Here is a 68,640-nt window from a genome sequence, read left to right on the forward strand (position 1 = left end):
CCCCCGGGCTCAGGTGGCAGGTGCGCGAGCGGGAAGGCCCCTCCCGGTCCCCAGGGCCCAGTGTCCACAGGCACCGGGACCCCTGCGCCAGGCCTAACCCTGCGGCACTCCCAGCTTTACGCCATATTTCTTGTAACCCCCATTAAAAAGCAAAGAGAGACCAAAATGGTGTTTATGAATTCTAAAAAGGACAACATTTTCCTCAGAAGGTATAGCGTGGGGCAGGGTGTCTCGGGCCTCAGGTGGGGGCATCACCGGTGCCCCAGGCGCCCAGCGGGCGGGGACAGGTGTCCGCAGAGAGCACGGGCATGCGCGTTAATCCTGAACTCAGAGGCCGCGTGGAGAGGGAGAAAGGGCTGCTGGTGAGTCTGTGGATCCACCCTCAACAGCCCGAGTCCTGCTCTGCTTCCAGGCCCAGGGACCCTGGTCCTCAAGGAGATGAAACCCGATCCTGGACAGAGTTCAGGGGCTGGGGGTCCTCCTGGACGGGGCCCCCGTGGAAAGCGAAGACAACACGCATCACCTGACCCATCTTCCCCGGCTCGCGGAGCCTGAGACACGTCAGACACAGGCCTCCCACAAAGGAGTCCGCATTCAAGTCAAAGCAGGATTTATTCCTCACCCCAACATTTAGCCACAATGTGACCAAACTAACCGTGTGAGAACAGAGCTCCTTGGCTGGAAGGGCCAGCCCTGGGAAGTGGGAACCGGAGAGCTACCACCCACTTCATCCTCCGTGTGAGGGGTAACCTGGGCGACAGTGGGACCAGGAGGTCAGAGAAAAATGCTGGGCTGGACAGACAGCTAAGGTCTGGTGGACAACCAGATGCCAGCAGAGGGAGGGCCGTCAAACCAGTGGATTACCAGCCATAAGTTTATAAACAGTTCCCACAAATCACTATGAAAAAAAGACACACACACACACACACACATACACACACACACACACGCAAAGGATTAAAAAAGAAAAAAACGGGAATACCCAGAAGAAACCCCCAGGGTGACGGCCATGAAGAGGAGCCCAAAGCCCCCACTTGTGAGGGACTCAGGTCCATCCTGAGACATGAACTTCCACGGAAGCCCCTTCCACAGCCACACACGCGCGTGAAGGTACCTGCACGGATTTACTCTTTGCAGCTTTGCCAGCAATGGACAGAATGAAAACTCGACCTGAATGTGTGTTGAGAGCATTGAGCCCCTTACAGAACGGGCTGCACCAGTACGGTCTGACATGGAAAAGCAAATAACGCACGATAGTAGGCTTTTAAATACACTTATGTGGCTTTAAAAGTATGTAAACACAACAAGAAAGGATCTTCTCTGCGTCTCTAAGGAGCCCGTGTTTTGTTTTTATTTTCTAAGTATAGAATGGTGTTTAGAAACCACGTACTAATATTTAATAAATGGATTTGTTAAAATGAGTTTGACGTCTGATGAGTGGGCTCAAATTAACATTTCAGAACATGATTAAATTACTACAAATTCTTTCCTTGGAAGAATAGTAGTAAAAAACCCTTTTATTTCCTGAGATTCCCTTAAGCCGTGGGAGTTAATACACGTAGCGATCCCTGTTTTGCATTCAATTATCTGTGTCCTCCTCACCCCCATACCCAAAAGCACTGACTTCACTTTGTGTTTGTCCCTATTTGGAAGAAATAAAACCTCTCGGCAGGCCACCTGACTGCAAAGCATCTGCGGAAGCAGCTCAAGACCTTTAGGTCGCACAAGCCTGGAGAACACCGGCAGAGCCGGCTCTCAGCACGACGCTTCCTCTGGGCCCTGGTCTAAGCCACTGGGAGTCACCCTGATCAGCGTCCCCTCAATCAAACTTCAGGTCACAGGCACTGGAGCAGCCGGCCCCCACCTCCTGGCCACTCTTCTGGAGCATCGTCTGGGCCTAGACCCGACGTGTGCCTCCCCTCCCAGCCTGGGTCGCGCTGAGGCACAGCGGCCGACACGGCCGAGGACAGGGTCAGGAAATGCCCAAGACTCTCTGCCGCACCTGCCTGCCCCTCGCTCGGCGCCACGGCACCACCTGTATCCGCAGCCTGTCGTGAACGCCTGCTGAATACATGCAGGCGGCAGTGAGGGCTCGGCCTCGCACCTGCACCCCCTCGAGCTCCCAGCGACGACCCCTGCTCAGCCTCCGTGGCCTCCTAGGGAAAACCGTCCCATGACAGTGACCACACCCCATCCCTCGCCCACCAGGACAGGTGGCACGCTTGCCATCGTAGACGCAGCACTCAACTAAGTCTGCACCTGTGCAGAATTAAGTAAATTCTTAATTGAGTAAAACCCTTTGGAGGCTTTTTCAAGAAGCCTTTTCTATCGTGAAACATCAAAATCATAGAAAGTACACAAAACAAACATTACAGCTCAGTGAATTATCACTTCTCCGTTCACAATGACCATCTCTTGACCTACATGACAACCAGATTCATGCTTTTCTTTAGTTTTACCACATAATCACAAGTCAAACAATACAGGTCAGCTTTGGTTTTGTTTATTTTTTGAACAACATAAATAGAATCACACAGTATGTGAACTCCTGGCCTGCTTCTCTCATTCGACACTTTTGTATCTTCATCCACGTTCTTGTGTGTGCCGAGCACAGTTTGGAGGAAAGTACCACAGGGTGTTTTCTGCCCAGGGCTCAGCCGCCATGCATGCCTCCCCCGCTTCCTGTTCCCTGGCTGTTGGGTTTATATTTAGGAATGAGTGACTGGGACTTGGGGTAGGTGTAGCCTTGACTTCAATAGATGATGCCAAGCAGTTTCCAGTGGGACTGTTCATGCTTCTGCCCTCAGCAGGTAAGACTTCTGGGAGCTTTGCAACCTCACCCTTTTTAATTCTGACCACTCTGGAAGTATCAGTGATAACTCGTTAAGCACCTTTTCATAACTTTCTTGGCCATTTGGATGTCCTCTTTTGTGACTTGTTGATTAATACCCATTTTTCTATTGGGTTGTCTTTTTCTTACTGATTTGATAGGATTTTTACTTATAGATTTGAGTTCTTTTTCTAAGTATTTGCAATGCAAACATCTACTCAGTTTGCCTTTTTTTTTTTTTAACTGAAGTGTAGCTCATTTACAATATTGTGTTTCAGGTGTACAACATAGTACACTTGGTTATATATATATATTTTTTGATTCTTTTCCATTACAGGCTATTAAAAGATACTGAATATAGTTCCCTGCTATACAGTAAATCCTTTTTATCTATTTTATATAGTAGTGTGTATCTGTTGATCCCAAACTCCTAATTTATCCTTCTCCTGCCCTTCTCCTTTGGTAACCATAAATTTGATTTTTATGTCTGTGAGTCTGTTTCTGTTTTGTAAATAAATTCATTTGTATTATTTTTTAGATTCCACATATATTTGTCTTTCTCTGACTTCACTTGGTATGGTAATCTCTAGGTCCATCCATGTTGCTGCAAATGGCAATAATTCATTCTTTTTTATGGCAGTTATATTCTATTTATTTATTTAGCTACATCTCCTTTGTCCGTTCATCTGTCGAAGGACACTTGGGTTGCTTCAATGTCTTGGCTATTTATTTAGTGCTGCTATGAACATTGGGGTGCCTGTATCTTTTCAAATTAGCATTTTCGTCTTTTCTAGATATATGCCCAGGAGTGGGGACTGCTGGTTCATATGGTAGTTCTGTTTTTAGTTTTTGAGGAACCGCCATAGTGTTTTCCATAGTGGCATTTACATTCCCACCAACATTGTAGGAGGGTTCCCTTTACTCCACACCCCCTCCAGCATTTATTATTTGTGGACTTTTTGATGATGGCCAGGCTTTTCATTTTCTTAATGGTACCTTTTAATAAACCAGAATCATAATAGATAAAATTTATCAATCTCTTACCTTAAGGATGGTGTTTTTTTGTGAAACGTTTAAGAAATCATTTCCTATCCCAAGATTTGCGTGGCTTTCATATTTAAATCTTCTGTAATGTGAGGTAGATATCAAGGTTTTTTTAAAGAAATTTTTTGTTTTCAAATTTCTTGGCATAAAGTTGTTCATAAATCCCTTATCATCTTCTTTATCCACATGATCTCTGGTGATTTCTTCTTTTTGATTTCTAATATTATTTGTGCCTTCCCTTTTATGTCTTCATGAGGACTTGCCAATTTTAGACATCTTAACAATGAACCAAACTTAGATTTGCTGGTTCTATTTTCTCATTTATTGACTTCTATTTTTATCTTTATTTCCTCCCTTCTGCTTTCCTTGAGTTTAATTTTGCTTTCTATGACTTCTTGAGATGAATGCTGAGATGATCAAATTTCACCTGTTCATAATTTAAATGTTTTAAATCTATATTTTCTTCTTAGCAATATTTTTGCTTCATCCCTCAGATTTTAACTTGTAGTATTTTAGTCATCACTCAATTCAAAATATCTCCAATTTCCATTGTGATTTTTCCATTCACCCATCAGTTATTTACACAAGTATTACCTAGTGTCTTATCTCATCGTTTTCTGGCTATCATTTTGTTATGATTTCCACGGTGCTCGAAGAGCACACTCAGTGGCAAAGAGGTGCTTCCAAGGAGTGTTTATCCTGCAGTTGGTGGGTGCACTTTTCTACATTTGCCCTTTAGGTCATTTGCTAGTCATGTTCAAATCTTCCATAAACTTAATGGCCTGTGCTATCAGTTGCAGGGAGAGATATATGTTAGCGTGAACGTCTTTTTTTTGTTTTCGTAAAGAGCTATAATTTTCTGTAATTTTTTTCTGTGCCTATTTCAAGGCTATGCTTAACTGGGTATAAATGTAGGATGTTGATGTTTCCTAGTGATCAGGTTGCTTTATCCTCAGCAAGTTGTCTTTGTATACTGTTTGCATTGTCTTCCTCCTTTTATTTTCAACCTTTCTGCATCTTTTCACAGCTTTATTGAGGATAAAGTTAAACAGCACACATTTGAGTTGTTCGAGTTGGTAAATCTCACATGTATGTACATGAAACCACCCCACAATCAAGACAATACGTCTATCACCCCCAAGTTCCTTCATGCTCCCGTCACGAGGCAACCGTCGGTCTGTAGTCAAGATAGATTAGCGCATTTTCTAGAACCTCATATAATAAAATCATATGATATGTACTCTGTCTTCTTTCACTCAGCCTAATTATTTTGAAATTCCTTTTTATTGCTGAATAGCATTCCACCATATGGGTGTTACACAGTTTGCTCACCCATTCACTTGATGATACACATTTGGGTGTTTCCAGCTTTTGACTCTTACAAATATTCTATGAGTATTCATGTCTTTGTATGGACATATGCTTTTCATTGTCTTGAGTACATACCTAGGGATGGGAACGCTAGGTCAGATAGCAGATGTGTGTTTAACTTTTAAAGAAACGGCCAAGCTATTTTCAGAAGTAGATGCACCATTTTAGACCCACCAGCAACGTATGAGAACTCCAGTTCACCAACATCTGCCCCAACACCTGGGGAATCTTAATTCAAGACGTTCATAGGTGTACAGCGGTATCTCAATTTGGTTTTTATTTGCATTTCCCTAATGATTAATGATGTTGACCATCTTATCATGTGCTTATTTTCCATCTGTATTTCTTTGTTACTGAAGTGTCTGTTCAGTTTTTGCCTATTTGTTTTATTGGGTTGTTTGTTTTCTTACTGGCAAGTTTTGAGTTCTATATATTTTCTGGACTAACGTCTTATATCAGTGTATTAGTTCCCAATTATTGTCAAAACCACCACAAACTTAGGGGCTTAAAACAACACAAATTTATTATCTTACAGTTCTGTAGGTCAGAAGCCTGAAATGTCTCACTGTTTGGCTAAAATTAAGGTTTCGGGAGGGCTTAATCAAGGTTTCCTGCAGGCTCTAAGGGAGCCGTCTTCTTACTTTTTCCAGCTTCTAGAGGCCGCTCGCTCTACTTGGCCTCGGGCCCCTTCTCCGTCCTCAAAGCCAGCTTCTCCTGTCACAGGGACCGTGTTGCCTCCCTCACCCACGTTTCAGTACCTTTGTGATCATACTGGGCCCACCTGGATAACCTCATCTCACAGTCAGCTGATGAGCAACCTTCATCCCGTCTGCAACCTGACTCCCCTTTGCCTTGTAACATTACATCTTCACAAGTTTGCGGGATGAGGACAGACATCTTTGGGGGACCACAATTAGATGTGTGACTTGCAAATATTTTCTTCTATTCTATGGCTGGTCTTTTCATTCTCTAACAGATTCTTCCAAAAAGCATAAGTTATTCATTTCAGTGAAGTTCAGTTCTTAACTTCTGTTCTATGGATCCTGCTTTTGGTTTGTTATCTAAGAAAACTTTGCCTAGTCCCCCCAAAAGTTAAAGATTTTCTCCTACTTTTTCTTCTGAAAGTTTGATAGGTTTTACGTTCTATGATCTATTTTGAATTAACTTTCTTCTAGGGTGTGAGGTATGGGTTGAAGTTTTGCATAAGGATAACCAATCGTTCCAGAACCTTCTGTTGAAAAGATTATGGGAAGTGACAAAGGGCCCCGCTGGCCGGTGACGAGCCTGGCAGGAGCACAATGGGAGGTCACAGACAAGGGGTCAGGAGAGGCGTGTGGATGGACCTCTGGGAGCAGGCACAAGGCGTGAAGATCACTGATCACAGGTTAATGCCCAGCAGAGAACATTGCCCAAACACCCAAGCAGACAGAACGGTCAGCTAGCCTGCCATCCCCACCTCAGTGCAGACAGTGGGTGCGTGCAGGCAGCATCCACTGTAGTGGGTGAGGACTGTACGTGGGCCCAGCAACGTGGGCTTCTGCTCAGCAAGGTCAGTCTTCCAGCTGCAACACCACCCTTGACAAGGTCAACCAGACACTTTGGGCGCCCACTGGGCCCATTCCACTCTGGAGAAGGCTGGCTTCACCTTTCATATTCCCACCCCGCTCCCCTGTTGAATCCACCTCGATCTTCCGCCAGCAAACTCAGAGCTAGGAAGGAAGTGAGCCGGGCTCCAGGTACCTAGGTTAGTACCCATGCTCCTTCAGAGTCAAAAAGGGAATGCCTCTAAATGCTCTGAGGATGTGAATTTGGCCTGTAATTAATCTTTCAGGACACCTTGTTTCTTACACACACACTGGCTTTGCCCAGTCTGGACTCCCTTCCCTGATTTCTACTGTGCTACATGACGACAGACAATTGTAATAGAACACGTCTGCACATTTTTACAACTATAAAGTATCTGATACGAAACAACTTTGCTGTTTGCAAATTGTCAGCTTTTATTTAGCTAAACTAAGAGAAAAACAAATAAACAAATGTCCTATTTCTCTTAGAAAACTGCCTACTAGCAAAACTCCTCTGGTCAAGTGAACGAATTTTTGCTCCCAGAGGGCCAAGATATCACATGTGCCTGTAAACAGCAGAGCAGCTTTTCTGGAAAGTAACACATGAAGATGGGTTACGTCAAGATGATTTCTCTCTGGGAGCCTTGCGTCAGCCTTATTTTCAAGTCAGTGTGGTCACTGTCAGCTGTTACAAACTCCACCAGGACAGAGAAAACAGGTTTTCTCTAAGTGGCCCTTCACCCTGAGCACTGCCAATTCACTCCCCACTAAGGTCAACAGTGCACAGTGCCCAGGCTATTAACCGTGACAAGCAGTATAGCGTGCTATCTGCCTCTATATTCTTACTGTCTCTGCCACTTCCCGATTCCAGAACCCAGTCAGCTCTGGCTTCAGCAGTAACCTCACGCCTTCCTCTGCAGCCTGACACCCAAGGGGCAGGGTTCGTACAGGACTCCTGCCTTGGGCTCTGGGGACATGCAGCTGGGGGTGTGCAGAGGACCCCACACCCCTGGCTGTGGCCTCAGACTGTGCGAGCCTGACTGGCTCCCTGCCAAGGAGCTACCGTGGTGGCCAAGGGTGCAGCTCTGCTGCACTCGGTGACTCAGAAAATCCACACCTTCACATACAAATTAAAACACACCCACAAAATACGTATGTCTCTACCACTGCTGACTTCACCTGCGAAGTTCCCAGACATCAACCTCACGTACATTACAAGGGTCTCAAAAAATTACTCTCTGAAAGTTTGGTTTTATTATTTATATCTTACTATAATAAACACTTGATATTTTTCCCTGCAATCTCTCTTCTCTAATCTTAGGACATTTTTATGTACAGACAATACCCGTGCACTTCCTCTCTCCCTGCAGTTTCTCCTATTACTAGCATCTTGCCTTAGGTAGTGTGGCACATCTGCTACAACTGATGAACCACTCCTAATTATTACTTACTGAAGTCCAAAGTTTACATGAGGGTTCACTCTTTGTGTTGTACATTTCATGGCCTGTGACAAACACACAATGACGTGGCTCCACCATTACGGACAGTATGACTGCCCTAAAAACCTCCTGTGCTCCGCCTAGGCGTCCCTCTACCTCCCCGCCACTCCCCAGTCCCTTGGCAACCACTCACCTTTTGTTTGCCTTTACCAGAAAGCCATACAGTTGGGATCATACAGTATGTAGCTTTTTCAGACTGACTGGACTCTTAGAAACAACTGGATCTCCACAGTTTATTAGCTCCACCAAGTTCATGGAAAGTTAGTATGCACTGCTCAGAAGTATACTGAGGACTGAAGGAACAAAATCCCATGGACCAGTTCTGGATAACACAGCATTTCAAGAATATTCCCCCTTGGATTAGTTAAAACATAAATACAAACTGGTCTTTTATCCAATTCTTAATGAATTGTTACTGCTAGAAATAATTGGTACAAAACCTGACAATCGCTATAACTGCTCACAGTAAAATCTAGATCTCCAAAAAAATATTTTTTTTAATAAGAAAAGGAAGAGAGACTTCCCTGGTGGTCCAGTGGTTCAGAATCCACCTTACAATGCAGGGGACACGGGTTCCATCCCTGGTCGGGGAACTAAGATCCCACATCCTGCAGGGCAACTAAGCCCAAGCACCACAACTAGAGGGAAGCCCATGCGCCGCAACAAAAGATTTCTCATGCCACGACGAAGATCCCGTGTGCCGCGACTAAGACCTGACGCAGCCAAATAAATAAAATTAAATTTTTAAAATTTTTTAAAAAAAGGATGAAAATGGGAATGTAATTTGATACAGCCACTATGGAGAACAGTATGGAGGTTCCTTCAAAAACTCAAAATAGAACTACCATACGACCCAGCCATCCCACTACTGGGCATATAACCAAAGAAAAACATACATAATTCAAAGACACATGCAACCCCAATGTTTACTGCAGCACTATTTACAATAGCCAGGACAACAACCTAAATGTCCATCAACAGAGGAATGGATAAAGATGTGGTACATACATACAATGGAATATTAACCAGCCACAAAAAGAAATGAAATTGGGCCATTTGCAGAGACGTGGATGGACCTACAGACTGTCATACAGAGTGAAGTAAGTCAGAAAGAGAAAGACAAATACCGTATGCTAACACATATATATGGAATTTAAGAAAAAAAAATGTCATGAAGAACCTAGGGGTAAAACAGGAATAAAGACACAGACCTACTGGAGAATGGACTTGAGGATATGGGGAGGGGGAAGGATGAGCTGTGACAAAGCGAGAGAGAGGCATGGACATATACACACTAACAAACGTAAGGTAGATAGCTAGTGGGAAGCAGCCGCATAGCACAGGGATATCAGCTCGGTGCTTTGTGACCGCCTGGAGGGGTGGGATAGGGAGGGTGGGAGGGAGGGAGACGCAAGAGGGAAGAGATATGGGAACATATGTATATGTATAACTGTTTCACTTTGTTATAAAGCAGAAACTAACACACCATTGTAAAGCAATTATACCCCAATAAAGATGATAAAAAAAAACCCATATATAAATATGGTCAATTGATTTTTGACAAGTGTACAAGACCATTCAACAAATGGTGCTGAGATGACTGGATATATATACGTGCAAAATTTATACATACAAAAATACAAAAATTAACTCAAAACAGATCAAAGGCCTAAATGTAAAAGCTAAAAGTATAAATTCTTAGAAGAAAACACAGGTGTAAATTTTTGTCACTGTATCAGAACGAACCAACAGGAGATCATAGATAAATGATAGGCAGATAAAGAAAGAATAAGACACACAGATAGATATTTATTTTAAGGAATTGGCTTAAGTGATTGTGGGGACAGGCTAGCAGGCGGGAAATTCAGGCAGGACTTGACACTGCAGTCTTGAAGCAGAACTTACTTTCCTCCAGGAAACCTCAGTTTTTGCTCTTGAGGCCTTCAATTGACTGGATCAGGTCTCGTCACATTATTGAGGGCAAGCTCCTCTACTTAACGTCAACGATCGTAGATGTTAATCACATCTACAAAATATCTTGAAAGGACCCAGATTAGTGTTTGATTTAGTAACTGGTTACTACAGCCTAGCCCAGCTAACACAACTAACCATCACAATGACCCTGGAGAAGGCAATGATTTCTTAGACATAATATCAAAATTACAAGTAACCAAAGAAAAAACAGAAAAATTACGTTGCATAAAAATTTAAAAATCTGTGCATCAAAGAAATAGTATCAAAAACAGTGAAAAGAGGGGCTTCCCTGGTGATGCAGTGGTTAAGAATCCGCCTGCCAAACGCAGGGGACACGGGTTCGAGCCCTGGTCTGGGAAGATCCCACGTGCCATGGAGCAACTAAGCTCGTGTGCCACAACTACTGAGTCTGCGCTCTAGAGGCCACAAGCCACAACTACTGAGCCCGTGCGTCACAACTACTGAGCCTGCGCTCTGGAGCCCGTGAGCCACAACTACTGAAGCCTGCGAGCCTAGAGCCCGTGCCCCGCAACAAGAGAAGCCACCGCAACAAGAAGCCCGCACACTGCAACGAAGAGTAACCCCCGCTCGCCGCAACAAGAGAAAGCCCGCGCACAGCAAAAAAGACCAAAAATGCAGCCAAAAGTAAGTAAATAAATAAATTTTAAAAAAACATGAAAAGACAGACCAGAGAACAGGAGAAAATATTTGCAAACCATATATCTGATACAGGTCTAATATCCAGAATATATAAGACCTCTTACAACTCAACAAAACTACAAATAAACCAATTTTTTATATGGGCAAAGGACCTAAGTAGACATTTCTCTAAAGAAAATACACAAATAGCCAGTGATCTTGTAAAAAGATGCTCAGCATCATTAGTGACTGGGAAAAACCGCAGCGAAATACCACTTTACACCTACTAGGATGGCTAGAATCACAGCCAAACAATAATGTGCTGGTGAGGATGCGGAGAACTGCTGGTAGAGATGTAAAATGGCACAACTACTTTGGAAAACAGCCAGGTAGCTCCTCAAATGACTAAACACAGCTACCTTATGACCTGGCAATTCCAAGAGAAATGAAAACATATGTCCTCATAAAAACATATACAAATGTTTGTAACAGCATTACTTATCACAGACAAAATACGGAAACAGCCCAAATAGCCATCATTCTGGAATGTTCTAGAATTAGTGGTGATGTTTGCACAATCTTGTGGATATGGTAAAAACCACTGGGCTGAACAGTTTAAAAGGTGAATTTTATGGTATGTCATTTACATCTCAACTTAACAAGGAACGTGTAGGTAGGGATGACAGAACCTCCTCTCCTGGCTCTGCTGGCCTTGGGCCCCACACCTCCAGGCTAGGATACAGCGGGCCACTGGGAGCAGCAGAGCTTCGGCTCCAGGAAGCACCCTCCCCGGGGGCACGAGAGGATGCAACTGAGGTGTTGGTCACCACCTCCCCCGTAAGGAGCCCGGCAGCGTTTCACACCAAGTCAGCTCAAAAGTGGACTGTCCAGCCTCCGCAGGGCTACTCTGAGATTCAGGTCAAGGTGTGTGTTTCTGGTGGGCCAGCGAGGTGTATGTATGCCCCACCTGTGTGAGATGAGTGCGTGAATGAACTACACCAACACCACCTCCAGGACCACCTGTAACGTGCACTGGTCAGAACAACAATGCAAACAATCGTAAATGCACTGATAACACTCATGACTGTGGGAGGGCAGGAGTGGTGCCCATCCAGGGGTGGATCCACCAGGGCCACTGCACCCAGCTGGGACGGGGGAGGGGTGACAGGCATGCCAGGTCTCACTAGCACCCAGAAGCCCATCTGTCTGCCTTCAACCAGGAGCAGAAATTAACTTCGTCCAGAAAGCGAAAGCGGCTTAATGAAGCCTCCTATATGACCTCACATAACCTCTTGGAAAGTTAGCCCACCCTTTACACAGGAGGACAGACCTGATGCAAATGCATATCTTGACATAATTTAAGTGAATGTTCTTCGATTAATAACATTTTTAAAAGCTACCACTTACTGATTAATCATTCTGATTGTGATTAAAACCATTCATATTGTTTCATGACACCACAACTCTATGGGGTAAGCATGACCTTCTCAGAAGGAACTGAAGGGTACAGGGCTAAGTGGTCCAAAGCCACAGGGTGGAGGGCCCTAGGACTTCCATCAGCTTCCTCTCTGCTGCTCTTCGTTGATCAATTTACAGACCCGGTTCGGCTTAGAACCTCATTGCTAACGGCGCTTGGGTTCTGCCAGTGAGGAGCCCCAAAGGAGGACCACAGACTCTGTCACCCACTCGATCACCAAGGCTGACAGAACTGGCGCCTACCTATCACCTCCATGGTATTGTCTACCTTTATGTCCTAAAGAAGCAGTCTCACAAGGACTTAACACAGGGAGGGTTGAGAAAAACACTCCAACCTGCCTGCTGAGCAGAACTCAGTAAATTCTGCATCGCATAAAAAGTCACCTAGTTTCTGGCAGTCATTTTAATAATTTTTAATACAAATAAATGATTCTAACACTTCTTTGTAGACAAATACATTGTTTTCAAAAATGGTATTTCTCATAATCTTAAATGTCTCAAATAAGAAAACATCCAAATTCTGATGTTTAGCTTCAAAAAATATACTCTGGGGATATTTTTAAATTCAAAGAATATTAAATGCTTAGAATAGATTTATAAATAATATTAAAATTTTATTACTGTGATGGGCAGCTTGGACATCAACTCTCAGAGGCAAATGAAGCAAAAATATCACACACAAGGACACTGTGTCAAGGAGGACAACGGTGACAGGTGAGGAGAAGATCTGCAAATCAGGGATAGAGAAGGTTGGAGAGGACCCAGGTAGTGAGGGCACAGGTGGTAAACAAAGGGCACAGGCAGGAAGGAGCCAGAGCACAGCAAACGGGCGAGCTACCTCTCATAAGCAGTCTTCAAATTCATGGTTGGGGCTGATGTGAGGGGACCACATCCAGAATGATGGGGAAAAGGGGTTTAAAGGGATCCACTCAAAGAGCAACAGAACGTAAGAACAGCAGTGGCCACAGGCTGATAGAAGGGAGCTACAGAGATGACAGGTGCAGGAGATTCACCAGAGGACGATGGACAGTACAGAGGCACAAACGGAGAAAGGAGCCACTTTCAACCGCAGTTTATTTTCTAAACCAATAAATGTATTCAGCACCTCTTAGCACTAAGCTTTAAAACCTAACAGATTAAAATGTGTCACCCAAATTTGAAATGATCTTACTATAATATATCAGTTTACCTACCATCACCAATCATAAATCATTTTTATTTCTATACAGGGCCACAAACACAGCAAAGTGAGTATCACAGTAATTCTCAAGAATCAAGGGTTTAAGACAACTGTGGTCTCAAAGTTGAATCAAGACTGAGGAATTTTAGTTCTCTGGTTAACAGAACAGAACAGAGGGGGACCTAATGCGGGAACTGTATTTATACCAAATGAAGGTCAGATAACACAACAAAGGTTTTTTGTACCAGTTTGTCAAGAGAAAAAAGGTAAGAAAAATCTGAGGTCCAGCCGCACACTCTAATATAGACATGGCAACAACAAAAAGCCCAGAAGAGACGAAAATATTTACATTTCAAGTAGAGAGTAATTCAATAAAACATCCTCAATATTAAAGTCTTTTACATTTTAATTACTATGTAATTGTGTTAATTTGCTTTATAATTTTATAGGGCTAAGAAGTTTATACATTTGCATTGATACAATTTTATGCATTAAACAATGTCTTAACAAAAATAATTCAAGACAATACTGAGTCCAAAAGAATTATTTTTCTCCTTAAAGAAGTCCGTATGTTACTCAAGATTAAGAAACCCAGGCAATTAGATATTTTACTTTTCTTGTGAACTCAATTACTTTTACTTGAGTATTAAGATGATTTTTTAAATTACAGCAATAAAAAGATAATTTATGATAGTGGATATAATCTGGACATCTGGCAATCACTACTTATTTGGACAACGTGGCTTGAGAAGCAGTAAAACAATACATTTCTCTTTGTCAGTTATCCACTGTGGAGAAAATCTACCTTTTTCCCTCAAATTAAGGGCTGACAAACTACAAAGGCTATAAAATCTCACCCTGTGTAATAAAGCATTCACAATTACCATGCTTGTTGATTGGAAGAGTCTTTGGACCCAAAAAACATGACATTAAGTATTATAACTAATTTTACTACATTTTAATGTAGATGTCCTGTCGAAACCTCACTTTACATTACACTGTTAATTTTCCAGATTACTCTGTAAAATTATCTATTGTTAAAAGCCTGTTTAAAAAAAAAAGCTATTATATCAGATGAAGGAAGAATACACACACTCCATTGCTTAGTGTTTCCCCATAATCTCTGAACAATATTTTAATTACTCAACTGCACTGAACAAACAAGGAACAGCTTTCACTCTCAATGAATTCAAAGATTTGCTTCGTTACTGACCACGGGGTTGCTCACTTCTACTGGTTTCTCAGTGCCGGAGATTAGTCTTCCTTTGGAGGTGGGATATTGCCTTTACTTTTGTATAATCTTTTGGCTGCCACAATCTCAGACAGATGTAAGCAGCTGCTCAGTACTCAACTAAGACAAGACAAAAGAATCCACACGTAAGTCTACATCTGGAGCAGAGGGGCCACTGCACAATCCTTACATGGTATCTGGTCAGCTACCCACTGGAGAAAGGATGATTCCTGGAACGTTTCTAAGTTAAGAAAGTGAAATCTATCTGGCTTTTATCACTGATTTCATAAATGAAGTTGCAGAAAAAATTTTGTACTGATCTTTAGATTACATGTAAAAATGAAATGCAGAGGGCCTTTAGGAATTTTTTAGGTGAGAATGTCCCATTAGAGATGTATGTAAACACAATGGGCAACCTCTTCATATCCAGTGATTCTTTAAAATCATGTACTCACTCCATGATTCCCTCAAACTCCCTTATTTCACAGGATGACAGTTTTGACTTGTCATTTATTTTCTGTGTCATCAAATACCTTCAGTAATTTTCTCTTCAGAAAATACTTATGGTGTATCTTTTCAGTATTCCACTATACTTTTAAAATAACCAACATTTTCAGTATGACCTATGATAAGATTTCTATCTACTGTTTAGTAACTTCAAAGAGGCATATTAATTTTAGCATAAAAGATATTCTATTTCCATACATTTTGCTTGTCAATAAACACAGTACTGGGTAGGAATTAACTGCTAACGCTCCTATCAAGCCTGTAATACGCTGCATCCACTGCTTTTCATAATGTTTCTGTTTTATATACAAAATACAAATGCTTTCCAAAATCTTTGGAGCTGGAATCCTTTTGTGAACACAACCAAAAGCCAATCAAGTTGTTACTGGAAAATCATATTGTTACTTCTCAGAGAAGTGAAATCAGTGCCTTTTAGATCCTTCCCAGCAATTAATTATACTATAATGCTACACATATATGTCTAAAAAATATACTTACCGAGAAAATCTGGGGGAAAAAATTCCTTAAGTAACTCCCCAAATTGTTATTCACGACACTAGACAGCATCACCTGCATTTACGCTCTTTAACGTGTACATGCAAGCACGGCTGTGCACCCACGGGAAGAGTGAGCACAGCTCTGACCAAAGTCTATACCTCACGATGCGTCTTCCAGAGCCGCCCACATGGTCACACACCAAATCCAGGGTGGGAAACACATCGATATTTTCCAGCCATGTACTCTAAGTTTTCAAAACAATATGAATTTCATGCATATTCATCAATAACAATATATACTTAGTGGGAAGTAGTTAAATTAATGAATTGGTATTAAGTAATCCAGACTAATAAACCATATGCAAGTCAAACTAATTCACTCCCCAGGCACCTACTCAAATTTGAAGTGTGATAAATTCTTTTAAAAAGATAATTTAAAATTATAATTTCTAAAAAAATTTTACACCCGAAAGACTCAAATACCATTGACCACCTCTTATAAATGTTTATGTTCCAAAATCCTGAAAAGTCACACATAAACCTGTAACAACAAATGCCATTACTTTAAAATACTAGAAAAAATATTTTTAAATGAGGGATTCTGAAAATTAGTAATTAAAACCATTAAAGCATAACACTGACCTAACAGGACAAATATTTTACTTTTGCAATCTTTATTAACACATGATCATCCCCTAGAGTCTCACCTGCTAGCCTTTCAAACAAATTTCGAAGGCAACACACACCTGTGGGGGGGAGTCCTTCACAACAGCGGGTGCGGGGAAAGGAGAGTGGACCAGAGGTCAAGGTGCCCAGGCTCTCAGCCCACCACTGTAGAAACAATGTACAGCACTCAGATGGTTATCAGCGCCCACATATGACAGGACACGCTCTCCCAGTGGGGAAGGGGTCACTAGAGACCGATTTAGACTGTCAGGAACCACCACTCTCACATAGGATATCAGTGAAATTCCACTTAATTTCAATCACTTAAAATTTTTAAGAATGTATGCCAAGGTAATAGTTCATTTCAAACCTATTTAAATAAATTACACATGCACTAATTTATATGTATACATTCTCTACGTGTCACTTTAAACATCTTTGATAATTGAAGCCATATTGAGGGCTTCCCTGGTGGCGCAGTGGTTGAGAGTCCGCCTGCCGATGCAGGGGACACGGGTTCGTGCCCTGGTCCGGGAAGATCCCACATGCCGCGGAGCGGCTAGGCCCGTGAGCCATGGCCGCTGAGCCTGCGCGTCCAGAGCCTGTGCTCCGCAACGGGAGAGGCCACAACAGTGAGAGGCCCGCGTACCGCAAAAAAAAAAAAAAAAAAGCCATATTGAAAACAGCAAATTTAGATAAACTGCCACTGACTTTAAAGTATTACTCGCCAAGAAAAGGTAGCTCAGAGCTTTAACTTTGAATGCACTTGATAAAAACATGTCAGGGTTGAGAAATCTGTCCTTGTTACATGACCCCCTTACTATTTTCTTCAGAAAATAGAACCCATAAGAGAGAAGTATTTTCAGCAAAACAGTAACCCAAGCGCTCTGAGATGAAAAACGGCATCCGAAAGCCTCAATCACTCTGGTCAAAGCAGAGCACAGGTGGACTTTCAATTCAGAATTATGTAGCTGCCAAAGCAAAGGGTAAGTGAACAAAACTAACCCCAGATAGTGCTAAGAGCACTGGGGGCAGATATCATGAAGAAAAACTGGAACGTATGTTTGGATAATTTGCAATCTCTAATTCTAAAAAAACTGCTAGAACTCAAACATCTTTCTTAACAATATTTCTGGTGAAATCAACTTCAAAACAGAATACCTGGGATCCCTCCTTCTCCTAACAAGAAATTAAACTTATTAAGTAATCTGTACTGTTAAATACTCCACAAATTCCAATTTGCAAGATGTATACAATATAGGATAAATAATAAAAAGGTGTGTATAGGGGAAGGCTACAATAATTCCAATTTCTGCTACCTCAGCAAGTTACTGTACACATACCACATCAATATAACAGAAATGGCACAGTTTCTGAGGACACATTCCACGTTTTATTTACAATTTAAGACTAACGTTAATCTCAAAATCACATATCCATATATCTATTTCCTTTTTGTTGATTTCATTTAAATGTAAATGCATGGTTTGTCCAACAAAGACTGTAAACAACTCTTCACCGCGTCTGGTACATGGAACACCCAGGAACAGCTTGTAACGGAAATCCGTCCACCTCCCCACAACAATTTTATTATAAATACAGGTATCAAAACAATCCTGAACGTATTTTTGATACTACTAGTAGTCAGCACCTATACCGCTTCGAAAATGAACACGTTTTGTGACAATATTCATTGTACCTGCCACTTTAGACCATTTCAACGGAAGCTCTTTCACTAAGCGAGAGCACGCCATTCTGGGTTTTCCTTCTTGGGCTTTCTCTTCAGAAACACATCTGCTTGCACAGCCATCTGACACTTCTCGCTGTTCTTCCACCTGGAAACCTGAGTTCCACTCTGAGTACTCCAGGTTCATGCTTAAATGACGGTGCCTTAACAAGAAAAAAAACTGTGCTGAATTTTCCTCCTGTTACCTGAAAACATAATGGGTGTACATATATTAAATATACTCTTACAGATGTCCAGGTCATGTTTACCAGCTGGAATTATCTTACTTATTGTGTGGGTATTTTGCATTGTGATATTTAATCAAGACATTAACATGAATAGAAGGTTGTTGATTTAAGACAAGTTTTAAATCCACTAAAATTAATTGTTGTATGTTTGTCCTTCTGGTGGCTGTGGAAGCTTCATATTTTCTTTGGACATCATTAGACGTCTTAGCTCTTGAAGTACAACTTTAATGCTGTATGAGTTTTGCCATTTTGCTAACACTGGTATGCTCCGTGCATCCACCTGAAAGGAGGGGGAAGAAGAGTAAAATCAGCTGCCAAGTTTAACGGGGTCTGGCACCAATATACTAGACACACTTTGATAAGAAGTACTTTTAAAAATTCATAGCTTGGCTCTATTTTCACAAAGCGAACATTATGAAACTACTGGTTCATATAATACTTAGGGAAAATATTCCTTCTTCAACAGGTGTTTCCTAAAAAAGTGTGTCCTTTTCGTGTGGTGCTTTTCTGTAAACGTGTAGGGAACTTCGGTCATCAGAAATAAACAAATGTTATATAAAATAACTACACGTAAACATATTTACCAATTCCTTCTTGATAAGGTCAGAGGTTTCTCTCCATTTCCAATGCTACGACCCAAAGTCTGGGCAATGACCTCCACCAGGATTAAGGAAAGAACTGCGAACCCTGACCTCTGCTTTCAGATCTCTCTCTCCCGTGTGTTCTCCGCACTGTGCTAAATTCATCTTCCACTGCAGGAAGCTGGCAGGATGGGGCTGGAGCTCCTTCAAAGCCTCACCCCCAGGTACCTGCCATCTCTCGGCCTGCCTGAAAGTTCCCTGGAAAACCCCTCCCATGGGGTTTCTCTTTGTCTGACCTCAGAACTCACCCACGGAGGACCACCTAGTCCCCGGCCCACCCCTCCACCTGCTGTTTGCCAAAAATAACCAGTGTCAATTGTGTGACACCTCGGAGACACAAACTACTATGTACAAAATAAGCAACAAGGATGTACTGTACAACACAGGGAAAGATAACCATTATATTGTAATAACTTTAAATGTAGTATAATTTATAAAAATACTGAATCACTATGTTGTACATCTGAAACAAATATAATACTGTAAATCAACTATATACTTCAATAAGAAATAAAAAAAATTTTTAATTAAAGAAATTGCTTAAACTGTTTAACACCTCTGCTGGGCAAGGAGGTGGTAAGAGGAAAGCAGGAAGGTGACCAAATACTTCACAGGAAAGCTGGGAAATGAGATGTCCAGTGAGGCTTTGAAAAGTTCCAACACACGCCTGTGAATCTAGAAGACACACGTGCAGGGCTGTACAGGCTCAAAAGACCTGAGAAGGCCATAAACTCTCACCTATGGCTGACCTTGAGCAACATATAAAGAATTTGATTATGCACCATAACCAAGTGGGATTTATCCCAGTAGGGCAAGGTTGGTTCAATATATAAAAATCAATCAATGTAATACACCATATTAACAGAACAGAGAGCAAAAACCATGATTATCTCAACAGACACAAAATAGCTTTGACAAAATCCAACAACCTTTCATGATAAAAACACTCAACAAACTAGGTATATCAACCCAATACAGAGCACCTACAAAAAATATACAGCTAACAGCACACTCAATGGTGAAGGACTGAAAGCTTTCCTCCTGAGATAAGACAAGACAAGGACATCTGCTGCCATCACTGCTACTCAACACTGAACTGGAGGCTCTGGCCAGGCAACTAGGCAAGAAGATGAAATTAAAGGTTTTGAAAAGAAAGAAGTGAAACCATCTCTATGCGCAGATGCCGTGGCCTTGTACACAGATCCTAAGGCAGCCATTAAAGGAACTGCAACTGCTGGAGGGAATAAACGAGTAGAGCAAGGCTGCAGGGTACAGGATCCACAAACAAAACCTCATCTGTGTGCTTGCAATGAATGATCTGAAAATCAACTCAAGGAAACAATGCCATTTACAACAGGATAAGAAACAGAAGTGTAGGCCATGTACACTGAATACTGTAAAAAAAAACTGTTGACAAAGATATCCCATGTACATGGATCAGAACACTTAACGTCGTTGACAATCCTCCTCAAATTGATCTACAGATTTCACACAATCCCTATCAAAATTTCAACTGCCCTTTCTTTTCTTTTCTTTTTTGCAGAGCTGGACAAGCTGATCCTTTAATTCATATGGAAATGCAAAGAACCCAGAATAGGTGAAACAATATGAAAAAGAACACTTACTACAAAGCTACAGTAATCAAGAAGGGTGTGGGACTTCCCTGGCGGTCCAGTGGTTAAGACACTGCACTTCCATTGCAGGGGGCACGGGTTCGATCCCTGGTCAGTGAACTAAGATCCCGCATGCCGCACAGGTGGCCAAAACAAACAAACAAACCAAACCAAACAAAAACAAAAGGTGGTGTTCACACAAGGATGGATATACAGATCAATGGAATGGAAAACGACTGAGAACGCAGATCAATGGAATGGAATACAACTGAGAACCCAGAAGTAAATCCATGCACGTACAGTCAAAAGATCTCTGACAAGTGTGTCAACCATGGGGAAAGGACAGTCCCTTCAATAGATGGTGTTGGGACAACTGGACATTCACATGCAAAGGAATGAAGCTGGACCCTTAACTCAAAATGGATCAAAGGCCTAAATTAACAGCTGAAACAATAAAACTCTTAGAAAAAAACAGGAGTAAATCTCTGTGACGTTGGATTTGACAATGGTTTCTTAGATATAACAACTAAATACTTTCAACAAAAGAAAAAACAGATAAATTGGCTATATAAAATTTTTTAATTTTTGTGTTGAAAACGTCAAGAAAACAAAGAGACAACCCACAGAATGAAACAAAATTCATGCAAATCATATACCTGACAAGGGGCTCTTGTTCAGTAAATTAAGAACTCTTAGAACTTAATGATAAAGGCTAAATATCTCAATTAAATGTGGGCAAAGTGGATCGTGGTAGACAGCTGTTATGGACTGCATGTTTGTGTCCCCCAAAACTCATGCGCTGAAACCCTAACCACCATGGGAAGGTACCAGGAGCCGAGGACCTTGGGAAGTAGTTATCAATAGGTTTAGGTGAGGACCCAAGGGTGGAGCCACCACGATGGGATTAGGAGAGAACGAGACTGGAACTTGCTCTGTCCTCCCTGTGAAGACCCAGCAAGAAGTCAGTCATCTGCAGCCCAGAATGAGGGTCCTCACCAGAACCCAACCACATGGGAACCCTGATCTCAGACTTCCCAGCCTCCAGCCTGTGAGAAATAATCTCTGCTGTCCAAACTAGCCCCAGTTTATGGTATTTTTGTGACAGCAGTCAAACTAAGACAGCAGCTTTTGTGATGGTTCCCGAAGATCTTCAACTCCTGACATTCACGTCCAATGTGGCCCCTCCCTGGAGTGTGGGCTGGACAGAACGCTGGGATATGACTTCTGACGTTAAGCTACAAAAATACTCCAGCTTCCATCCTGCTCTTTCTTGCTTTCACTCCCCTGCTTTGCAGACGGAAACCAGCTGCCGTGCTGTGAACTGCTCTGCGGCCTCTGGCTACAGTGTATAAGGAACTGAAGACTGACTGAGAACTGACTACTGCCAACACCTACGTGAGTGAGGCCGGAGCTGCATCCTTCCTCAGTCGAGCTTTCAGCAGAGACCACAGCACAGGCTGGCATGTGGGCTGCAGCCCTGGGAGAGGCCCTGGGCCACAGTCCCAGCCCACAAAGACTGTGAGACAATAAATCCTTGTCGTTTTAGACGGTTCTGAATAGACATTTCTCCAAAGAGGGTAAAAAAAAATGGCCAATAAGCAGGTGAAAAGGTGCCTAACTAGGGGAATGCAAATCAAACCACAATGAATATCAATCAAAAGAAAACCTGATGCCTAATCCAGTCACTCTATACAAACACCTACGCTCCAATAATTAAACCAGGACTTAATTTCTCTGCTTCCAGGTCCCCACTCCAGCCTGACTATATGAAGCGTTGGTAGGGATGGACAGTCCAGGCACTTACACACAGTGAGCATGACAGACATGGACAACCCTGGGAGAGCCCGGGCGGAAGTCAGTCAAGCTGAAGACAAGCCTCACCCAGACCCCACCTCAGCAGACATCCTACTTGTACGTGAACGCCCTAGAGCAGGGCCACTGAAAGCACCTTTCACGGAACAGCCCAAGGCCTTGCACTGATTTTTACTGGTCCACCACAAGATAAACACAGAAATTCGGAGTAGCCTTTAGAGAGTTCTACAGCAATTTAACGGAGAAACTTTTATCTTAAAAAATCTGAGCCTGGGCTTCCCTGGTGGCGCAGTGGTTGAGAGTCCGCCTGCCGATGCAGGGGACACGGGTTCGTGCCCTGGTCCGGGAAGATCCCACATGCTGCAGAGCAGCTGGGCCCGTGAGCCATGGCCGCTGAGCCTGCGCGTCTGGAGCCTGTGCTCCGCAGCGGGAGAGGCCACAACGGTGAGAGGCCCGCGTACCGCAAAAAAAAAAAAAAAAATAGTCACTGACATATGAGTCCACACAAAAGGGATACAACATAGAAGCATATACAAACGTGCACAGTAAAAACACAACCATGCATGAAATGATAAATGCCAAATCTGAGATGGAGCCACCTCTGAGGAAAGAGAAAGGGGAAACCGGGAAAGGCACAGACAAAGTTAACTCTGTATAATGCAGTCTTTCTTTAAAAAAAGACCTGTTACAAATAAGACAAAAAGGTTAAGATTTGAGGAGGGTAAGTGGAGGATGTTGGTTACATCATTCTCTAAAACCTGCCTGTGTGTTAGAAACAATTCTTTTAAAAACGCCAAAAATAAAAACAAAGAGAAAAATGATAATTTATAGTAACTGCTACAAAGGGGAAGAATAAAAGAGTGACTGTAGCAGAGTAACAAAACAGACACAGTTCAGACTGGGAGTCAGGACAGAACTCTCTGAGAGTGGCACTTACACAGCAAAGTGAAGAAAGAGTCCGTAAGGATGTCCACCCTGGAAGCACAGAAAGTGCAACGGTCTTGAGGCGAAAGGAAAGGTGTGCAGGGCCGTGAGCCCCCAGGGAGCCAGGGCGGAGAGTGTGCCCGTGTGGCTGAAGCCACTGCAGGATTTTAAAGCACAGAAGCAACAGGACACAACCTGTGCCTCAGAAAGATCCCTCTGCTGCTTGCTTTGTAAAGACTGGGGGAGGTAAAGCAGGAGAATCAGAGAGGCTGTGCAGGGCCCAGACAAGAGATGATGGCTAACATTCACTCGGTGGCAACGTAAGGAGAAAAGTAAAACCGGACTCGAGTTACATTTTCAACAAAGACTAACAGACCTTAATGCTAGAGGGTTTAAGGAGGAGAGGCAGAGAAGGAGGCATAATGTCCAAAATGAGATCAGATGAGCTCGTAAGGCAGGTCTGAAATTTAATCCTGAATTTCCTAGTTCCCACAACAATGTAGAACTCACTATGAATTACCTAATTTGCAGAGTCTACAATATGAAAACAAACCAGCAGTTGTGAAAAACACAAAAATTCCTGGTAAAGAAATTTCACAAAAATGTCTTCCTCATAAAGGCAAAGTTGTATGTCATAAAAGAAATTCCCTACACAATATCCCTTCTGTAAATTCAAACTGTTTCGTAATCCTGCTTCCATCACATCTCTTAATATTACTGACACAGAAATAGTTAAGTATGCACGCGGTAATTTCTAGAATAACCACTGGAAGAACAGAAACAATGAAAAGAATTGAGAATGGCCATTTCAAAAGTAGGCAAGAAACAAGAAACACGTGTAAAGATAGAAACCACAAGATAAGATGATTATACACCTGAACGCATCAACACATTGTACAATAAATGTCCATGGACTGATGCCCTAGCAGGCAGGGAAGGGAGGACTCTCAGGGCCCAGCACCGGCTGATGCACCACACGCACCGCACGCAGGGAGGTACGGGAGTGGCCCAGCAGGTCCAGGGCTGAGATGCCCAATAGAGCTCCTCCAGTCAGGGTCATGCTTTTGTCCGGTGCACCCAGCAGGGAGGAGCCAGCCCACCTGGAGCCCTGGGGTGGGGTGGGGGCCGGACGGCCAGCTGTGTGTCCAGGACCCAGCCTGCTGCTGGAAGTGTGCTTTCACACAGGGGGACTGAGCACATGCAGGTAAACACACTGGGCAACAGAAAGCAGGTTTCTCACCGCTGAAGGCAAGAACTACAAGCATAGAAAGGATGAAATCTGAAAAACACCCTGCAGTGTTGGAACAGAACTGGAGATGATGGTATAAACTCATGGTGTGGGATGGATGATGGACGGAAGAGAAGGAAAGAGGGAGAGAGGAAGGAAGGCTAGCTGTACAGATGTGACACCTGGGCTAAAACGTGATAGAACACAAAAGAAATGCTCCAGGTGTTAATCACCATTGCTGGGGAAAGGGAACACAGGGACGGGATGAGTAGGCGCACACAGAAGTTAAGGTAACATTCTGTTCCTATGACAGATGATGTTCATGCTACTATCATCACGTTATCATGCTTCCTAACACGTATTCTGCATGTGAGGGTGCTCTCAACACAGCACCTCAAGAGCCTTCACTTCAAGTTCTAGTACTCGTATGAACCTAAGACTCGTACTGGAAATTATTTCCGCTGACTTCCTTCTGTGAGTCAGGCAGAGCACATCATTTTGATTTATTTGCTTTAAACAACCATGCTCAACCACGACTGTCTATTCCCGTACAGACATACTTGTTCCTCAAAGAAAAACCTCCTCTTCATGAATATCCATCCTTTTAATCTCACCAATGTACCTTAACCCTAAAGAAAAATGTTAATTCAAAGAGAAATAATGGCTTTCTTATCACCAAATAAGGATTCAGCTGAAATATGACTACTGAAGCAATTAATAAAACCCTCACCTCTATCTAGGCTAGTACATAAAGGTTCTTAAGGAAAGGTCCATTCAAAAGAGAAAAACAACATGAGATAAAGTGTTTTAGACTTTCCGCTAAACAAAGGTCCTTTTGTTGTTGTTGTTTTAACATTCTCCTGACTATATATTTATAGGTTATGTAAGAATAAAATAACTACTTTAACTTACCATTCCACTGGAATTATTTACTCCATTCATATTAATTTTGGTTACAAATCTAACTGACGGAGGTGCTTCTGGGTATTTAGGTCCACATTCTACTTTCAGGCTATATATTCTGTTTTCATAATTTGTCTGGAAGGCAAAAATAATAATAATAATATTGAAGTGCTAATCAAGAGGGAAAGTACAATATAAAGGTACTTAATATTAACACTTGTATGATCAAGAATTTACTTTTCTACGAATTTATTTGATCTATATGGCTAGAAAAAAGGCAGCAAGCACACTTAAAAGCAGAGATTTTACAAAACTAAATAATTCTACAAAGTAATATCAAAAAGATCAGAACTTGCTTTTGTGGTACAGACAATGCCTGTAACAAATTAAAAGGAAAAAACAGACCACTTAAATTCAGATTTTACTAAAAAGTCCGTATTGTGGCTTGACCTGTGTCACACATATATAAAGGTTCCCATTTTTCCAGGACAATTCTGTTTATTCTTACTGCTCCTGTATTAATTATTAATAATACTTCATTTCATTCTCAAAAGGGTCTGGCTGGACAATAAATTATATGGTTACCCCATTTATACAGCAATCAACATATCTTCTGGTATAAACACCATATTATACCATTGTCCAGCACTAGAACAATTAATTCATGCCTCTTGTTAGTTACATTTACATTACTACTTCATTAATTTTGTTGTCCATTAAATTCCATTATCTAAATTCAGAGATACAATACCCAACTTTTATTTTTCCACATCATTTAAAAACAGGGTTTCTTAATCGAGAAGTTGAACATTACCATATTATAAAACAGCCATTTTAAAGCTACCAGACTTAATGCTTTTAGATTTTTCAAGGCTTACTTTCATGCCTATAATTAACTCTTCTTTATCCTTATGGCTTCTGTTCACTAGGTAAACTTATTAGTGTTCAATTAAAACAAGAAAGTAAAAAAATAAATGGAAGTGACAAATTTCATACCTGTTGATTCCTGTATAAACATGGGAAAAAAGTAGTTAACCATCTATAGATTTCACTTACCCCAACTGATCCACAGCTTCCTCTCCCTTAAGTAAGAGTTCTCCCAAGTGGAGGCCAGGTCTGGGTTATTAAACTACCGTAATTTAAAATGTATACAACAATCTTATACATATATTATTAAATATTTCAATATTTTAAAAAAGAAACAGCTGGATAAAACTCATCCAAGTTTAACAGCAAACATATATTAATAATATGCCCAGGACCTGGAGAGGTTTAAACAGGACTAAAGGTCAAGGAAATCATCTGGTCTGTCGTTCTCCAATCACATGCACAGCAGCCTCTCTAGAAAACTTGCGTTAAAAATAATAATAATTTTTTTTAAATGATACAAATGAACTTATATACAAAACAGAAACAGACTCACAGACATAAAAAGCAAACTTATGGTCACCAAAGGGGAAAGTGGCAGGGGGAGGGGTAAATTAGGAGTTTGGGGTTAACAGATACACACTACTATACATAGAATAGATAACCAACAAGGACCTACTATAGAGCACAGGGAAAACGATACTCAATATTTTGTAATAACCTACCAGGGAAAAGAATCTGAAAAAAAATAGATACATATGTATGTATAACTGAATAACTTTGCTGTGCACCTGAAACTAACACAACATTGTAAATAAACTATACTTCAATAAAAAAAGAAATAAAAGGAAAAAAATTTTTCTTAAATAGCCCCTGAGAAATTCCATACTGTTAAAAATACTCAAAGTACATGGAAACAACTAGAACTCTCATACTTTGCTGGTTGTAGGGAATGGTATAACCATTTTGGAAACAGTATGGCATTTTCTTATAAAGATAAATAAGCACACACCTCCCCTACCAAGTAGGAATTCCATTCCTAGACATTTTATCCAAGAGAAATGGAAACAAACCTATGTTCACAAGAAGACTTGTAATCACAGCAGCTTTACTTGTAATGGGCAGGGAGTACTGTGATCAGGAGAAGCGATAAGCACACTGTGGCATCTCTGTGAAACACACCACTACCCACTTCATGGAACAACACAGCTGATCCCGAGACATTATATGCCAAGTCAAAAGAAGCGGGCCTCTAAGCACACACACTGCACGATTCCACTGGCACAAAGTCCTACAACACACAAGACTACTCTAGGGGGTAGGGAGTAGTGACTGGGGCAGGGCGGGGAGGGGCACAGGGAATTTCTGGCGGCACAGACATGTTCTGTGTCTCGACATGGGTGCGGGTAACAGGCTCCATTTGTCGAAAATCATGGTAATATCTATGCATTTCACTATATGCAAATTATACCTCAATCTAAGCTAGCCTACAATGATTAAACATCCTAACTTTTGGTACCTTGGATTAATTTCATCACCCCTGAATTTTAAATTAACAGCCAAGTCTTTCTGTTGTCTAACAAAAGAGTGACAGAAAAGAGAGTAGTAAAAGGAACTAATGTTTATTAATTATGTACTACACATACTCTCTTATTGTCTAATTATTAATTCATTTAATTCTCAAAACTTCTAAAGTATACATATAAGGAAACTTGGAAATGTTACTAAACATCTAATGCTAAAAAATACTGCTTAGAAAATTTAATACACAAACATATATGGAAAAACAAAATCGCTAATTATATAAATCCAAATAAACAGTGGAAAAACATAAAAAACCAGGGATCTTAGTAACATATAAAAAACATATAAAAAACCGAGAAACAACTAACCAAGTAACAGAATGCTGAGGTAGGAATTCTCCTGTTACCCTAAAGCTGGGGACAAAATTGTTCTGAATCTGGCACCTTCCAAAGAAAAACCAACTAAGCCGAGATGCCGCCCCTGCAGGTTTTATTAAAAGGCAGCTGAGCAGCTGAATGAGTGCTGGGACCGCCCACTCTCACCCAGCCCCCCAGGCCTCAGCAGGTGGGGAAGCCTGGCTGGAAAGCCTGGCTGGAAGGACAGGGCCTCTCAGGGGTGCCTCCTGCTCCACAGAAAGGGGAAGGGGCTCCAAGACAACCCCTCCCCCAGCAGAAAGCGGCAGGGGGCAGCATCCTGTCTCTGCGCCCCCTGCAAGCAGGCCTAGCCCCATCCGACCCTACAGCAGCCTTGGCTCCCACTGGGCACAGCAACCCAGGGAGCTTCCTGTGGTTCAGTGACACCAGGAAACAGCTAGTTCGGGGGACCTGCTGATGACCCCAACCGGGTGAGAGAGACTTGTGAACTAGGTTACAGGGCAGCCCACAAAATCATGGGGGGTCTTATGCACAAACTCCAAAACACTCTTAAAGTCTCTTAGAGGTAGCGACTAGAGAAAAACCAAATGTAAATCATTTCGAATGCATACTCCACCCAGTTCAGACTGTCCAATCTTCAAGCTGTTCATTAGATAAGAATGCTCATTATTATAAGCACTTACTTTTACCAAAAAGACCATCTGATGATACTGTTCACAGGCAGTGAAAATCAAGGTTTTCATTACAAATACCAAGTTATAAAACATCAAGAATTCTAACCATCAGGATTTTATTTCCTTCCTCACATGTCTTATGGAAAAATCAGAGCACTGGAGGGAAGAGGGAACTTGTTAGTTTAGCAGAGTGCACAAATTCTGCAAAGGAATACCAGAAAATGCAAAACATACATTAATTCATTCTCTAAAGTTAACATTGCTAATTACCTGACCATTTTCCTTTTAGAAAAAATAAAGAGGAAATCTAAACTCTACCTAACAGCAAAACAGTTGAAATGCTCCCATCACAGGCAGCAAACAGTATACAAAACCAAAGACTAAAAAAACCTTCATATTTGTGTTCTTTCCAACAAGTCAAAAAACATACAATACATATTTCCAAGAGTCACTGCAGGGTGCGCAGTAAATGGGGCCTTTGAGTAAGGAATGCAACGCAGAAAAAAATTTCCCAGAGTCTGAAAAAGATTTTGAGTAAAAATAGAAAGGCATAAACTTGAGAAAGACCGAAGAATAAAACAACAGGTCTGTTGCCAGCAATGCTAGAAAACATGCAAGAATCAGCCTCGTCTACATATTTTATAGATGAAAACATGGAGGCCAGAACATTTCCACGGCGAGTCAACCGTCATTGGCCAACAGCAATGTGCACTCAACACAAACCAATTTAGAAACCCTGATGACACACACAGCAGGTTAGTAACATGTTACATCAAAATACACTCTTTGCTCTTCCCAAATACCCCTCCATTTCCTCACCTTTTCTCCTCTCTATCTGGAATGTTCTCCATCCCCATCACCACCTTCTGAAATCCTACCAGCCAGTCCTTTAAGGCTCATTCCAAAGGCAACTTCCTCCACTGTTCAGCTTTCCTCAATTATTCCAGCTAGAAGAAACATATTCTAAAGTCCCGCAGTGAACTTTCTCTGCCATATTCAGAATCTATCATTTGTGTTCATTTCTTCTCCTCTACTCAACTGCAAACACTTTGGCAGCAATGATTGTATCGGTCTTTTCCCCCCAATCCTCCAGAAAATCAAGCATCAATAAATGTATACAAAATAAGTAAAAGGTGAGGAAGTGTTTCAGTTAAAGTTATAATTATTTATTTTAATATCAATATTATAAAATAAAATGCTTACTCTAAAGTAACAATAAATATTAATAGAAAAAATATGTAATTTATAGCACTGACCCTTGGTGGCCCAATAATCATGCCTGTCCACCTTGTAAGTGTCATATCTTCATCATCTTCCAGGCCCCAGCTAACCGTACCATCGCCTACTCCTTTTTGTCCTTCTTCAAGTTCTTCCAACAAGCGAAAATTACGAGGAACTTTAACGCCTATACAAAAGAATGTCAATGTAAATGTAAAAAGCTCATAATTATAAGGGCTACACATATTCAAATTCAGCTTTTCCCAAATTAACCTTTAAAAATTACTTCCCAAAAAGACAAAATTCCCTTTAAAAAGCATTCTGCCCCCAAAAATGCTGAATCTAAAAACCCTTCAAAATGAAAACGCTAAAGAAAGCACTGTTCCAAACATTAACAGCAGTACAGAACGTGTATATAAATTCCTAAGCAATCAGTTTTAAACTGACATAAATCAATCATAAGGGAATCATCGTAAGTGATTATTTTTCCATAACTGAGATTCCTGTTCCTCAGCCAAGAACACGACATCGAATAAACAGGCGTGACCAGAAAGTCCATAAAAGCTCCATTTCATTAGCGTATACTCTCCAGTAATCTTCAAAGAAGAGAATTATGTTCCATCTGTAAAAACGCACTAAGAGGTACTATTTTGAGAATGCTGACCCCACCCTCGGTCTTGAGCCAGTCTGCTGGCTGCCTAATAACCAGGGGGCCCTGTCTCCCCCGTCAGCAGGCTGGAGGCTGGAAAGCCAGCCTCCTGGATGTTTCCTAAGACACGTCCTTCTCATCTGGGCCCAACCCAGCAACAGTTTCACAATCCAACAGCCTTTCTCACACCTCCACTTCTTTAGACCTCCTCATTCTACTTATTTCTAAAATCTTACCACAGAAATGTTCCTCTCTGCCTAGAACCCCCAGCCTTTCACAGTCCCTACTCCCTCACTCTCACTGAACCTGGTCTTTGCCACCATTCTGACCTCCAACCCTCGGAACCAACCATGATTTGTGCACTTTATCACAACCTGTCCTAGGATCACTGGCCTGGCCTCTCCAGAGGATGGACCCTGTGGTTTTCCGTGTTCTCAATAGCATCTAGCATGAAACACCCTCCAGCCCCACTGCACAAGTCTTGAAAAAAATCAGGACCCTCTCCTTCTGGCTCTGGAGCACCGCCTCTCTCCCTCCCTCCCTCCCTCTCACATGCAAGCACACACACAATCATAAGGCAGGAAAAAAGTGACGTCTCTTTTAAAGCGACTGTCATTTTGTATAACTTATCTCTCTTGCTGAAACTAAAACATCTCTTTCAGTTACTAATTTGTAGTAATGCTTCTGGACAAATAATGGAAAGCCAATAAGTACTGTAACTTAAAAACACTAGCCACGGGGCTTCCCTGGTGGTGCAGTGGTTATGAATCCGCCTGCCAATGCAGGGGACACGGGTTCGATCCCTGGTCCGGGAAGATCCCACATGCCACAGAGCGACTAAGCCCGTGCGCCACAACTAATGAGCCTGCAAACCACAACTACGGAAGCCCGTGCGCCTAGAGCCCGTGTTCCGCAACAAGAGAAGCCACCGCAATGAGAAGCCTGCACACTGCAATGAAGACCCAACGCAGCCAAAAATAAAATAAATTATATTAAAAAAAAACTAGCCACTTAATGTACTGTGCTTCATAAAAAAGGCTTGAAAATCTTGGGCCACAGAAACATGGGGCTGTTATAAATCACAAAAACAAGAGTACTCATTATTACAACTACAATAACTAGTAATAACCATTTGTTCAGGGTACACTGTGTGCTATTTTAAATAAATTATCCCATTTGATCCTAAAAGCACTCATTTTACAGTTATAGAAACTGAAGTTTGGAAGAGTAAGTGACCTACCCAAGGTCACACAGTTACAAGCGGCAGATCCAGTATTAAAACCCAGTTTCTAGACCAAAGTCACTCTCTTAACCGGTGGGTTATACAGCAAGCCATCCCGGCAGCATCGTGGGCGCTGCCCAAGGCCAGCTCCCAGTGCCGCTGCCTCCCAGACAGGGGCCCCGGCGGCCCCGTTTTCTCATCTATAAAAGGGAGACCACGGTGGCTTCTGCTCCAAACAACCACTGTGAAAATTAAACAAGGTATCTATCTTACAGAATAAATGTTGACTATGACCAGTTTAGTGTCCATATTAAATAAAATTACAAAAAACTTCCATTCACCTCCATCTACGTTTTGGGAGAATTCAAGCTCTCTGTACAGTCCTGAAGGTTGGCACCCAGGAAACAGTCCCCTGAGCTCTAAGTTTCTATGCACATAACACTGGGACAACTGCTCTTCCCTGCAGCTGCACAGTCAGAATCTCCACCATCTATTGCTACTGACTTGCTTTTTAAAGGCTTCTTAAAGGACCCTGATTACCCTTACCGTTATGAAGTCATTCCCAAAGAAAAATTCTAAATTTGTGTTGAATTTTGTTGCCTCCTTTTTATAAACAATTCAGTCAGGTGAGCTTTATGCGCGTCCAAAACTACAAAGTAAACAATGTAAAAGTAATGTTTCTTTTTACATAAGTGCCATAAAAGTGATAAACCTAGTGACTGCTAAACTTTTCACCATTTCTCTATGCTGCATCTTGGGGAAACAGTTCTAAGATTAATGGATCAGTTATTGGCAATGTTAACATTTAAAAGATTATAGCAGCTAAGATTATTTTGTTTTTAAAGTATAAGACTCAAAAGAAACACCAGTGAGCTATATTTCTGAATTCAGGGCTAGAGTACTCTGGTTTTATTTCAACCAAGCACTAATGTCTGCGAAGAGAAAACACCACGAGATGGGGATGTTGGTCTGTGAGTTGCAGTGTGTACATAAGCTGCCCTCTGGATCTCTTGCCATGTCTGAGCCGCCTTCTATTAGTTCTGCTTGCCTTTTTCCTACGTGTGTATATGTGTGCATGTTGTTGTTATTACTGTTGTTGTTTAATAGTTTTAAATACTTTAATCCCTTAGTCTGGGATCTTCATTAAAAGAAAAAAATCCTCAGAGACCATCCAGTCCAAAACCTAACTCTTTAGAGAAAAGAAAATTCTCACCAGGAAAAGTTAGGTGATAATCCTAAAATCACTTAACTACCAGTTAGTTACCAAACCAAGTCAAAAACCCAAGTCTCCAGGCATCCACTAATCTAGTCTCCTCCTTACTACATTACAATGAACCTCCATTCATAAGACCTAAGACCCAAAATAATATTATTCAAAAGCAAAATGCTGAATGCAAACAACCTAGAAAACATGCTTCCAGTTTTTAATCTCAAGGCTATCCGATTCCTAATAATGTACCTTTAATTCCCACAATACCAAAAGTAAAGGCATAAACACTGCCAAATAAAAACTAGAATGAGTCTTGAAATGCTGTTTATTAGGAACATGGATTTCCCAATTATAACTCATAAATATTTTTACCTTTTTCAGTTATAAGGAAAAAAGCCCAAATAAAACCTTAAACAGTAATAAATATGTCAATCTATCCACACAAACGTAAGAAATGACAGCAAAGCAAATTTAACATCACTTTGCAACCAACCATCTAAATTAAGAAAGCTCTGATAACACTAAAAAAAAAAAAAAAAAAAAAAAGAGATGAGGTGGTATAGTTTTCAAGAGGGCCAGGTGAATTCCAGTTCTACACTCTGGGATGTAGAAAACCCAAAAATAAATAACCATGAATATTTCAGTGTTATTTCTTTTCAGATTACTTTCCATATATAGTAATATATGGTTTCTGTGTTTTTTCCCAAATGATATCATGACTCATAATTTTGTAACTTGTTCTTTTCCTCACTTACAAACATGTTTCTATATAAGCATAATCAAGTACCATTTTTAAATGTCCTGGTGAATAATATTAGTCACGTTGGGGAACGGGGTGGGCAGGACTTCACTGGACACCCTTTCACACTATCTGACCAGGTGAATCATCATCACCTACAGAAATGAAAGGAAAACCCCCATACAAACAGAAAGAATTTCTTCCATCTTATCTGCTTTCCAGCCCTAGGTAGCTGGTCCTCACGAACACCCCGGCTCCCCGCACTACATGCCCAGAGTGGCGGTGGTAGGTTAGGGGAGGGAGTGTCGGGGCGCCCAGCTTATGGGCCGGCCAGGCTGCGTAACTGCCCCCGCAGAGTTCTCTTAGGCGCTTGGGCTTCTGTCACCCTTCGACACACCTGAGGAGGCACGCTGCTAAGATGGAACTCCTGAACAGTCCCACTTGTAATCTGAGTGCTTGCTTCCCATCCCACTCTGGGAGTTCGGAGTCCCCGCAAACTCCCAGCAGGCTGACTTAGTTAAAATGGACATATTTATTGAGCACCTCCTATGTGACAGACATTTGCTAAAAGCTTTACAGGCAGAAGCATTAAATTTTACCTTATGTTGTTTTAACATCACCATTTCACTAAGTAAGAAAATTAAGGCTTAAACTACTAGGTTGGGCCACATGAGTGAAACTGCTGATGTTCAGGCATCTCTGTGATCAACAGAAAGTGATTTTGCAAGGTTCACCCTAAAAACATGGAGAGCGAGTGGGGGAGGCGAGGAGGGAACAAGTCTCAAAGCCCAAGCTGCCCGCCATTACTCTCACTCCCTCCCCTCAGTCCCGGATGGCACGCACATCCCTGGCCCTGCAAATCTGATGGGAGGAGGAACACGTCATGACCAGCTGTGGGGGCAACTGCCAAAAATAAATCCTGCTCTGAACACTGGTAAAAAGAGCCTTTCCATATATCACACACCTGGGTGTGCGCGAAGGAAAATATTTCCCTACCCAGGGAAATAATATAACTGTCATTTTATATTTTTCAAAGTACTTTCCCATACAGTCATCTGACTGAATAAGGGAAATATCTTTTGAGGTATGATGGGCAGATATATCCACATTTTCACAAAGATCAAAGACATGAAGTAACTCACTGAGGATCATGGCAAGCCAGTAGCTGAGTCAAAAGTGAAATTCACATTTCTCAGCATAAGTACAACTGTTTCCATTACTGTATACTGCATACTTCAGAAAATAAAAAAGAAAGCAGGGAAACTTCAGAATGTGTATGACTTAAAACACATATTTTTCAAAATATACATTGTTGAAATTCACTATATAAACAAAAACATCATAAAGAGAGTTTTAAAATTCAAGTCTAAGGAATAGGGACTTACCTTCTGATTTTGCATTGCTTAAAATTATATATTAACAGAAGCATTTATAAAAGCTCTCTGTGAATAATATTTTCTAATTTTTCAGAAATTTAAGACTCGAATATTTGTTTGGTTTTAACATTCTTTTCTTCCTTAATGGGATGAAACAAAATTAGGAAAACACCACATGTAGAGGAACATGCATTAGGCATCAAAGCACTGGGAAACCTATTTGATCATATCCATTACTTCTACATTAATTCATCCCTTCACTCAATAAACCTCTGACTACTGGATGTAGTTACTATGCTAGGCACTTGATACCAGGAGGACCAAAACCTTTGTTTGCCCTCAAGAAGTTTACAGTCTATGAGAGGAGGACAGTTAAAGAGACAGAACAACACAAAGTAAAACATCCTCTGGGGACACATAGGAAGGACAACCAACCCCAAAGAACAGACAAGGAAGGTCTCCTTGAAGAAGAAACTCTCCAGGTGCAACATAAAAGAAACCATTCAGGGGGAGAGTAGGTGAAAATATTCAGGACGTCAGTGGGGAAAATTAAAAAACATAAGCAAAGAATGCCAAAAACCTGAATAAACAGAGCAATCTGCCTACATGAGAAACTCACTGCAAATACATAAGTTCTCCTCAAACTAATCCACAGATTCTTACAATTTAAACTGAAATTCCAATAGCACTGTTCTTGGAACAGGGCAAAGAGTCCTAATATTCTTATGGAAAACTTAAGGGGCAGGAGTTTTGAGAAAACTTTTAAAGAAAAAGAAAACAGAGGGGATAACTTCCCTAGATATTAAGACTTCCCCATCAGCCAAAGAAAGTAATTAAGATAATGTGAAGTCAGTGCAAGAATCGACAAACTAATGAAAAAGAAAGCCTCCAAACAGATACATGCATGTATGAAAACAGGATATGTAATAAAGGCAGCATTAAGAGTCGGCAGGGGGACTTTCCTGGCAATCCAGAGGTTGAGACTTCGCCTTCCAAAGCAGGGGGTGCAGGTTTGGTCCCTGGTCAGAGCTAGGATCCCACACACCTTGTGGCCAAAAAACCAAAACATAAAACAGAAGCAATACTGCAATAAATTCAATAAAAACTTTAAAAAATGGTCCACATCAAAAAAAAAAAAAAGAAAGAAAGAGTCAGCAGGAATCCACACTAAAAGAAGACCAATCTTGAATCATGTACCAGAAAAATATATATGTAATTATTTTGCTTTAAAGAACATTAGCGGAAAACTGGCAGTCTGAACAGGGCCCAGAGATAAAAGTTCGGTATCAAAGTTAATTTCTTGATTTTGATAATTATATTGTCAAGTAAGAGAACGTCCTGGACTTCAATACATACACAGTGAAGTATTTAGCAGCGAAGAGGGACATGTCTATAACTTATTCTCAAATGCTTCATTAAAAAAAATGTGTCTGTGGCGGGGCGGGGAAAGAGTACACACGCAAGCACATGCAAAAATCTTAATTAGCATGGGGTAGGATTTCCTCATACTGTTCATGTAACTTTTCTGTAAATCTGAAATTATTTCAAAACAAAAAAATAGGGAAAGAATGGACTGAACTGTTTGGTAAATCATGTTAGAAAATTTTATCCACATGGAAAAATAAATTAGATCCCTATCTCACAGCATACATGAAAATCAATCCTAGGCATATTAAATGCCTAAATGTGAAGAGCAAAACATAAGACTTTAGGAAAATATATGATTTCCTCCAACCTTGGGATATAAGAAAGGATTTCTTTTAAAAAAGCACAAACCAGAAGATTGATAAACTTGACTAAAATTTAAAAACCAACTTGACAAAAGAGCCACAAACTGTTATGAGGAACATAACCAGGAAATGTCAGCATCCAAAATATACAAAGAATTCATCCTATGATTCAACGAGGAAAACAAAACAGTGAATAAGGAGGTTCACAGGGGTGGAAACAGGGATGTACAATAAACATATAAAAAGGGTGCTCAACCTCAACAGTAATCAGGGGAAACATGAATTAAACCATAATGACTCTCCACCAGACTGACAAATATTAAGTCTGGCAATACTTGGTTTGACGAAGATGTAGAGATGGAGGCTCATTCACTGCTGAGGTTGGCATAAACTGGTACAACTCTGGGAGGAAACTGGTAACATTCACGGAGATCCTGGCAAAGGGTTGGAGGTAGGAAGGCTCACTTACCATGATTTCTAATCGTGAAAATTTAGAAACAACCTAAGCATCACATAGTATAATCCATGACAGAATACTGTTACAATTAAAATGAAAGAATTAGAGCTACAAGCATCAATCAATGCTAAAATTTTACAAACATGCTGTTCAGTAAGTGCACAGCTGCAGTTTCACAAGGTGAAAAGGATCTGGAGATTGGCTGCACAACAAAGTGAATACATGATAGTGCTGAACTGGACAGAGGCAATTAAGACAGTAAACTGTATGTTACATACACTTTACCATAATTGAAAAGAAAAAATAAACCAAAAAAAACCAAACAAAGCTATGTACCAACAGACCTTTACTATACTCCTCCTGAGCACACACATATCTAGCAAAGGTACAAAAATGTTTGTGGAATATACTCCTTAATCAGGATAGTGATCACCTGTGGGCAAAGAGAAAGGGGCCTAGTACTTGGAAGGGTCCTGGTAATGTTTCATTTCTTCAAAAAACAGAAAACCTGGGCTTCCCTGGTGGCGCAGTGGTTGGGAGTCCGCCTGCCGACGCAGGGGACACGGGTTCATGCCCCGGCCCTGGAAGATCCCACATGCCGCGGAGCGGCTGGGCCCGTGAGCCATGGCCGCTGAGCCTGCGCGTCCCGAGCCTGTGCTCCGCAACGGGAGAGGCCACAACGGTGAGAGGCCCGCGTACCGCAAAAAAAAAAAAACACCAAAAACCAGAAAACCTGAAGCAAGAATAATTTATTAGCGTTTGAGAGAGCTGGGGGTGGGTGCATGTGTATTCATGCATTTTTCTGGTGTTTAAAAATCTGTCGTCTAAAAGGAGAAGGAGAAACAGTACCTAAACAAGGAGAGAAAGGATGGTAGGCAATGTGTGGGGATAGCAGTTGAGGATAAATGGGCAAAGAGCCAGAAACTGCCTGGAAGGACAGGCGTGCTTGCAAATTCAGACTTCACCTGCGGCAGTGAAGGCCAAGGGAGGGGTTTAAGCACAGACTTCAAGGACAGGAGGGCAGAGGGGAGAACAACATCGGCTGTGATGAAAGAGCAATCAGGGAAAAAAACGTTAAATGCCTCCACTAAGAAAAATGTGGTTCGTTTTATTGTTGTAATTCTGTGATTTTATTTATTTCCAATAACCAAAACTAAACATCAAGCAAGAGCTAGAAACTGTGCTAGGCCGTGGGATCTCACACTGACAGTCCCAGCCCTCATGGAATCGACAGCCTATCAGGGCAGCAAGACACAGAAATCACAGCGTATGAGAGGCACTTAGATGACAAAAGCAACAGGAAAGTTTCCTAAAGTAGCAGTTTTGCTCTACCACAAAACTAGACAGGTGACTTTGGGCAAAGTGTCTTTTTCTTCCACTCTGCGTACTTTGATGTAAAATGCGGGACTAAACTACATGAGCCCACCCCAACCCAGCTCACTGACCCGCACACAGAAGCCTACTTCAGGAAGGGTCCGGCTGGACTGGAGAGAAAGGAGAAATCCTGTCCCCAGGTCTCTGCCCCACCTCCATCCTCAGCTTCAGAACCCTTGCGGAACCACGTTATTCCTAAAGCTCCTCCCAAGTTTAGGATTCTTGAATTCCATTTGGAGGGCTGTTTCAGAACATCAGACATGACCCTATCCTAAGAAGTCAAAAAAAAAAAAAGAAAAAAAAGCAAAAGGGAAACAGTAATAAACATAAGGTATAAAAATTTTAAGTTGATTTTTAAAATATTAAAACTCCATATCATCAATAACCAGTTACACTGAAGTAGTAAATGGATAATATGTATTTCATAGACAGATATGAAATACAACTGATAATCCAACAAGAAAATGAACCAGAGGGAGGGAGACGCAAGAGGAAAGAGATATGGAAACATATGTATATGTATAACTGATTCACTTTGTTATAAAGCAGAAACTAACACACCATTGTAAAGCAATTATACCCCAATAAAGATGTTAAAAAAAAAAAAGAAAATGAACCAAAAGAGAAAATAAGAAAAACATGCAGCCTTAAAAAAAGAAAAATGACATTACTGTACTCCCATCAAAAAATAAAATTAAAAGCACAGTAAACACAATGCCGGCAAGACAGTGGATAAACTACATTTATCCATCCTTACGCATCACTGGAAATCGACTACACCTTGCTGAAGAGGGAATTTGACAAAATATAACAAGAATTTTAAAATATTTATACACTTTGATTTATACTCCAGTCTGTGAAATCCACCCTCAAGAACAAAGCACAGGGAGTGTAGCCGGCCTCAGAGCCAGCTGTGAACAACCTGTCTCCTGTCTCCAGGCACGCGCCCTCCTGGTCAGAGGCCAGGGCTACTCCCCGCCCTCCGACTCTGGGCTGGCCTTGCCACTTGTTTCGACAGAACGCGATGCTGGTGCGGTCAGAGCCCTATAGCTTCTGTTTGGTTTTCTTGGAAGCCAACCACCATACAAATTCTGACCTCCCAGACACTACTGGGATGCGAGGAAGTCCAAACAGAGCACCTGGAGTGGCCACGCGGACTAGAACCAAGGCACCTGGGCACAAGGCCCAGCCCACCGTCAGGTGAAGGGAGACCGGCAAAACCACACAGTCAGCCCCCAAATCATAGGAATAAATCACTGTTTGAAGCCATATATCCATTTCAGATATTAAAATTTGTCTTAGAATTGATGAAATATGGCAGATGAAAATAAATCTGAAAAAAATTTCAAATCAAACGTACATCTGAAGCATCTGTACTATACCTTCAAACACAAAGCCTCTGGATTAGAGGATTTGCAAAGCGCCTCGAACCCGTGGTATGGAAGCTGCATTATGTGGAGTAGAATGTGAAGCATGCTACTGGGTACTCTTTAGGTGCCAGCCAAAGCCACTCTGTCCCCAGCCACTCTCCCAAAATTCTGCAACTCTTCTTACGGCCTATGTGCTGTATACTAACTCAGGCAAGGAGAAAATATGCAGCTTCATGTGTTTATTTAATGAAAGTATTTGAACACAAAATATCCTTTAAGTACCGCTTCACTTCAAAAAGTAAACTCAAAACAAAATTTAAAAGTAAAACATTATAATACACAAAGGGGGAAAGCTGGATTTTACTTGAGCCATTTGTTTTCTCATTATTAAATCACTCACATAGAAACTGCACCATAAGGAAATGACAACATCGGAGGCACTCAATAAACACGTGGTGCGTTTATGGCAGATGCTTACTTTCAACCTTTCTGTCGACACTTACGGGCCAGTCCTGAAGCAGGTGATGCCGATTCTGAACACAGAATCCTTTCCCCAGCATCTTGGCGGTGGTGATGGGTGAGGACAACCATGTAGGCGGACGCATTCAAATGCAATAAGCTACCTCAAGAGATTTTGCTCAGAACACTACTGCCATCTCAATGAGGCAGACTAACCAGGGAGAACCGAGTTACTTAATATTCTCCAGGAAACCTGCGAGCAATGTTTACTTCAGAACTCAGAAGGAATGCCTCCCTGAGAATAAGCTCGGGAGTGGCAGAAAGCTAGGTGAACCTCAACATACTCTGCTTCCTCTCCAGCAGGAACTTCCAAGTGGAGTGAGGACTGGCACACCTCCCTCTCTCACCTCCCTCTCTCCCTCCCGGAGACCACCTACAGGGTACAGGGGCTCTCCTGTGGCACCAGGGAGCTGCAGTTAGAAGCAAAGGAAGTATCCCTCCAAGTCACTGCTGGCAGGGTGAACACGTGAGAAAATTTAAAACTTTTCAATAACTTAAGTATATCCTCTCAGGAAACAACCACTTACATCAATACTGTTTAGTAAGCTGTAACCGATAATTTAGTTAGCAGGTGACACTACCATGAATAACAAACAGTAAACCAAGCTATGCATTGTTGGTACTTTTCAGTAACATTCCAGTCACTAGACTGAAAAAAATCTATGGCATAATTACATACTTAGAAAGAATAAACTGCTTGAAGCATGCCTGCTATCTGGCTATATAACTCTGTTAATGTAACATTAAAGCTCACACCTGGCAAGGCAGGGCTTAGACTCCTACCCTCTGTCATGTGGTAATCCTGTATAATAATCATAACCAGATCATCACTTAGAACTTACATATGTCAACATGATGTTTTTAAAACAAAGAGTCAGGTAGACGATGAAGTACATACCAAAAGCCAGACTTTTCATCTTAATAAAGTAGAAAAAAATAGATAAATTGGACTTTATCAAAATTTAAAACTTTGGGGTTTCAAAGGATACCATCAAAAAAACAAAAAAACCTACAGAGAGAAAATATTTACAAACCGTACATCTAATAAGGAACTTGTATCTAGAATATATAAGAACTCTTACTACTCAACAATAAAGAGACAAATAATGCAAATTTTTTAAGACGGGCAAACCAGAAATGAACCCACACTTAAGTGGGCAATTAATCTACAACAAAGGAGACAAGAACATACAATGAAGACAGTGACTTCAATAAATGGTGCTGGGGAAACCGGACAGCTACATGCACAAGAATCAAACCGGACTACTCCCTCACACCACACACAAAAGTAAACTCAAAATCCATCAACGACTTAAATGTAACACCTGAAGGCTTAAAATTTCTAGAAGAAAACTTAGGCAGTATGCTCTTTGACATCAGTCTTAGCAATAATTTTTTGGATGTCTCTTCAGGCAAGGGGGAAAAAAAGCAAAAATAAGCAAATGAGACTACATCAAACTAAAAGCTTGGCACAGTGGAGGAAACTATCAACATAACACAAAGGAAGCCAACAGGATGGGAGAAGACATTGGCAAACACTACGTCTGATAAGGGATTAATATCCAAAATATACAAAGAACTCATACTACTCAACATCCAAAAAAGCAACCTGATTTAAAAAATGGGCAGAGGATCTGAATAAGACATCTTTCCAAAGACACACAGATGGCCAACAGGCACGTGAAAAGACGGTGCTCAACATCACTAATCATCAGGGAAATGCAAATCAAAACCACAATGAGACACCACCTCACACCTGTCAGAATTGCTGTCATCAAAGAGACAACAAAAAACAAGTTGGCAAGAATGTGGAGAAAATGGAACCCTTGTGCACTGCTGGTGGGAATGTAAATTGGTGCAGCCACTATGGAAAACAGTACGGAAGGCCCTCAAAAAATTAAAAATAGAGCTACCATACAATTCAGCAATTCTACTCCTGGCTATTTATCCGAAGAGAACAAAAGCACTATTTCAAAAAGATATATGCACCCTTATGTTCACTGCAGCATTATGCACAATAGCCAAGATATGAAAGCAACGTAAGTTCCCATCAATACATGAATGGATAAAGATGATGTGGAAGGTGCACACACGTGCGTGCACACACACACACAAATACACTGTAATACCATTCAGCCATAAAAAAGAATGAAATCTTGCCATTTGCGACAACACGGATGGACCTAGAGAGTATTATGCTGAGAAATAAGTCACAAAGAAAAACACAAATGCTGTATGATTCCACTTACATGAAGCAACCAAAAAGTTTATAGAACACAGCGTGATACCGAAGCAGAATCAAAGAACCTGTAATCAAGAAACTAGCTCTGGACTCAGCACCTAGCTAAGTAATCTTGTGAAAGTCATTTCATATCTAGATAGCGCTCATCTATAAAATATACTTTGCCTAGAGCCTAAATGATTCATAATGTACTTTCCATGAGCACTACTATTCCCATATATGTATAAGGACCTATACAAGCCATAAGGACCTCTCTCCCCTTCTGTAGTTTCAAACTTTGCTGAGTTCCAACTTAAACTGAAAATAACATCTGCTCTTACAAGTCAGCAAAGACTGTGTAAACAAGAATACACTTCCAAACCCAGTCCTGAAGTCCCATCTTACAATAATATCTCAAAGATTTACTTATAAATACATCTGCTCTTTTAAAACAGTTAACTACTTCTGAAACAAACTTTTTTGTACGCGGGCCTCTCACTGTTGTGGCCTCTCCCGTTGCGGAGCACAGGCTCCGGACGCGCAGGCTCCGCGGCACGGCATGTGGGGTCTTCCTGGACCGGGGCAAGAACCCGCGTCCCCTGAATCGGCAGGCGGACTCTCAACCACTGCGCCACCAGGGAAGCCCCTGAAACAAACTTTTGAACACTGGATTTCATTCCATTTGTTCTAGTCTACATACCTCACATCCATTTTGAAGTTTTGCGTCAAACAGCTCCCCAAATACTTGCTAAGTGGATGTTTCCACATATGGGCAATCTCCGCTTTTCATGGTTTCCACACGCGTGACTTTCAGTTACCACGGTTTAGTGAGACACCAGTCCCCCAACAACAGGGTTCAGACTCCAGTCTCCATGGTACGCAGACAATGAGTACGCGCACAGAGCTCACACGTGGCTGCTAGCTCCTCAGTCCACAGGTCACCATGTGAGTGACAGACGAGCAGTCCCGACCAGCAGCCAGCACTTCACAGCTTTCAGTGTGTACCTGAGGCTCACTGCGCATCTCTTACTCAGTTAACAGAGAGCAAAGCATGGAATAGAGTTGCCTCCTTGTCTACCAGTGACATTCCATAAAAATAGCCAACAAAGGTGAAAGTCCAGCAGAGAAACAAGAACTGGCAACACGGGAAGTGAAATCTGAACAAATGTAAAGAGAGTCACAGAAGAAATTTGACTGTGGGAACATCGGAGAGACTCCGGAAGAGCAGGCAGAGGAATTCTGTGAACGTGAGCTTATTGACATAAATGAGGAAAGGAGATGTAGGAAAAGGATGACCTGACCGTGTCCCAGAGGAAGTGAAAAACTTCACAATAAAGAAACTCTCAGAGGTATTTCCTAACACTGAAAGCACAAATGACAAAATACTGGAAGCAGATCCAAATTTAGGAGTATGACAATTCACCAAAGCACAGAAAAGATACTTGTTCCACATAAGTTATACGATAAAAAGATAAGGCAGGCATCGTTCAAACTACTCTTGACAAGCGTTTTATAACCAAAAACACTCTAGTTCTTAACTTCTCACGTTTAAACTACAGTGTACTAAACAAATGTTAGTTTTACTATTTTTTCCATTTTTCCTATATGCTTGTAACCCCAGGAATTTTCAATGTTTCAGCAAACATTTTCAAAGGTCACAGAATAATCATAATTTTTCTCACTTAGTAAGATTGCTCTGAATAGTTTCAGTATGCCACCCAAACTACCATGCAAAGGGAGGACTGCTGATAGGTTGTATTGCCTGACGATATTATCAAGAGCAAACATATGTCAAGAGCACCCAGGTTCCTAACTCACATAGACAAATCTACCAGGCCTGTTATTAAAGTCTCAAGAGGGAAATACCCTGGACTATTACAGTTCAGCTCTTATATTGTTTAATTTCCAGGTTCTATGATTTACACCTGCAAATCTCTTCTTCTATTACTACTCCCAAGTTCTGCCCATATCCACAAATCTTCATCCTGAAGATGGGGAAAACAAACAAAATCATGTAGTCCAAACTTTTCATAGAAGGGACGGAAAAGCAAGGCTTATGAGACTCACTGCACGCCTAGCATGGCAATCTACCAGGGCAGCAGGGGAATCAAAACACAGCCAACCCAGTTCCTGTTCCAGTATACATAATGCTTCCCACTTCTGAAAAAGGTAATTAGGCTTCACTGTGGTTGTTTTCCACCTATATGGCTTACGTAGACTTACCACACTTTATAATCTAACATTAATACTTCTATTAGTGCTGAGATGTGATTAAATTTTTGAATCACAGGTACTAAATATACTAACAAATTTCTATCCCAAAGAGTCGTGTTTCTTAAGCCGTGTCCTATGAAATCATCTTGACCCCCAGAGGTGACTGTCTCTTGGGAAAGGGGAACCTAGCCAGTGGGGTCTCCACCACAGCCCTATTTCTGTCCACGAGAAGCATCTGACAGTCTGAAACGAGGATTCTGCTAGGAAGAGAAGTATGAAAGCCACTCTCAAGCCTAAAAGGAAGTAAGATTCCTGATTTCAGGATTATTCCAAATTCATAATTGCTCATGATGGAAAAAGCACTAGACTGAGAGTAAAAAACCTGATTCTGAACTGGACTCTACTGCTAACCAACTATATAAAACCTTATATTTCCTCAGGCCTCAGTTTACTCAACTGCAAAACAAAGAGGACCAAATGGTATGGCAAAGTATCATATCAGTCAGCTTAGAGGTCTCAGTCTAGTTAGAATTCTTCCTGCCAATTTTTCTTCCAGTAACAGAAAGACTAAAAGCATATGATTTAGGTAATGCAAGTTAAAATATAATGCTTTAGTTAAAATTAAAAAAAATATCTGTCAGGTGTCTTTTTCTTTTTGGACTATTAAAGAGCTATTTTTATCAAGATTATTTTGGCTTAAATAAAAAAACATGGGACTTCCCTGGTGGCGCAGTGGTTGAGGGTCTGCCTGCCGATGCAGGGGACGCGGGTTTGTGCCCCGGTCCGGGAGGATCCCACATGCCGCGGAGCGGCTGGGCCCGTGAGCCGTGGCCGCTGGGCCTGTGCGTCTGGAGCCTGTGCTCCACAAAGGAAGAGGCCACGGCAGTGAGAGGCCCGCGTACTGCAAAAATAAACATGTACAGTACATCCTAATTTTAAAATTTCAAGCTTTATCGCATTTATTTCACAAATACACGGGTACTGTTTCCCTCCCTTGCTACCAAAAGGCAAACAATACAAAAGTAGAACTAAGAGAAAATATAATTTAAAAATAGTTTCGAAACATAGTCCAAAACTGCTTCTGCACTCCTCTCTCCCCAAGCTGGACGATAGTGTCAATGTTGTAAAGCACAGAAAAGGAATAAACGGTATATGAAATTCGCCAACGCAATTTTTAACAACAGTTTCAAAACAAATTTCAGTGATTTAAGAAAACATCAACTAACTGCCTAAAAGATATTCTTTCTGATTATGCTCAGGTTTCGAATCTCATAAATTTAAAAGCAGCGTAAATGTAACAATTAGAATGCTGAAATATAAACTAGAAAATACAGGCTTCCAATGTACAATAAACGTGCTAATAATCTCTCAGCAACTTCTTTATAATTCATAGTCAACTTCCAAAAATGACTCACTGTGGTTAACAAGGAGCACCTGCCATTAACATAATCTAATCATTGGTCTTTTCAAAATATTTCCACACTCTCTCACAGGTACAACGTTAGAGGGGAGAAAAATCGTATTTAAATAAAAAAGTGAAATCCACAAAATGAAGATTATCAATCAAACTGAAACACACCACTTTACTATTAAATTTTCAAGAACCTTCAGGTACGAAGCACAACTCTTAAAAAGACATGGAATTTTAATGCACAAGCACACTCGATTTCAAATAGCAAGGACAGTAAAGTTTTAACACTAAAATGTCACTTTTTAAATCATCCACGCTTTACTAGCTAGCTCTGACCCCAAGTGTACCGAAATAGCTCCCCAACGCTAAAATCGTTAAACAGCTTATCCTGACACCTGTACGTAATAAACATGCGATACAAAAGACGCAATTCTTCATTAAAATGAAGGGAGAATGGCACTACCTTAAAAGTACCCATCACAACATACACCGAAGCCTTCCACTTAAGTACACAAAGACTTGAAAATTCGTGTTATTATGCAATGATGGCATGAAATACAAAACCACAGTGTTCCACAGCCACGGTTCAATAATGATTAGAAAAAATTAAAGACCATACGTCTTAACGTTTTAAGTAATAAAACTGTCCCCCTTTAACATTTTGTAATGGTCAAATTTCTAAAACCTTAGTGTTAATACCGAATTTCAACGTCTGTGCTCAGAGGAAACCAAAACTGTATTCAGTACGAGAGGAGCGGAACAGCTAATCTAAGAAACCGCTTTTTCTTCGATTAGTGTTCACCTAGCTCCTTGCTTTTATTTAGTCTGCACCTCAGTTCTTCACTCCAGCGAAAAAAAGACCACACGTATTAAGTCGGTAAGAATGGCCCTGTCCTCCGCCCACGTCAGGGCGAGCCAGGGGGTCGGACCCGCTCCATCCAGGACCCTCACGCGAGGCCTCGCGCGCCCAGGTGGACGCGGCCCGCCCGGGCTCCCCTCCTCGCTCCCGCACCGCCCGCCAGAGCCCCGGGCCAGCCGGCCCGGCCCAGCCCAGCCCCCAGGCGCGCAGCCGACGCGCGGGCACGACCGCCGCCCCGACGGCCGCCAGGACCCTCCCTGCTCCGGCTGCGCTCCGCGGAAAGTCCGGCGGCCGGGGGCCCGTACTCCGGCTTCTCCCACACCGCCAGGCCGGCCGCCAGCTGCGCGCAGAGGCGCAGCGCGGGCTGGGATGGAAAAGCAGGCGGCCCGGCACGGTACTGACCTGTGGAGACCGCCATCTTCTCCTGCAGCCCGACGCACCGCCCGGACGCACGCGACGTCCGCGCTACCTCCGGGAGCGCCGCCGCCCGCCCCGCGGCTTCCGGCCCCAGGCTCCCGCCCCGCAGCTTCCGGCACGTCAACGCGGACCCGCCCCGCGGCTTCCGGCTTCCGGCTTCCTGGGACGGTCCCGCCAAATCGGAGTGTGAGGGTGCAGGTTAAGCTCATGGGACAGACTTGAGTCAGTCACCGTGACAGAGAGGAAGAGCGCGAGGCCAGAATGCTCCAGGCGGGGAACGTGCTCCGAGAGCCCGCGCCGGCTTTGACGTCATAGGCGTGCGTCGGAGCAGGTGCGCTAGCGCCGCCCAGAGGGCCGTCCTCGGTCGCGGGGGAGGGTGGCGTCTGTGTGGAGTTCGACGAAGTGCTTGTGGAAATGAGGCCCTGACCCGGCGGGGGCGTTGACGGTTCTGTCGAAAATGATTCAAGGAGTGACAAAAAGTTTTAAGGAGCCGCTAGAATTAAACCACCTTGTTCGTGCTTTTTTTTGAGATAGGCACGCGAGAGAAACGTGATAGAAGTCTGTGCTTGAGTCTAGAAAGTTCCTTCCGCTTGTGAGTGATTGGGGAGCATCACTGCGTCCAGAGGGCGGAGCTGCCCACGCGGCTCGGGCGGCCGCGGGGACGACCGGGACGACCCCTGAGGCCACGACGTCCCCGGGGCGCGCGGACCTCTCCCCGCCCCGGCCCGCATGAGTGGGGCTCGTTCTGTGGCCGGGCGGTGGGCCTGCTGGGTGGGCTGCTGCTTTCCGTCCTGCACCCCTGTTTACCCGTCCCTTGCACTGTGCGGAGGCTTGGGGAGGAGACAGGCCCTCCGCTCAGTTCTGAACGTGGAGGGGGTGTCAGTGCTTGGTCCCAGCCACACCCCCTAAAATGAAGCCGCTGAGCAGGCGCTGTTCGGTTCGCTCTCTGCGATGGGAAGCCTCTGCCGTGGCTCCCGGTGGCCCTCTCTTGGCCTCATGCCTTGCTCTTTAATATCCCTCTGCCTTTTGTGGGAGCTGTGTTTACTAACCAGGTTCCAGTGAATAAGATAAGGCAGTGCCCACTGCGGCGGCACATACCCTAAGATTGGACCGGAGCAGGGAGGATTAGCGTGGCCCCTGCCAGGATGCACGCAAATTCGTGAAGCAGCCCATGTCTTACAGAAATCTGAGCAAGAGTGGGTATCCATGTACGTATGACTGACTCACTTTGCTGTGCAGCAAGGAACCAACAACACTGTAAAGTGACTCTACGCCAATAAAAATCAATTTTAAAAGAAAAAATAAAATAAGACAGAAGTGTGGGGTATTGCTTCTGAGATTTTGTTTAAGAAGACTACATTGCAAGGGCTTCCCTGGTGGTCCAGGGGTTAGGACCCTGCGCTTCCACTGCCCAGGGCCTGGGTTGGATCCCGGGTGGGGGAACTAAGATCATCCCACAAGCCACGTGGTGAGGCCTCCAAAAAAAACAGAAAGCAAAAAACGACTGCTAGCTTGCATACCTTGCTCTCTTGCTCCCTCTGAGGGAAGCCAGCTCTCATCCTGACAGCTACCGTACAGAGAAGCCCACATGGCAAGGAACATCAGCCTCTGGCCAATAACTAACCTTGAGGAAGTGAAGCACTCAGTTCAACAGCCTGAGGAGCTGAATCCTGTCAACAGACATGGCGGGGTGAGCTCGAAAGCAGATCCGCCCCACTCAGGTCTTCAGGTGACACTTTGGCCCAGGCCAACACCTTAAGGGCCACTCTGCTAGAGTCCTTGAGGCAGAGCACCCCAGGTAAAGGTTGCCTGATTCCTGACCCCCTGAAAATGAGATAACACATGTTTGCTGTTTTCAGCCACTACATTTTGGCATCATTTGTTCTGCAGCAGCGGGAAACTAATACACTCTCTTACAGTAGCCAAGGTGTGGAAGCAGCCTAAGTGCCCATCAGCAGATGAGTGGATAAAGAAGACGTGGAATATATATACACAACGGAATATTACTCAGCCGTTAAAAAGAATGAAATTTTAGCGTTGTCAACTACATGGTTGGACCTGGGGGGTATTATGCTAAGTGAAGTGAGACAGAGAAAGACAAATATTCTGATGTTTTCACTTGCGTGTGGAATCTAAAATATGAAACAGGGCTTCCCTGGTGGCGCAGTGGTTGAGAGTCTGCCTGCCAATGCAGGGGACATGGGTCCGTGCCCCAGTTCAGGAAGATCCCACATGCTGCGGAGTGGCTGGGCCCGTGAGCCATGGCCGCTGAGCCTGCGCGTCCGGAGCCTGTGCTCCGCAACGGGAGAGGCCACAACAGTGGGGGCCCACATACCACAAAAAAAATAAAATAAAATAAAATATGAAACAAAAGAATTAATGTAACAAAATAGACTCTCACATGTAGAGAACAAACTAGTGGTTACCAGTGGTGAGAAGGAGGGAGGAGAGAGAAGATGGAGGGGATTAAGAGGTACAAATATTGTACAGGACAGGGAATACACCCAATGTTTTATAATAACTTTAAATGGCGTATAATGTGCAAATTTAGAATCACTATGTTGTACACCTGAAACTAATATTGTAAATCAGCTATACCTCAATTAAAAAAAGAAAACTTTGTAAATTTCTCTTGAGATTTCATCTTTGTCTCCGGTATCATTTAGAAGTGTGTAATTCAGTCTACACATATTTTGGGAGTCAGTGAAGGTCAGTGATGCATGGTAACGGTTACTCAGTATTTGTAAGATTAGTTAATGTACAATTACAGTAATCAGTATATTCTTACCTTCTTTGTTGTAGATTAATTGACCACAAATGCATGGTTTATTTCTGGGCTCTCCATTCTGTCCCATGGATCTATGTGCCTGTTTTTGTGCTCATTTCATACTGTTTTTGGTGTTTGTTTTGTCAAAAAGTTTATTTGGACTCACTGTTTTGGCAGAAGCATCTGTACACCAGCCTACTGGTAAACCAGTGGTGTTTGTAAGTGCCTTTACCTTGTGGACCCTGGGTTAGGGACAGAGGAGGAAACCAGAGAGACAGATGACAGTCCAGGAGAAAGGGAAACCTCACTCGCATACACTGGTGTTTCCACACAGCTCATTTAATGGAAATTGTTAGACCTGGACTAATCCTGTCTTCATTATCTAACTGTGCAGCCCTCTGTAGATCTTAGTTGCCTCATCATCAACTGATGGGTGAGGACTGAATGATAGCATCATACTGTTTTGATTAATGTAGCTCTGTAGTATAGTCTGAAGTCTAGGAGTGTGATGCCTCCAGCTCTGTTCTTCTTTCTCAAGATTGCTTTGGCTTTTCAGGGTCTTTTTTTGATTCCATACAAATTTTAGAATTATTCTAGTTCTGTGAAAAATGCCATTGGTATTTTGATAGGGATTGGTATAAAGCTTTTTTTTTTTTTTTTTTTGGCAACGCTGTGAGGCTTGTGGGATCTCAGTGCCCTGACCAGGGATTGAACCCAGGCCCTGGCAGTGAAAATACCGAGTCCTAACCACTGGAATGCCAGGGAATTCCCGGGATTGCTATAAAGCTTTTTAAAAAATGAAAACAGAACTTGTCAAAATTTGTGGGATACAGTGAAAGCAGTACTTAGAGGGAAATTTTGAGCATTGCATGCAATGTTAGAAAAGAAGAGAGAAGTGAAATCAGTCATCTAAGCTTCCACCTTAGGAAACCAGAAAAAGAGCCAATTAAATCCAAAGTAAGCAGAAGTAAAGAAATAATAAAAATTAAGAGTAGAAAGCAATGAAATTGAAAACAGGAAATCCATAGAGAAAATCAACAAAACCAAAAGCTGGTTCTTTGAAAAGATCAATAAGCCTCTAGCCAGGCTAACAAGACAGAGAGAAGACACATATTACTAATACCAGAAATGAAAGCGGGCACATCACTACAAATCCTATTGACATTAAAGGATAATAAAGGAAGACTATGAACAAATCTATGCCTCAAATTTGACAACCCAGATGAAATGGACCAATTCCTTGAAAGATACAATTTGCCAAAGCTTACAGACAAAATAGTACGCATAGGTCTCTCTATATATTATAGACCTATACACTAAAGAAGAAAAATCAACAATCGGTAACTTTCCAAACCAGAAAGCACCAGGCCCACCAATTTTACTGGTCAATTCTATCAGACATTTAAGGAAAAAATTATACCAATTCTCTACAAACTCAGAAGATAGAACAGAGGGAATACTTCCTACCTCATTCTGTGAGGTCAGCATTACCCTACTAGCAAAACCAAAGACATTATAAGAAAAGAAAACTACAAACCAATCTATCTCTTCAACATAGATGCAAAAATCCTCAACAAAATATTAGCAAATAGGGCTTCCCTGGTGGCGCAGTGGTTGAGAGTCCGCCTGCCGATGCAGGGGACACAGGTTCGTGCCCCGGTCCAGGAAGATCCCACATGCCGCGGAGCGGCTGGGCCCGTGAGCCATGGCCGCTGAGCCTGCGTGTCCAGAGCCTGTGCTCCGCAATGGAAGAGGCCACAACAGTGAGAGGCCCGCGTACCACAAAAACAAACAAAAAACAAGTTAGCAAATAGAATTAAACAATGTATAAAAAGAATTACACACCATAACCAAGTGGGATTTATCTCAGGGATGCAAAGCTATTTCAACATTCAAAACTCAATGTAATTCATCATATCAATAGGTTATAAACAAAAGCCACATGATCATATCAATAGATACAGAAAAGCATATGATAAAATCCAACACTCATTCATGACAAAAGCTATCAGTAAAATAGGAATAGAGGGGATTTCCTCAACCTGATGAAGAATATCTGCAAAAAGCCAACAGCTGACATGATAAAGGTAACAAACTAGATTTTCCACTAAGATCAAGAAAAAGACAAGGATGCCCCTTCTCACCACTCCTTTTCAACACTGTACTGGAGAAGAAAGAACGAGACTTATTTGTTTGCCAATGACATGATTTCCTATGTAGAAAATCTGAAAGAATCAACAAGAAAATCTGGAACTAATAAGCAATTATAGAAAGATTGCAGGATACCAAGTTATCATACAAAAGTCTATCACTTTCCTATGTATCAGCAATGATCAAGTGGAGTTTGAAATTAAAAACAGTACTAATATAAGCACCCCCCAAATTACTTAGTTACAAACCTAACTACATATAAGATCTATCTGAGTAAACCTACAAAACTCTGATAAAGAAAATCAAAGAAGAAAGAAATAAATGGAGAGATATTTCATGTTCTTGGATATGAAAACTCAATATCATCAGGATGTCAGTTCTTTCCAAATTAATCTATAGATTCAGTGTGATTCCCAATCAAAATCCCAGTATGTATCCTGATTCTAAAGTTTATACCGAGAGCCAAAGACCCAGGGTAGCCAACACAATATTAAAGGAAAAGAGCAAAGTTGGAGGACTGACCCTGTTTGAATTCAAGACTTTCTACGAAGCTACAGTGACCAAGACAAAATCGTATTGGTGAAAGAATTGATAAATGGAACAGAATAGAGAGTCCATAAATAGACCTATATAAATAGAGTCAACTGATCTTTGACAGGCAGCAAAGGCAATACAATGGAGCAAATGTAGTCTTTTCAACAAATGATACTTGAGCAACTGAACATCCAGGTGCAAAAAAAAAAAGATTCTAGACACAGACCTTATGCCCTTCACAAATATTAACTTGAAATGGATCACAGACTGAAGTATATAATGCAATACCATAAAATTCCTAGAAGTTAACATAGGAAAAAACCTAGATGACCTTGGGCTTGGCAATGACTTTTTAGGTAAGACACTGAAGGTACCATCCATGAAAGAACTGATAAGCTGGACTTAAGTTAAAATTTTCTGCTTTGCAAAAAAACACTGTCAAGAGAATGAAAAGACAAGCCACAGACAGGAGAAATATTTATAAAAGACCCATCTCATAAAGGACTCATCAAATTATAAGAACTTTTAAAACTCAACAATAAGAAAACAAACAATCTGATTGAAAAGTGAGCTAAAGACCTTAGCAGACACCTCACCAAAGAAGAAATACTGATGGCAGATAGCACATGAAAAGATGCTGAACATATGTCATCAGGGAAAGGCAAACTAAAACAGCAATGAGATATTGCTACACACCTATTAGAATGGCCAGACCCAGAGCACTGATAGCTCCAAATGCCAGTGAGGACGTGGAGCCACAGGAATTCTCATTTGTTGCTGGTGAGGGTGAAAAATGGTGCACCCGGGGCTTCCCTGGTGGCACAGTGGTTAAGACTCCGTGCTCCCATCGCAGGGGGCCGGGGTTTGATCCCTGGTTGGGGAACTAGATCCCACATGATGCAACTGAGCGTTCACATGCCACAACTAAAGATCCTGCATGCAGCAAGGAAGATCCCACACACAGCAACAAAGAGCCCACGTGCCACAACTAGGACCCGATGCAGCCAAGTAAGTAAATACATAAATAAAAATTGTAAACTGGTGCAGTCACTTTGGAAGCAGTCTGGCAGTTTCTTACAAAACTAAATACACTCTTCCTATATAATCCAGCACTTTTGCTCCTTGATATTTACCCAAAGGAGTTGAAAACATGTTCACTCGAAACGTACACATTAATGTTTATAGTAGCTTTATTCATGATTGCCAAAACTTGGAAGCAGCCAAGATGTTAGTAGGTGAATGGATACATAAACTGTGATGTACAGTATATAGACAGTGGAATATTATTCAGTGCTTTAAAAAATGAGCTATGAAGTCATGAAAAGACGGAAGAAACAAATGCATATTACTGTATATTAAGTGAAGGAAGCTAATCTGAAAAACGCTACATACTGTAGGACATTCTGGAAAAGTCACAACTGTGGAGACAATAAAAAGATCAGTGGTTGCTAGGAGTTACGGGAGAGGGAGGGATGAGTACGCAGAGCACAGAGGACTTTTAGGGCAGTGGAACTACTCTGTATGATGTTATAATGGTGGATACATGTCATTATACATTTGTCCAAGCCCATGGAGTGTACAACACAGAGAGTGAACCATAATATATGGGCTTTGGGTGATTATGATGAATCAGTGTAGGTTTATTGTAACAAGTTTACCATCTGGTCAGGGGTGTTGATAATGAGGGACACTATGCATGTGTGGGGGAGGGACATATATGGGAAATCACTCAGTTTTGCTATGAACCTAGACTGCTTTAAAAAAAAAACTATTTAAAATAAAAATTCTCCAGTGGCTTTCGTCATACTCAGCTGAAGTTCTTGCAATGGCCTGGAAGGCTCTACATGGTCTATTCCCATGCCTGCTCCCTTATCTCCCATCTTCACCTCCTACTCCTCTCCTCTTCACTCTTTCATACCCAACCCGTGTGCTTCCTCACTATCCCTCCAACAATGAAGATTCACAACCACTCCAGGGTCTTGTCACTGGCCATTGCTTCTACTTGGACCTCTTTCCCTCCCAGTACATCTCAGCTGAACATCATCCCTGCCTGCTTCTTGCAGTCTCTTGTCAGTACCTCTAGAGGTTCCCCTGTTCTCAGTCAGGCTGATCAGATCCCATCACCTGGGATTTGGACAGGGATTATTGCTGGCTATGCTCTGCTAGAGCAACCTCCCAGGGGAAGGACTACAATTTTCTGCTATCCATTCCAGCCACCCCCAGATGTAGTGCATCCTTTCTGAAGTGTCCTGGCAGGCAAAGTGGTAAGGTGAAAGTAGACTCATTATTCACTGTGTACTGAGAGCTGACTGTTCAAACCCAGAACCCCGTAAGTAAGCGTTTTCACGACAGTGCCAAGATTAACGTGTCAGCGCTCTCAATTCTCCTCCTCCTGTTAGAATACTGACTGGTTGTCATGGTGTTAAGTCCACATTCAGTGGGTCCATTCTTCTTCCTCACATTCAGCAGCTGGAGCATTCTTAAATCTAAATAAACAGGAGATAATGAAAACCAAGATAATACAGATGGAATTTGTTGTTACTCCCTTGTTTTTTTTTTCCTATGAAGGGGATTCTGAGGAACATTGGTAATGTTTGAAGTTTTAAGTCCATAGCTGGGAAGAACGGACAACCACTGAAATAATGTGAACTGCATATGCTAAAAGTAGGGAGGTGACTCGGGGTTACATAGAACTCCTTGAGAGGGAGGATCTGACATAAAGTCATAAATTTCCTAGATATCTAAATTCCTTTTTCTTTTTTTTCTGTTTTTTTTTGTTTGTTTGTTTTGTTTTTTTGTGGTATGCAGGCCTCTCACTGTTGTGGCCTCTCCCATTACGGAGCACAGGCTCCGGACGCGCAGGCTCAGCAGCCATGGCTCACAGGCCCAGCCGCTCCACGGCATGTGGTATCTTCCCGGACTGGGGCACGAACCCACGTCCCCTGCATCGGCAGGTGGACTCTCAACCACTGCGCCACCAGGGAAGCCCCCTTTTTCTTTTTTAAAGAAAAGAGATAACATAAAATATTTTGTTAATAATTCTGTAATAATTTATTCATGACTACTTCTTTAACACATCCACTTTTAGTTTCTTTTTTTTTTTTCAATTAGGTTGTGCCAGGTCTTAGTTGCGGCAGGCGGGCTCCTTAGTTGTGGCTCGCCAGCTCCTTAGTTGTGGCTTGCGAACTCTTAGCTGCAGCATGCATTCAGGATCTAGTTCCCTGACCAGGGATCAAACCCGGGCCCCCTGCGTTGGGAGCGCAGAGTCTTAACCACTGTGCTACCAGGGAAGTCCCTACTTTTAGTTTCTTATACACCTTTCAGATAAACATTTTTATAATTCCTCTTATATTCTATATATTATTTACTACTTTCAGTAAAAAATCTTTTTCCACTCAATCTTCATAATTATAATTTTAAAGGCTTTAAAATATTTATCACATTATCAATCCATTCTCTTTTTTTTTAATTTAATTTTTATTTTTTTAATTTATTTTTGACTGTGTTGGGTCTTCGTTTCTGTGCGAGGGCTTTCTCTAGTTGCGGCAAGTGGGGGCCACTCCTCATCGCGGTGCGTGGGCCTCTCACTATCGTGGCCTCTCTTGTTGTGGAGCACAGGCTCCAGACAACGCAGGCTCAGTAATTGTGGCTCATGGGGCCAGCTGCTCCACGGCATGTGGGATCTTCCCAGACCAGGGCTCGAACCCATGTCCCCTGCATTGGCAGGCAGATTCTCAACCACTGTGCCACCAGGGAAGCCCAAGCCATTCTCTTAATTTTGGACATTTGTCTGCTTCCAGGACTCTTCCTAGAACAAGTTCCTCTATCTATATCTTTAGGCAGTTAGGGGAAAGGCCAGAGGTTCTTCCTGAGTCTTTTGGGCCTTAAAAATAATCATCCTAGGGACTTCCCTGGTGGTCCAGTGGTAAAGAATCTGCCTCCCAATACAGGGGACACGGATTTGATCCCTGGTCAGGGAACTAAGATCCCACATGCTGCGGGGCAACTAATCCCACGCGCCACAACTACTGAGCTTGCGCGCCTCAGTGAGAGAGCCTGCATGCTGCAAATTACAGAGCCCACGTGCTCTGGAGGCTGCATACCACAACTACGAGCCCATGCGCCCTGGAGCCTGCACACCACGACTAGAGAGAGAAAACCCGCACGCCACAATGAAAGATCTCGCATGCCTCGACAAAGATCCCACGTGCTGCAACTAAGACCCGATACAGCCAAAAAAATATTTTTTAAAAATAATCAGCCTAAATTAATCCTCATGTTACTGAACCGAACTCTGGTTTGCTCACCTGATGTGCAGCAAAGCCAATCTACCTGGTTGTGGTGAAGGAAAGTACAGTGTTTACTCGCAGGCGCCAAGCAAGAACAGGGAGCTAGTGCTCAAAGGACCCAAACTCCCTGAGGACTTTCAGGGAAGGGTTTTTAAGGCAACACTAGGGGTGAGGGTCGCAGGGTGTGGGGTCAGCTCATGGACATCTTCTGACTGGTGATGAGGCAACAGGGTGATGTTGGGGGAATATTAATCATCAGCCTTCTCATTCCAACTGAAACCACACAACTGGTCTCAGGAATTAATGCAGCTCACGTTCTTCATGTCTCAGCGCAGAAGGAATCCAGTGAGGGACAGAGTGGGAGGTAAGCAGTGGATCTGACTAGTATAGGACACTTGTGAAGGCTACAAGTGGGCAGGCAAGAGGGCTCCACCCTGAGAACTAAGCTACATTTTTACCATCAAAGGAAAAGTGGGGAGGGGAAGAAGACCACCTTCTTCCTCATTCTTTGAGTGGGCATCAAGCTTACATCACTAGCTCCTCCTTTGTTTCTTAAAAGCAGAAATAACAGTTCTGTATAACAGTTGGAGTCTTCAGTACACCACTTCTGGTAATGGTTACAACCACCAAGCAAAAGATCAGGAAAGAAATAGAAGACTGAACAATACTGCGGACGAGTTGGACACTTCACTCAACAACAGCATCACCCATGGTTTTCTCAAATGCACATGGAACAGTCTGCAGGATAGACTGTCTGTCACAAAATAAGTCAAACAAATTTTTAAAAGATTGGAATCATGCTGAGTATCTTTTCTTATCACAATGAAATGAAACTTAAATCATTAACAGAAGGAAAACTGGATAATTCACAAATATGTAGAAATTAAACAATACACTCTCAAACAACCAGTGTGTCAAAAGAGCAATCACAAGGGAAATTTTTTAATTTCCCAAGAATACAGTATAGCAAAACTTAACGGGATGTGGTGAAAGCGGTGTAAAGAGGGAAATGTATAGCTGTAAACACATACATTTAAAAAGAAGAAAGATCTCAGGTTAATAACCCAATTATACAGCTTAAGGGACTAGCAAAGGAAGCGCAAACTAAGCCCAAAGCTAACAGAGGAAAGAAACAGGAACAAAACAATAAAGATTAGAGTGTAGGAAAACAAAATAGAGACTAGGAAGACAATAAAATCAATGAAATCTGAAGATGGCTCTTTGAGAAGATAAACAAAACTGACAAAACTTTAGCTAGACTGACTAAGGAAAAAAGAAGACTCAAATGACTAAAATCAGAAATAAAAGTGGGGATATAACTAATGATTATACAGAAATAAGAAAGGATTGTAAGAGACTGCTATGAACAATTGTACACTAATAAATGAGATAACCTAGAGGAAATGGACAGAGTCCTAGAAACACACAATCTCCTGAAACTGAATTATGAAGAAATAGAAAATCTGAATAAACCTGTAACCAGTAAGAAGATTGAATCAGTAATAAAAAAATTTCCTAACAAAGAAAAGCCCTGGATCAGATGGCTTCACTGGTGAATTTTACCAAACATCTAAAGAATTAATGCCGATCCTCTCAAATGCGTCCCAAAAATTAAAGAGGAGGGAACACTTTCTAATGCATTCTGTGACGTCAGCATTACACGATACCAAAGCCAGACAAAGACACTGCAAGAAGAGGAAACGGCAGACCATTAACCCTTATGGATATTGATGCAAAAATTCTCAACAAAATACCATAAGCTGAAATCAGCAGCATAGTACAAGGATTATACACCATGACTAACTGGGTTATATTCCAGGAATGCAAAGTTTGTTCACATGATACACCACATTAATAGAATGAAGGAAAAAAATCACATTGTAATCCTTATTCATGCAGTGAAAGCATTTGACAAAATTTAACACCCTTCCGTGATAAGAACACTCAAAAAAACTAGAAATATAAGGAAACTTCCTCAAGATCATAAGGCCACATATGAAAAACTTGTAGCTAACAACATTCTCAGTGGTGAAAGACTGAAAGCTTTTCCCATAAGATCAGCAATAAGGTTGCTCACTTTGCTGCTTCCATTTAATGCATTATTGGAAGTTTTAGAACAGTTAGGCAAGAAAAAGGGGTAAAACTTATCCAAATTGGAAGAAAATAAATAAAATTATCTCTGTTTGCTGATGACATGATCTTGTAGAAAATCCTAAAACTTCCACACACAGAAAAACTTTTGGAACTAAGAACCTAATTCAGCAAAGTGGCAGGATACAAAATCAACACACAAAAGTCAGTTGCATTTCTATACACGAACAGTGAACAATTTGTGATGGAAATTATGAAAACCATTTCATTTATAATGGCATAAGAAATAGGAATAAATTTAACCAAGGAGGAGAAAAGCTTGTACGCTGAGCAGTGTTGAAAACATTGCTGAAAGAAACTAAAGAAGACATGCAGAAATGGAAAGTCAGCCCATGCTTATGGATTGGAAGACGCAGCCTTAAGATGGAAATACAGTGGTGTCCCTGCAGGTCAGCAGACAGCAGAGCAGCCCGGGCAGACGGGCGTCGCCAGGACCTGCAGGGAAGGCGGTGCCCTTGCCATCGGGGCTGTGCTCGCAGCTGCTCCTGGGGGAGGGACCTTCCTCCGCCAACAGGTGAGCAGGCAGCTCTGGACCCAGGGGGGAGTGCACCTGCTGACGGAACGGCTGCTCCCTTACTGCCCCTTGGTCTCCGGCAGACGCCTCCCGGGCCAGCCCAGCCCAGACAATCCAGGGAACGGAATTCCACGAAACACAGTTCCAGCTTGACCAGGCTGACAGCAAACACAGCCACCACACGTACAGAATACTTACAACCCGAGAACTAACTGAATAGTCTGTTTGTTGGCAAGTCAGGAGGCTGTGAATGCTCATGTGAGGTCACTGGACTGTGCTCTAATTTTGAGCACAAATGACGTCTCCTGCCTGTTGTCTGTCTAAGAATTCAACGTGCACGGTTGAGGACACTCATCATGTTGGTTTGCACAGAGCCTCTTTTTACCATTCAAACCATAATTTTATGCTTGAAGGTATGTCAGCAGGATTTATGAAACATATTTTAGATTATTTCCAGTTCATAAATGGCTTTCATAAGGGTAATGTGTATGTATATATGTCTAATTATTTTAGATACTTCTGAACTTACAGTGACTTCACTCTTTCCTTTTTCTTTTCCACCTTGATCTAAAGTAGAGTACTTTTTTCACATGCTATTTTCAGAACTAAGTGTATCTTCTGATGGTTGAAATAGATGTTTCGATTACTGTCTCTGCTCTTGCCATTTATACAACACTTGAAATTTTTTTTAAACAACTTTTAAAAAAAATATTAATTCATTTATTTATTTGACTGCACTGGGTCTTATTTGTGGCATGTGGGATCTTCATTGCCGTGTGCGGGATCGTTCTTTTTTTTTTACTTGCGGCATGCGGGCTCATAGTTGTGGCACGTGGGCTGGTAGTTGTGGCATGCAGGCCTGTAGTTGTGGCACACAGGCTCATAGTTGTGGCATGCATGCGAGATCTAGTTCCCTGACCTGGGATCACACCCAGGCCCCCTGCATTGGGAGTGCAGAGTCCTAGCCACTGGACCACCAGGGAAGTCCCAACACTTGAAATTTTTTAATGCTTCTGACAGTTTCAGACTTAAAGAAGTAAAAGGAAAAATTGTAAAAGACTTTGAAATGAACTGAGAAGCTCACTGGGTGTATGTGAAGGAAACATTGTCTGGGTGACCTGATTCTGCAGGTTCTCTGCTCTTTTTGCTGTCTTTGAGCTATTTTACAACTCATTAATTTGTAAAAAACTGGTAATAATGGCCATGATTTTTGTCCATAGAAATACAAATTGTGTCCAGTGATTCCCATAGATTATTCCCTGTGTATAGTCCCATTTTGCTTCAGTTTATAAATTAATACCAATTTTCTTCCATTTTTCACTTGACCCAGTCATAATTTCTTATTGATTCTCTGATTAACTAGTAAGTTAAAACCTTTGACACTGTCATTTTATCTGTCTCAGTGTCTTGATTATATCTTTTAAAAAAATTTTACCAACAGCAAGAAGCTTTATTTATATTCCATACAGTGGATTTCAGTAAGACCTCATGGGACTACAAGTGCATTCCAGTCGTAGTTATGTATTTATTCCACTTCCATCAAGCACTCAGGCCCTGCACTGGGTCCTGGGGAGGAATGATGAGACCCACAGCAGCAGGTACAGAAAGCACGGCGCTGCAGAGCAAACGTCCCAGAGAGGAGGGTGCAGGGCAGTGGGAGGACCAGAGAAGGTTCCTGATTTTGTAGAACAGGTGGGAGTTGGTCAGAGAAGGCATTTTGTGCAGAAGCACCGAGTGAGGGGGAGCATGACACACCCAGAGGTGAATGGGGGGCAGCTGAAGGAAGGTTGGCGCCTTCATCCACTTGGACTGCTATCACAAAATAAAGTACCAGAGACTGGGTGGCTTATACGCGACAGAAGCTTATCTTTCATGGTTCTGGGGGCTGGGAAGTCCAGGATCGTGGCACCAGCAGGTTCAGGGGCTGGTGAGAGCCCTCTCCCAGGGTTGCAGAAAGCCGACTGTATCCTCTCGGGATGGTCGCGCTCGGGTCTCTGTTATGAGGGCAGTGCTTCCATTGTGGGGCTCTGCAATCACCTCCCATATGCCCACCCACTAATACCATCACTTTGGGCATTAAGCTTCAATGTAGGAATTTTAGGGAGACTCAACATTCAGCCCACAGCAGCTGGGGAGCTGGACACGGGCCCCTGCCAGCCTGAGGAATGAAGGTCCTACTAAGCATCTTTGGGGGTCATTGAAGGACTGCACATGGTAGGTCCCACAAACAGGAAGCTGTTTCTGCAGGAAGAGATGCTGCTCTGTCCTTAGAGTCAGGGAAGGAGAGTGCCTTGTTGCCTGCACGTCTGCGTCTGTAGTATTATCTGAAATTCAGGGGCAAAGAGCTCTGCTCCTAAGTGGCGTTGGAGTTGGACAAAGTGGAAAAAATTCTATTTTGCTCCTCTTTGATGTATATTTCATCTTAAGTTCACCAGAGACATTTTTCCAAAGAAGACACACAGATGGACAACAGGCACATGAGAAGATGCTCAACATGGTTAATCATCAGGGAAATGCAATCAAAACCACAATGAGACACCACCTCACACCTGTCAGAATGGCTGTCATCAAAAAGACAACAAACGGCCAAGCGCTGGTGAAGATGTGGAGAAAAGAAGCCCCCGTGCACTGTTGGTAGGAGTGCAACTTGGTGCAGCTGCTGTGGAAAACAGTCTGGAGGTGCCTCAAAAAACTAAACATAGAGCTGCCTGCAATTCCACTCCCAGGTACATATCCTGAAAAGAAAACAAAAACACTAATTGAAAAAGATACATGCACCCCAATATTCACTACAGCATTGTTTACAATAGCCAAGATATGGAAGCAACCTAAGTGTCATTCAACAGACAATTGAGTATTACTCAGCTATGAAAAAGAATGAAACCTTGCCATTTGCAGCAACATGGATGGACCTGGAGGGTTTTATGCTGAGTGAAATAAGTTAGAGAAAGACAAATACTGTATGATATTTATATGACTCTAAAAAGTAAAACAAACTAGTGAATATAACAAAAAAGAAACAGACTCACAGATGTAGAGAACAAACCAGTGGTTACCAGTGAGGGGGGGCATGGTAGGGGTTATGGAGGAGTTAGAGGCATAAACTACTATGTGTAAGTAAATAGGCTAACGTTATACTGTACAGCACAGGAATATAGCCAGGATTTTATAATAACTATAAATGGAGCATAACCTCTAAAAATTGTGAACCACTGTGTTGTGCACCTGAAGGTAACATAATATTGTAAATCAACTGGACCTCAATAAAAAATTCGATATATCTGTGCAACCTTCATATCTGGTTGTTAATATGCAGAGGGCACAAGATGTAAGAGCAAATTATTATTATTTTAAACACATGGGCTTATCAACAACATGAATCAGTCTTTCCTTGGTGGATGAAGTTCTGTTTTCTTTAATAACAGCTACTAATTAAGCAACAGAATAGTTTACCATGACATTAACCTTGTTCTAAAAGAATCATTAATGTGTAAAATCAACAGTTTGGAAAGCACCTGGACCTCACAGTCAAAGCCTATTTCATGGAACTGTCTGTTCTTTATCCAGAGAAGTTGAGTTTATGTAGGATTATCTACAATCTGGAAATCTGATACTGAGAATAAGTGAGCAGAGTGTTTCACACGCTTGATAATTCGCCAACCTGGCATCTTTTCTTCTGAAGGCCCTTCTCACTTACAAATTCATTCTGAGCAAAATTTCACATTTGACAGTGTTTTGATGTATAAGTCCTTCTAGATATTTTGCATTTTGACAGCAAACTCCAGAGTTACAGTGCAAGCTGGGATAATTCGGCAAGTTTAGGTTCTGGGACAGAGCAGCTGGGAGGATTGGCTAGGGTCACAAGGAGCAATGTTATCAACGCTTGGTGACGGTTACTGAGTAACCAAGGACGGGCTGTGCCTGGTGCTGAAGCTTTCTGCTGTGACCATAATTTTTACTTCGCCTGCCTTTACTGTATCCTTTTTTAATTTACAGGAGTCTTGTAAGAAACAGTCATTAAAGTTTATTCCTGAGTCCCATGTGGTTTTGCTATAATAATGCCAAAGTCCTGAGGAGGAGCATGTTGCCAATTAAATCATTATTCTCTAGCGCTTTAGCCCTTTGCAAAGCTCCACGGTTCAGGGGGAAGAGGTTTCATGCACTTAAAATACACATCGCCGAGCTTGAGTTTGGCCCTCAGGTTCCTCAAAAGTTCAGAATGTATCTGATCAGGTAGAAATAATTTTCAGGGATCTTTTACTGTAAACCCTGTTTGAAATAATCACAGCAGATAGCTTATAGGAAGCCTTAGCACAGATGCTGTATGTTATATAATATTATGTTACAATATAATTTTCCAACTAAGGAAAGACTGTTTTCTTTTTTGTGAGATTGTGTGTTTAGGGTTCACAGTACTTCAAGCCATCAGATCACACACTTTGCCTGTGAAATCCCACTGAACGTCGAAGAGCCTGTGCCAGAAGCCCAGGCATCTGAGCAGCAGGAGAGAAGTCAGGGGCTGCTGAATGTTACAAGCCGAAAACGTCGCCGAATCAGATGCTTCCATGTAAAGGCTGATGCTGTTCTGTTGGGGCAAAGCAGGGCCCACCTGTCCCACTGCTCCCAGGTGGTTCTGGAACAGACGCTGCAGAAGGCTGCGCCTTCCCGGCAGACAGCCTCCTACCCTTGCAGAGATCGGCCCTGCATTTCAGCCCTCAGCGCGAGGAGACACCGCAAAGGGGAGGCGGCTGCATTAGCTGATTCTCTTTCGCGGGGGAAAGAGCTGGACCGGTGTCTTCCTCCAGCCCTCCCAGTTCGGGGGCCGCAGAGATGTGCCTGTGGAATGGGAGCAGCACTTCCCCGCGGGGCTGCTGGGAAGGGAGGACACGGCACGTGGCTACGCGAGGCATGCGGGCTCATAGAACAGTTAGGCAAGAAAAAGGGGTAAAACTGTCCCCGAATATCTTCAAAAAGTTGCTGGTATTTCAGGGCTGGCGTTCTGCCCTTGGATAAAATAAGCTTTTTCAAAGCTTCAGCTAACTCTTCTTTCCGTTTACGAGAGGTGGTACTCATTCCTGATTTAAAAGAAATTAGTGAAGACGTTTTTGCTCTAAGGAAGCAAAAGTGTTTCAAACTTCCATGAAGTCCATCGCTCCGTCTCTGCAGAGGCTGATAAAGCCTGGGAAGAAAGGGAAGCAGATTTTAAAGTTTATAACTTGCCATTTGCAACAATAGAGAGCAGTGAGAGGAGAATCCAAAGCATAAACACCCCTGAGGTTTTTTGTTTTTAGATTCCACATGTAAGTGAGATCATAACAGCATTAGTCTTTCTCTGTCTGACTTATTTCACTTAGCATAATACCCTCTAGGTCCATCCATGTTGTCACAAATATGGCAGGATTTCCTTTCTTTTTATGGATGAATAATATTCCATTGTGTGTATAGTTACATACATATATATAAATATAAATATATATATATATAAAATTTCACATCTTTTCTATCCATTCATCCATCAATGGACACATAGGTTGTTTCCATGTCTTGGCTACTGTGAATAATGCTGCAATGATCATGGGGCCCATGAGGTTTTATAGATTTCTCTTTTTATCTGGAAAATTTGTAGTTGCCTTGGAAAAAGTCCCTGCCTTCATGGAGCTTCTGTGCTAATGGAAGCAGACTAACAGCAAACTCTTAAACAAATACATATATGAGACAATTTCCCACCATGATAAGTGCTGAAAAGCAAACAGGGTAACAATAAGAGCGGCAGAGGTGGCCGCTGGCTCCGTTCTTTGGGGCAGGTGGTTAGGGAGGGTCCCCTTTAGGAAAGAGTCGCAGCTCAGATCATGGGGCAGGTGTTGTAGGAAGCCCTGAAGGGCCCCAGGCAGCAGCGGGCAGCTGAGGAGGGCAACTTGTGGGGCCTCCCTGGTGGTGCAGTGGGTAAGACTCCGCGGTCCCAGTGCAGGGGACCTGGGTTCGAGCCCTGGTCGGGGAGCTAGATCCCACATGCATGCTGCAACAAAGGAGCCCTCGAGCCTCAACTGAGGAGCCCACCTGCCACAACTAAGACCCAGTGCAAACAAATAAATAATAAAAATGTGGCTTGTGATCCTGAAGCAGAAGCATGTATTTTTTTAGTTTTGCTATGAGCATCATTGAGACAATTGATGAAATCTGAATGTCTGTAGATTGGGTAACAGTATTAATTTAAAAAAAAAATTATTTTATGTTTTTTGGCCGTGCCACCACGCGGCACGCGGGATCTTAGTTCCCCAACCAGGGATCGAACCTGTGCCCTCTGCAGTGGAAGCATGATTCTTAACCACTGGACAGCCAGGGAAATCCCTTAATTTTTCGATCGTTATTAAATTATTCTGAGGTTATTATATAAAGTAAGGTTACTGGTTTTAGGATATACATGGTTTTTAGGAAGTATTTATAAGTAAAGGGGCATCCTGTCTATAACTTAGTCTCAAATAATTAAAAAAGCTTTATAGATAATGATAAAAGCAGGTTCGAGGAAATGTAACAAAGGAATTTGAGTGAAAGGTAAATGGGAATTTTACTAACCTTACAACTTTTTTGTAAGCCTGAAACTTATTTCAAAAAGTTTAAAAAATTAAATTGCAGAGGCATTTTAAGAAATGACCTCAAATTTAATAAGTAACAGCACTTTCTTAAACTAAACATTTCCTAACCTTGTGCTAAGAGTGAGTCATTACCTTCTGGGTTTCTTCATTCTTGCTGGTGTTTGATTCCTCGGGTGGAGTTGGTTATATTTATGATGGATACTGGGAGTACAATGGCTTGTGTATGTGTGTAAATCAAGTAAGGCTGTTCCAACTAGCAAGTCTGGGTATCTTTCAGGGTCAAAATTGGAGGGAAAAATTCAAATGCAATTACATTATACTGTAACATTTAAAACATATATTTGTAGGAATTGAGCTGAATTGTATTGTCCTCATAAGAAAAACCTACATTCTACTTATTTTGTTCACAGGAACATGGTCGGGCACTGACCATGTACCAGTCGTAAGCACTGAAGATTGGGAGGAAGACGAGCCAGGATCTGGCCTGGGCAGCCCACATCTGTACCAACAAACCACCTTCTACAAACGGGAAGGTGCCGGGGAAGGTGCCATCTTTCCTGCCCCGATACTCCTGAGGGTAAGTGCGGAGGCTCGGCCTCCAAGGGCAGAGCTCTCCCGTGACTCACCCTCTTCCTCTCCTGCTCCGCTGCCTACAGACACCCAACAGGCATCTGTCGGCTCTGCCCTGACAGGATGAGTCCCTCCTGGCTCTCGGAGCCCCCCAGACCACGTCGCAATTCCACAAGTGACCGGAAATGCGCCCAATTGAATAAGTTTAGATCCACCATAACAGAAGCCTCATTATGTTAATTCAACTCAGATTCCCGGAAACTCAAACTTTATTTGCAGCCATAAGTTCCATGTTGGTATTGAATAACAAGGTTTAAAAAAATATCACTACTGTGTTACCTCAGGGGGAAAGCATCTTAGTCAACAGATAGGAGCGCCCCAGAAGGTTCGGGTACTGAGCACACTCGTCACTTAACTTCCTATGTTCTAGCCATGACTGCAGGCGGAGGGTTCACTTTGGTGAAAGCCTGTCTTTATTTCCTGTATCACTCGTCTGTGATCTACAGAACTGTGTCAAGGAAGCAGCTCCAGAACCTGATGGCAGCAATGCTGTTTGTTATTGTTTTTGTTTAGTATTTATGTATTTTGGCCATGCCAGGTCTTAGTTGCGACACGCGGGATCTTCCTTTGCAGTGTGTGGGAATCTTCAGTGCGGCATGCACGTGGGATCAAATTCCCCAACCAGGGGTCGAACCCGGGCCCCCTGCATTGGGAACCTGGGAGTCTTAGCCGCTGGACCACCTGGGAAGTCTGCAGCAGTGCTCTTTCACTTAGCTTGTAATTGTGCAAGAAGGCACTCTTGTTGTGACCTTACTCAGAATGCAGTTTGGGGGGAAGATCAGCTCTCGCCGTGGCCCCGGGACATTTCCCAGTTGGTTCAGGGAACTTGGCCTCACAACGCCCTGCACACTGTGGGCCCCGGTGTAGTGTGTGCTGTCCACAGCTCGTCAGTGGCCTGAGAACCAGCCACCTTGAGCAACTCGGGCTGGGAACCGCTCAGCGCGTGGCCTCAGACTCCTCTCCCCAACGGTCTCCCTTCTCAGCCCAATTCTGGAAGCGCGAGCAGCGTCCA

General features: G+C 42.3%; 1 protein-coding gene and 1 non-coding gene across 4 annotated transcripts; one reads left to right on the forward strand and one right to left on the reverse strand.

Annotated features, from left to right (window-relative positions):
- Positions 1–17,849: 17,849 nt before the first annotated feature.
- Positions 17,850–48,094, reverse strand: UBE2V2 (ubiquitin conjugating enzyme E2 V2). 3 transcript variants are annotated; one of them, XM_022556768.3, is made up of 4 exons: positions 47,985–48,092; positions 30,270–30,418; positions 25,584–25,709; positions 17,850–18,733 (listed from the first exon to the last, which is right to left on the reverse strand). In XM_022556768.3, the coding sequence occupies exons 1-4, from the start codon at positions 47,998–48,000 to the stop codon at positions 18,587–18,589; spliced, it is 438 nt and encodes a 145-aa protein (XP_022412476.1). In that variant the 5' UTR covers positions 48,001–48,092; the 3' UTR covers positions 17,850–18,586. The 3 variants fall into 3 exon arrangements, with proteins under 3 accessions (XP_022412476.1, XP_089755313.1, XP_089755314.1); XM_089899188.1 differs by lacking the exon at positions 17,850–18,733 and adding an exon at positions 29,833–29,960 and having other exon boundaries at positions 25,604–25,709; positions 47,985–48,094; XM_089899187.1 differs by lacking the exon at positions 47,985–48,092 and having other exon boundaries at positions 30,270–31,182.
- A 980-nt stretch (positions 48,095–49,074) lies between these two features.
- On the forward strand, positions 49,075–49,178 carry LOC115803735 (U6 spliceosomal RNA). Its single transcript, XR_004024513.1, has one exon. It is a non-coding gene; the product is annotated as a U6 spliceosomal RNA (small nuclear RNA).
- The last annotated feature ends 19,462 nt before the right edge of the window (positions 49,179–68,640 follow it).

The sequence above is a fragment of the Delphinapterus leucas genome, chromosome 17, assembly GCF_059928025.1.
Source record: "Delphinapterus leucas isolate spDelLeu-1000000601 "Yukka" chromosome 17, BTC_Dleu_Yukka2, whole genome shotgun sequence".
Taxonomy (NCBI): domain Eukaryota; kingdom Metazoa; phylum Chordata; class Mammalia; order Artiodactyla; family Monodontidae; genus Delphinapterus; species Delphinapterus leucas.

Coding starts and splice junctions, on each gene's coding strand:
- UBE2V2 (XM_089899187.1), bottom strand. CDS start 30,476: ATGTGTAGCCCTTATAATTATGAGCTTTTTACATTTACATTGACATTC. Junction 25,710..30,269: donor TGATTATTGGGCCACCAAGG/GTCAGTGCTATA, acceptor TTTGCCTTCCAG/ACAAATTATGAAAACAGAAT. Junction 18,734..25,583: donor TAAATAATTCCAGTGGAATG/GTAAGTTAAAGT, acceptor CCCTCCTTTCAG/GTGGATGCACGGAGCATACC.